The sequence below is a fragment of the Cydia splendana genome, chromosome Z (genome assembly GCF_910591565.1).
Source record: "Cydia splendana chromosome Z, ilCydSple1.2, whole genome shotgun sequence".
NCBI classification, from domain to species: Eukaryota; Metazoa; Arthropoda; class Insecta; order Lepidoptera; family Tortricidae; genus Cydia; species Cydia splendana.
The window spans coordinates 19,604,255-19,656,769 of record NC_085987.1 but is presented as its reverse complement, the minus strand read 5'-3'; the positions used below and the strand labels follow the sequence as shown (position 1 = coordinate 19,656,769).

Below are 52,515 nucleotides of genomic sequence, written 5' to 3'. Positions count from 1 at the left end.
AAAAGGGACCTTTAATACCAAATATCTCACATCCGGTCAAGAATTCGATCAAGCAAAATCGGATTCAGCGGGGTCTAATTAGGTTAAAAAACCCGGTTGTCAAAAAGTAATATGATTTGCCAGTCGAAATCGAATTTTACAAAAATAAGACCAGTCTAACTAGTGAAAACGTCAATGTAATCAGGGCTGTGTCACTTAGAACTACCAATATGAAGTATGAGGGCGTATGTCTTGTCAAGGTATCGAGAGATGTTGCCGGTAACGACCACAATTTTACCCCTCAGCCACTTGTTTTATTTCCTGGGGCAACATTTCACGGTGCTCAGCGTTTAGTTATACGCAGAAAAAAAGCGGTGCGGTAGTCTGTTACGGCTATCATAATAAAAAATCGTATACAATTTTATGTAATGAATGTTTTAGTATTTATGGTCTGTGAAAAAGCGGTAAATTTAAAAAATATAAGCGCGATGGGTTACCGTCCCATAGACAATTTGAATTTCGCGTCTTCTTCTACTGACACAGTTGTTTGACCGGCTATACTTTTGTTATTTTTGCTACATAAAATCATATTGTACTGGCATAATGTCACTGCAATGAAATAAAAAAAAAATACTTAAACTGTCTTTCAATTGTCTTTTTGACTTTTCACTTCTCGTGTAACCGGATTATCGTTTACATGATTTTTGGTTTTACGGCCAACTCGGCGGCGAAGCGAAATGGCCGCATCGGAAAAACTTTGTTGTGTTCGGGGATGCAGCAACTCTCGTAAGTAAAATATCGAGCGGGAAATTTTAAAATAATAGTGCTAACAGGCCTGTACCGGCCCGTGACCATGATGTGTTTTTCTGTATTTATTTATAAACTATCGATGTATAATAATCGCTCACGCTGATTAGTACATACGAAATGGATTCTAAAGCGTATTTTTTAATATATAATTTATAGGAGGGTAAAGGGTCCCCATAATGTATATTGATTGGGAAAGAAAATACGTTCATCGCATTCGCTTTTCACGTCATATCCATTTTGGGTGCCAATTCCTGGTCCACACCTCCTCGTGGTCCCTCCGGTAACTGGAATAAGTAGTAAATGAACTGTTGTTGGTGAACTACTTATTCCAGGCAAACGTGACAGGAAGTAAAACTCGCCAACACGCATTGGCCAGCGTGGCATTTTAAGGCTATTACCTCTTCATAAAATGATAAGTACGCATAGGACGCGGCCCTCAGTCCCCAGCAGCCCCACTATCCCAGGCTCCGGCAGCAGTCCTGGTAAGGGTGGGGCAGAGGGTGCTAAGAATCTGTGGAAGAGATCCGGCTGCCACTCGAACTCTAACACGACGACCCTGACCCTGGTGTGTTACAACACTTAGAACGCCAAGACGATGCGAACGGACGACCGATTACTTCAAGTGCAGTTGGCGCTGGACAATCAATCAAGTGGGACGTAATAGGATTGTCGGAAGTGAGAAGAAAGGGTGAAGACCTGATTAGGCTCAGTTCTGGCGACCTATTCTACTACCGAGGTCCCGAGGACCGTTGTTACGGGGGTGTTGGATTTCTTCTAGACAAAAATATTACTTCAGCAGTCAAAAATATAATTATGTAGAATATTGTAAAATATAAGTAGTAGGCAATATAAACTGACTACCTAATAACTATATGTTTTTTATTTATAATCAGGCAGACCACTAAGCTTATACTGTTTAACTTACGTATTTTAGTCACTCGCGCGACTTGTAGGTACAGACAAACACCACCACTAGACCAATACAAACGGCAAATATAAATTACGCTTTTCCTACTGACATACTGGTTTGCCAAACTACAATTATAATGTACCAACCTGGAATATGCTTATCGACTGCAATGTATTATTAGTTACTGCAAAAAAGAATTTGTATTTTCAGATCGATTGTCAAAGGCGCCATTAGTACCTAGGTGATCATAGGTCCTAGATCCGGGTCATCCGGGGGCTTACGATAACTTGCTTACTCATCAGAAGATATGACGAGTAATTGTATTTTAAATTGTTAAAAGTTTTTTATTGTACTTATTGTTGTGTTGTTATAACTTTCTTAGTGGGTTTGTTCAAAATTGCTGTTCAATCTTATAAAATATGATAAATAAAGTAATTTAACCATTTTTAAAGTTGTTTTACTTAATGATTATCAGGGTGTTTGTAGTTTTTTAGGGTAATCAAACTATTTATTATATTAATTTAACTATACAAAGAATAGTTTAATTACCCTAATCAACCATGAACAGAATTAAAATTTCCTTAAAAAATTACCCTTGTGCCAGTTAGTTTGACACTTTCCGCTAGATGGCGTAGTGCCTCAACGCTGAGTGTATACTCTATCTCAGTGTATATAAGTTACTCTATGAATGTAATTGACAAGTCTAATAGCCGTAACACACTACCGCACTACACCAAGGTCATTGTGGACGCACCCATAAGTAAGAGGGAGAAAGAGATATCGCTTTCTCCCTCTTACTTATGGGTGCGTCCCACAATGACCTTGGTGCGGTGCGGTAGTGTGTTACGGCTATAAGACATAAGAGATATATAAACACTATAGTCCCAATGAGTGACAATTTACAAGTTGTCAGTACTTTCCAAAGAATATAATACTCACTAGGAGAAGAACGATAACTGCATACAAAAAAATCTCCCTTTCAAAAGTTCGTTTATACTACTAGCGCTCTGGTGGGATTGCATTGTAACTAGAATTGATAACCTGTTTAGCCTAGCGGGTATTGGAAGTAATCCAGTTCAGGAAGCTAATGGCCCTGGGTTCGAATCACGGCGAGGGAATTTCTTTTTGTATTTTTTCTTTGTTGTTGGGGTCAGGTTTTTAAAATAGCATATCACAAATAAATAAATAAATACTAGGGATGTACCGACTAGTCGGGAAAGCCGACTATTCGGCCTCATTTGTAGTCGGCGATTAGTCGGCGACTAGTCGGCAAAAATGGCCGATTAGTCGGCACTTTATAAGTGACAGAAAAATAGGGCAAGAAGATATAAACAGCAAATATTTATTTTATGTTTTTCACCTATTTTACCCAAATTCCTATTTAGCGTGCTTACGATAACTTATGTTCAAATTATTGACCATGTGGTCACTTTCTTGTCCGGTTGTCGTATGAAATATATTATAGCCATAAGATTTTTTTATTTAATATTGTCTTCGGTTACCGCAATAGTTACTCATGAAATAAAACTTTTGAAACGGATTAAATCGCGTACCTACTTTCTTAATATACAAAATATGTAGACTTAGACCAAGAGAAAACTGCAACGATTTTGTTAGCATACGCAGTGCAAGTGTTATTTATATGTTATAATTTTATAGAAGTTTGATTTGATATCGTATACAGAGATACGATTTCTCCAACCTGGAACGATACTTATCTTCTGACAAACAGCACGCTGGAAGCTCAAGAGCTCTTTCTCAAAAAATGCCCTAGCTTGCCAACTCCGATTCCGATTATCAATAGAATGGTGCAAAACTTACGAGATTACGGTCAGTTTCAAACACCACTACATGCTCAAGCCCGTGGTGGCTCCACGCGCACTTACTTACTACACAACCCGCAGGAAATCACGAGAACAGCGGCTAGGTGTTTCAACGTCAGTCAATTATCTGTCTGGAAGCTATTGAATACTACAGGACTTCATCCGTATCACTTTCAGCCGGTGTAGGACTTAGTCTTACCAGACTACCCCAGACTAGTTGAGTTTTGTCGGTTGTTACAAGAAAATCAGGAAACTAATATTCTGAGGATAGATGAAGCAATTTTTTCTTATTTATTGCTTATTTATTGTTCATAATGAATATGAAGGGAATTCCCGAAACCCACACCAAGAAGAGATGCGTATCAAATACTGTGACTGCACCACATTTCATAGAGGGGAGACTAAACGGCAATAATAATTGTACCAGAACTGCTAAGACGCTTCCCAGAACATCATAAAAAGGCTCGTTGTGGGATTTGCAAATACTATTTTTTTAAATAAAATTACCTACTAAGTATATATATTTTTTAATTTTTTAAGAAAATAGGGTATAAATAAAACCTAGGTATATAAACTTCAGTGAACCTACACAGGTACATGTACCATGCTAACATGTCCAGTTTAGCCAGATCCACCAGCGGCTGCTTCTTTTTTTTAGTTTACATCGGACGCCGCGGGACGCGGTAGGCCATTTAGAAATGGATGGGTCTAGAACCTCCACGGACACTTGGTCATGAAGGTTGTCGAGTCAGGCCTCACAAACATTTATCTACTACCTTACCCACAACGAATAATTTTGGCTAGGTATTTCGAAGGTGAAATAAAACATCATGAGAAAACCTGACTGGACTGCTAAAAAAATCGGCACAAAACGGCTTTGTATGAGCCGTGTGTAATGGTGGTGTGGTGTGGTCTGAAAGAGTTTAAGCCCCCTCAACACTCGTGCGTGAATGAAAAAAAAAATGACTGCCTAATTAGTACTACGATCTTCTCTATTACAAACACTTCGGTGTTGCCCTATCTAAGAGAATCATCGATTTATTATCGAGTCTTGTTTTATTTTATCTACCTAACCATATAAATAGAGTTATTGTTATTGCAGGTGTTATTTTAAACGTCAAACTTCTATAAAATTATGACGTAAGCTTGCACTGCGTATGCTAGCAAAATCGTTGCAGACTTTTCTTGGTCTAACTCTACATTTTTGTACCTCACTGTTATAATGACCGATACAAGTGCGAAATTCGCTACGATTGGCGAATTTTAAAACACGACCGAAGGGAGTGTTTTAAATCGACACGACTTGCGAATTACACGTGTATCGTTTTACAGGTACATATGACCCTTTAAATTTTCGACGTAGTTTCGTAATGTGCTTATTATAGCACCTGGTGTCGTAATGTAGCACCATAGTTATTTGTACAACAAGTGATCAAAGTTTGATATTTCTTCGAGTGCTTATTTTGAGTCCCGTGCAAGCGAAAGATTCTATGATAGATTCACGAGCATAGCGAGTGAATCTAATTTAGAATCTTGAGCGTAGTAAGGGATTCAAAAGCGCACGAGATGTAAATAACTTTGATCTCGTGTAGTACACAAAATTTTTCACCCTAAGCAGTGAGAACATACCTAGAGGGACAGAGATAATAGAACCCAAGTATATCGAACTTGTATTAGACCCCGCATGTTGAAATGACATTTGACTATAAAGGTCACTTGAATGTCATTTTGTCTCACTCAGTGAGCAAAATCGAATTTTGCTCACTGAGTGAGACACCCTCAGTGAGCAAAATACGATTTTGCTCACTGAGTGAGACAAAATGACTCAGTGAGCAAAATCGCATTTTGCTCACTGTTTTTAAGAAGCAAAGTACCCTTGTTCGAGCTGCTGAGGTGAAAAATGAATTTTATACTTGTTTATCAGTTATAGAGGCCGTGTGTCAGCGCGTAAGTTAAGTATAAAACGAGTACAGGCTGCTGAATCGCGTCTACTCGCTTCCCGCAAGGTCAAGTGCGAGCGTCCAAGTCATTGCTCCTCCTGTGCGCGCATACCTACTTGCGCAGCGCACCCAGTGCTATTACAATCGGTGATCGGTGTTCTTTACTCGCGGTAAGTTTATTGCATTATTTGTATCACTACGTAAATTTGCAATATATTGTCATTTGTGATAAGCTGATAATCTCATATATGACTACTATATCACTTTTCTGTGACTTACATATGGATAGGTAGAGGGCAAACAAGAACATTTTATTGCGTAAAAAACTATGCAGATAACTTTAATACAGTATACAGCTATATGTCCATATCGGGCTGTCATTGACAGTTTGTGTATATACATAGGTATGAATGTATATAGGTATATGCATATTAAACTATTTGTAATATTATCTGTGCAGTGCGGGTATTAATTAAAACCATTCAGTTATGTATCACTCATTAACTAGTAGGTACATAATACATGAATATTCTACGCCTCAGAAGTTCCATTATGCCGATGGTAACTAATTGAGGTAAGTAATGTAATAGATACCTGTACCAAATCACTAAAATTATATGAGTAAGTAACAATGTTTAATATTATAATGACTATTTTTTATTTGCGTACTTGATGTTATTACTTGTAAGGCTATGCGAGGTAATTAATTTTCTCGTCATTTATGATATACTTTATTTACCAATCAGTATGTATTATGAAATTCGAAAATAACTGAAGTAACAACTAAAGTAATTGCATTATCTTCTTTGAAAAAAAAAGAAATCATTTTTTTATACGTGTTGTAGCATATATGTATTTTAAATGAAATATGTAAGTACTTAAAATAATTAAGAACTATTAGGGCCACTTACACCACTCACTAACCATGGTTACCAGTACAATTTGACATTGGGTTAACAGTTCAGTGCAAGTGGCGCTTAAGGTTATAATATAATTGGGCCTAAGCCTAAACAACAAAAAATCGTTAATTATCAAAAAAACCGGCCAATATAGACTGATTTGGACGGGGGCTGTTAGCAAGAATCATGTAAATCAATCATCAAACTTGCCTTCTTAGTAAAAAGACATACAAAGCGCAGCGTACTTACTTAAGGGGCCCACTGATTAACAGTCCGCCGGGCGGTATATTTTGCGATAAGTATCTCAAAAACGGGTTAACTGATCATGTTCGCTATAGTTTTCATTGAATGTCTTTATTAAGCTCTACTTCCACGATTTTTTGACCTATGGTCACAGATTATATAATAGTTGCCATAGTTCAATAGTTAGAGGGCCCCGGGGACACATTTTTGTTTCTTTCGTAGCGATTGTTTCCGAAAATATTTACTTTACCAAAAAATGGTTGAAGACTCGTGTTCGTTTTCAGCAACACCCCTCACCATAGCGTTGAAGCGAAAAACATCCCCACTTCACGTGCCCCACAAAACCCTAAAAAGAATGTTTTACTAGTTTTTATTTTACCACGCTAAATTACAACTTTGTAGGACTTACGATCACGGAGCTAAGACTCGGACAGTCAGATAGACATGGCGAAACTATAAGGGTTCCTAATTGACTACGGAACCCTAAAAACGTGAACCATTTTTGAAAGTTTTATTTAGTTCCATGAATTTGCAAATTCATAGCAATACCTACTAGAGTTAGACCAAGAAAAGTCTGCAATGATTTTTATAGCACACGCAGTGCAAGTGTTATTTAAACACGCCTAACTGCTATAAAATTATAACGTATAAATAACACTTGCATTGCGTATGCTATCAAAATCGTTGCAGACCTCTTGGTCTAATATTACCTAGGTACCTACCTATTATGTATCTAATACTGTCACCTATGAGCTATATATGTATGGTATCTTACTCTGTTGGCGATTAATATATTTTTCATCACACCTGCTCGAAAAAGATCTTATTACATGCAGATGTAAAGGACAAAGGCCTATTGAGGCCTAGCAGTTATGGATTGTGAAAATAAGCTATAACTCCCTAGCTTTTTTTCAATTATGTCACGAACTCCTACAAACCAAGTACTTAGGTTAAATTTACTTTTAAAATACTGACGTTATTTATTTTATCTACCCAAATATCATAAACCCTTCATGATGCGTCCAAGAAGCGCACATTATGACCACCATAAAAATAGACTGTTTTGTTAGAACAAATTTCTTATCTGTAAAAATGTTATTATTACTAAATAATAACATCGATTTCGATAATATTATTTCATTCAAATTTCGAACATCTTTGAAAAACAAAGAAATTTTATTGGACCTCTATTCTAATATCAGTCGAGATGACGTTTAGTTCGAAATGAATTGTCAATTTGCAAACAAATTTGACAAATGTCGCACGTAAGTAAGATATCGAACGATATGATAGTTGGGGCCGACTCTAGTTTGTCTCTGAATTAAAAAAAAACTATGACAACTGCCAGAAAACTTTTCTTTACCGCCATTACCGGTTAAAACTTTTGTTGCATAAAATTGCTCGATTTGTTGAATTTTAATTAAACCATAAAATGAGCGATCAAGATGATATAGATAATTTCGGCGACGCCTCCTGATATCCGTGACAAAATCAACTAACGTCATAAATGAATCATTTTATAAATTACTCATAAATGACTTATTACCAGCTAATTCAAGGAAACAGCACGAGAAAAGTTACGAAGAATTTATGAAGTGGAGAATGGAGAAAAATACGTCCTCCCTGTCTGAGTCTGTACTTTTGGCGTATATTGAAGAGTTGTCCGCTAAATTTAAAGCTACAAGCATGTGGACATTTTATTCAATGCTCAAAAGTACTCTTAACATCAAACACAACGTGGACATCGCAAAATACTCGAAACTAACTACTTTTCTAAAACGAAGGAAGGAACTACAGTAAAGAAATCCAGGACGTTTTCACCAGACGAAGTCGACAAGTTCTTGAAAGAAGCACCGGATAAATTATACCTTATGACAAAGGTAACATGTTTTTCATATTCTATAGCTATTTTCATGTCACTCAGAAATCGATTAATATTCGGAATAATGGGAGCTTGCCGGAGACAAGAGTTATGCGATGTTATGTTCAATGATGTGCAAGACTTTGATTCCACCATAATTGTCACTATTCGGAACACTAAAACCAAAACCAACCGGACTTTTACCATTACAGGCAATTATTGCCAGATGGTTAAAAAATATATACAACTCCGCCCAAATCAATGCACCGAGCCAGGTTTTTTTTATTAAATATGTGGGAGGTAAATGTACATCACAAAAAGTTGGAATTAACAAATTGGGATATCTGGGCAAAGCAATAGCCGAATATTTAAGTCTACCAAACCCAGAATTGTACACCGGGCACTGCTTCCGCAGAACTTCTGCTACTTACTATACCTATTAGTTGATGCAGGGGGAGATATAACGGCACTAAAACACCATGGTGGCTGGCGTTCTACTACTGTAGCAGAAGTTAACATCGACGAATCAATCCAAAACAAGGTCTCAAACAAAATTCTGAATAGTATTCAAAAGAAAGAAGTGGGCTATATTCACTTGCCAGCGACATCAACAACTATCGACCAAGATAATACTTCTGTCCGAGCTGGGCAAGTGAATTATCATAATTGCAACATCCAAACTGTGAATTATTATTATTATTCTAAATATATTTCTTCATTTTCGCATTTGTTTTCTGTTTTATTTTACTAATAATTACTGTTAGTGGCCCTGAACAACGCCCCGATGCCGGTCAAAATTTGCGGCTCCTGAATGCATCATGGAGGCTTATGATATGTGGGTAGATAAAGTAGTGTATGTAACTGTACATAATTAGGCATTATGTGAATAAACTACTATAATATTTTTGTTTATATTTAATTTGATTAATTTAATAGCCGTTTCAAATATTTTTACACAATTTTCAGTCGTGGCTGAATGCCGAGTCCGTGCCTTTGTTGCCTAACCTGTCAAAAAACGACAATACGGCTGTCGAATGTTTCAAATGTCACCGTATATTTAAGACTTATTTTGCTTAAAATTTAGAGTCGCACCAAGAAAAGTCTGCAGCGGATTTGATAGCCCACGCAGTGTAAGTGTTATTTATACGTCATAATTTCATAGAAGTTTGACGTTAAAATGACACTTGCACTGGGTGGGCTATCAAAATCGCTGCAGACTTTTCACGGTCTGACTCTAGTTTTTTATTCGCAAGTGTGATGAAAAACATTGTGTGTAACTCCGGGGGTTATAATATTGCAAATTCGACTAACAGCCTCGTTTCCAATGTTTCACTTACCCCCTTCATTGCACAATGTACCTATTATAATAATCATGGGAGAAACTACAACTTTTCTTGCAGTATTTTTTTATTGTTTCGTAAAATACTAAACTTGCTATTTGAACATAGGCAAATTTTAACCTTTACAGAATTAAATAGATAAAACCTATGTTTGAGGGTATGTATTTATTGAGATTACACAGCATTACAGCGTTATCAATTATTAATTTTTTTTTGTCATAACTGTTATAAGATAAATAAACATTTTAGACATGTCAAATGAAAATTGTTCAGGGTCGTTATTAAAGTCATAAAGAAAATATGAGCGGTATTCCAATACCTACATACCTATGTTTTGTTGATTTTATCGTTATATTTACAGGGCAATCATCCGTTAACGTGATCTCGCAGCGCGATCACTTCACAAAAAACCTGATCATTTGAATATAGGTAGTCGAGCTGCCTAGAAAATTATATTTGAATTCGTGCACTGTTATCAATAGCTTTATAGTGGTTTTTACTATTCTCTCAAACATAGCCACCTACCTACAACTAGTTTTTTTCTTAAAACCATGTTTTATAAAAGATTATTCGTACCTCATTCATACCAGATTCGCAAGTTAATCCGGACGCGGGGATTTTCACTAACCACCCGTGAGCAACAATTATTTTTGAAGGATACTTTTACTAAACGGCTCCATCATCATGTTCTAAATATTACGTAGGGTCAGTTGTTCTACATTGAAACAATCGGACTCAGTGTAACTTTGCGATATCTCGGAAACTAGGTGTTACCAGCTAGTGCCGTCTGTCAAGCAAGGGCAGGCTCAGGGACCCCCAGCACCTCCCCAAAACACGAGCGCGCCTCGGAGAACGAGCACGCTGCTACGAGCATTATTGTGAATTCGTGCAACAAAAGTAAATTTTTTCATTTAAGTTTCGCAATTTTTTACCAAGATATAGACTCGAGTTTGGCGTTTTTTAAGTTTTTGTTATGTTCTATGTGTATTAAAGTTTATTTGGAGCTAAATATTTTTAAATTTCTTTCACTCTTTGGTGCAGTTTTTATTAATTGATTAAAAAAACACCCCCTAGTTGCACAATGAAACATTTTTATGTAGTATACAATGAAACATGATGTTCACTGAACACCAGTACCAGCACACAATGAAACAAACTCATTATTTTTTTAAATAATTAAAACCTATGTGCTAAATTTGTGAAACTAAAATACCATGAAAATTGGTAATAATTTGTCTATCATATGACAAAATATAAGATACTTAACTTTAGGAATGGCTGAGATAGGATGGCTTATATGTTGAATGTTTCATTGATGGCAAGGTTAAGGACACATGTCTTACATTGAAACAGTCGTGTATAAACACTATGTTGCAAGAAAGTGTATGAAATCAAGCATGGAGATGCTCAAAACCCTCCCGCGTCTACCTAGTTGGCAATCATGCTCCGTGGACATAAAAGGCGCCTTTTTCGCAGCATGCCGTACCTGCCGACCAGATTTTCGATTCACAATGAAACTCAGGTGTGTGTACAATGAAACAAGCCTTTCGCTTTTAGATATTTCAGCAATCTTATAATGATTCCATATGTCGGAAACCTTTTAAATAACTAATTTCAGCCTACCACTATTTTCTCCTTTCCTTTCTCATTAATTGAGTGAAAGCATATATGTATTAATGTCACTTATTTATTACACCGTTTCAATGTTTATTAACGATGTTTCATAGTAGACTATAATTATTACATTTGTTTCACTGTAAAAATCAGAGTGTTTCATTGAAAACATGCACAAGTACACAATGAAACAAAACTCATTTTTCAAAAAAAGGCTTATAACACAGGAACTGTTACAGATAAGTAGAAACCAAGAATGCCATATGATAGCCAACGAAATTGTTTATCTTCATACGAAATGTCACACTCATAACTTTAAAAACATCAGAGATAGAAAGGCTTGAACTTTTAGTGTTTCATTGATCAACAAGTTACCCTATGTATTCTAAATCAAAAGTAATTTAGTTAGGTAAGAAGCCTTTCATTCATATTTTCATTTGTGGAAGCACATTCTAATTTTTTCGAGACCCGTTTTTTGTTGACAGACCTATCCGACGGAACCCAATGCCACATGGCCCTCGTGGTTGTGTAACGTTCACTGAGCTAATCCGCGGACGAGTAGACGGACATGGCTCACATGGCGAAACTATAAGAGTTCCTCATAGTTGAGTACCTATTGAACTCTAGAAACATAAATACATATATGACAACAACTATGTTTGATATTGCAGTAAGTGTTATGGTAATACCGTATATAACCAATGGTTATGGTAACACAACCACCGAGGTCTCACTACGTTGTAACAATGTAACGGTTTCAGCAATTTGACGTGAACCCACTCAGGTCGATTCTCACGTTTTAATAAATACCTTGGTATGGCGGATGTAAATTTAGACAACGTTAACTGTTTCACAGTTCACACTATTACTTATGACTAACGGAACGAATTAAAATCGGTACATGGAAAACTTAAACGACAAAAACGTATGCAATGCAAGTTTCTATTTAATTTTTATTTCAAAACAATACGAGTGAACTCAATCAACTTATATTTCAAATTAAATCTGTCGCATCATAAAGAGATGGGGATAGGATAGTCAGTTTAGTTGGGTAGGTAACTAATTTTTCTTATAGCGTATGGGGATGCGGAAAAACTAACCGATTGATATGCATTGGTTCCGATTTTACTCCTTATAGAGTCTCCACTGAACGGCGGCACTTTATTATGGTTGTACAAATTATAGGGATCCCTTTTGGTTTATATTATTCTTAATTTTCTTCTGCACACAATATCGTAGCGAATTTTATTTTACATGTATTGACATGACATGTCACATTTTCTTTTTTATCGCCTTGCCGTGTATATTTGAAAACCCGACAAGGAGGTCAGAATACATAGGAGAATAAAGGTTAGATTTATACGTGGCGCAAACAACGTAGGTACTGTTTTGTACAAGCTTTTATTTAACTTGCCCTGTTAGTTATTATGTTAGTGTGGATTAAGTCTTGGACGCTAAATTTAACCCACTTCCCGATTTCCGATTAAGCTGAATTTTTGCATTACATAATAATATAGATATTACTGATAATGGAGACAGGAGGTGGCCATGGGAACTCTGTGATAAAACAACACAAACTGTGTTTGGGGTTGTTAGAATTTTCTCGATGAGTATTAGATGTCGGTGAAAAGAAAAGCCAACGCTAACGCGAAGGTGGAAGTCATCAGCGATAAAAGCTTGTACCTACCAAAAATGACTTTTTTTCCAAAAACATATTATCTCTAAGTATGTTCGGCTTTGCTAGTCATATTAGCTCACGCTAGACGGCCTCCCAGCCTAGTCGGTAGTGACCCTGTCTACGAAGCATTATTTGTATGTGTTTTCCATATCTAAGGACCTTGGGGGGCCAAAACCAACATCACAGAGTCCCTTTAAGACAAGTTTGATGTCACGCTTGCTGGAGTCTGGAACCCATTCACGGGTACAGCAATAGATACCCGTGAACGGATCTCAGCAGGCATTGGGTATGGTAACAAAAATGTAAACAGTTCAGGGCTATGGATGAAGTTTGGCCTGCGCTAAGGTTGGGTTATTACAAAGATGTCCGGACACCTGCCATATATAACACTGCTAAAGATCGGTTTTCCTAGGATAGCGGTGCCGTCATAGCCGCCGTCTCCATACTAAATAATACGGCTAAATATGGATGTCGTAGTATTTGTATGGAGACGGCCGCTATATGACGGCACTGCTACCCTAGGAAACCAGAGCATAATACACGATCGAGGCAGTCGGTGACTCGCCGCTCACTAGATGGGCCCTTGAAACTGCCGTCGTAAAGACGACCAGGAGCAACACCGGTGTGAGCGGATCAGGGGTGTCGAGATGTGTGCGACGCTGTTAACAGCCACTGTGCCAATTCGTGTCTTATTCTATACAATACAATTCATTAATACTATTAATTGACATGCAAATATAAATATATAATCGTTCTTCATCTCCAAGTAACTTGTTCTTCTCGCATTGTATTTATTGGGTGAATCCAGTGCTTTCTTTTTTTGAAGATGCCTCAAGGCCTAACAAAGCAACACTAACTTTTGAACCATGAGTCATAGTCAGCTTGCAACTGTCGTGAATCTATAGACTACCGATTACAATATTCCACTTACAGTTGCACAATGTACTATTAAAATGCTTCTAAATTAAAAATCTATTTTATTTACGAGTATTTGGAGACTGAAATTATAGTATAGCTATAGCAAATAAAATATTGAAATACAAGATAATACGGTGATCTTATTACATCATTAGCTAGGGAAGATGATGTTTTCTTAACATCATTACGCAAGTACCTATCACCGACGTCAGATGCGGGAGGCAGCGCGCGCGCATACCTGGAGCAAGGTCGCTCGGAGCAATGACCCTGCGGTGGACTCCACTTCTACTTGTAATTGCATATAAAAAAGAGCACTTAATTAATAACGAGTACGGTAGATACCTACTTACTTAGACTTTGCATGAAATTAAAATAACAACTACGTATGAATATAGAATATAGAGAAAGCTGTTTCCAAAAAATTGTATATTGTGTATTGTGGGTTTTATTCGCTCCTAACTTTTATGATAATAGTAAAAAAAAAGTCAAACGAAGGGGCTAGTTACGGTTAATGTAATTATTATGCACATCATATTGAGTAAAAATATTTTCAATAAACCGACGTTTTACGATGAGTGATTTATTAGATACCTACCTATAGGTATGCCTGCACAGTTTTATTTTGCATGTCAGTGTGTGTACCTTTATACCAAATATAATATCTCTGTTTCTTCTTCTTTCTGTCTGTTATTTTAAACGTCAAACTTATATTTATCTTTATATCTACACCAATTAAGTTACTAGGCCAAGTGGGGTATCGTTTTCGTATAAATCAGAAACGCCGAATAGGGTAAACCCTCCAGTGAATGAACACCCCCCAGTGAATGAACAAAATCACGTTTTTTGTCTAAAATAAGAAATACAGCAATTTCCACCACTTTTCGTATTCTTTTTCTTATTAACAACTCTATTCTCTATGCAATGGCAGCCCGTGATAAATTTATTTTTGACCAGTTTGAATGTGACTGGCATTTGAAGTTTACAGGTTTCTGGTTTTGGAGTTTTTTAAGGAAAAATTAGATCCCAGGTAAGAACAGTGTACGTTTGGAGCAACATATGAAGTGCTTATTTAATGTTTATCTGTACAAAGTTAAGTTATTTGGTTATATTAAGAGTTAAACCTTCTATAAATGTACACTTTGTCGGCGTATTATGCGATTAAGTCTTTATTTTTTATAGTTCCATTACTGGCTTATCAAATGTTCTGAAACCAGTAAATGAACGGTGTGTTCATTTACTGGTGTAGTCTAGATTTTCATTTTTTTCTAAATTGATATGTAAACGAAATGGTATTGAGCTTGTTTTTTGTGATTCTGCATAGAAAACGATTCTGATTCATTCAGCCAGTATTGGAACAAACCAAATTTCTATAGTCCATTTACTAGATTTTTCATGCCTATGTATTAACAATACAAAATTTGGCGTGTTCATTTATTAGATTTCTACTAATTCTATGTATGAACAATATAACCACGAATAACGCAATGACAATAAGTTTATTATTTTAAGCATTATTTGCTAAGCCTGACCTATTTTCATCAAAATATGCACGTTATTTCTTGTTTTAAAAATTGATTCTCTTTTTCTTATTAATATGTAACAGGTTGCTGTGTTATTGGTGAATAACTATCATTTGTTTTAATTGAAACCAATATGAAGGGATAAAAAGATATGAACGCTTTCGCTATACCTACTAAAATAGAGCTAGAAACGGTTTTTATGTTAAAAATGTTTTTTAATGCTGATTAAAAAGATGTAAATAATGTTCATTCACTGGGTTTTGCTGTGTTCATTCACTAGTTTTTATGTTCATTCATTAGGTTTTTAGGTGCTTTATGATAAATTCTGCTATAACTCAAAAACTATGAAAGTAATAAAAAATCGCAGAAATTACTTTCTTGTTTATTAAATGAGGATTGATTAAATTGCAATTAATTATTCCAATTATTAATGAATGCTGAGAAATGATTTTTCAAACTTGGATAAAAATATTAAAAAATAAATTGAATTCACCCTTAACCGCTGAACCGATTTAGTTGAAAATTAGAATAGAGATAGTTTGAATCCCAGGGAAGGGCATAGAATAGTTTTTATCTCAGAAATCATCCCTTAAAGGATTGAAAATGGGGGTGGAAGGTTGTATGGGGAATGTAACCGCTGAACCGAATTAGATGAAATTTGGTATGGTCTACATCTTTTATTTAGTTGAAAATAATACCTACCTAATGTGAATCATAAGAACAAGAACCTAAAGTCGTACTAAGTCGCCTATTTTTTTATGTATTTGTTTATGTAACTTAAACACCCTGTAGCTACACCAAAGTATTGACCGTAGAGTAAAAGTAAATATGACAAATTTTGTAAAAAAAATAAAGTAATTAGTAATCTCTATTTAACTGCACCGATGTCATAGTGTATATTTTTATATTTTACTCCATTGATCCAACGAATTAGAACCAACCAATAAGCGTCTACCTTGTCATCGTAATGCGAAGCACAAACAGGTGTATTTGTTTTTATATAGATCGTAGTGCTTAATATATTATTTACTCATATCATATAGGTACTTATTATTTACTTGACTTACTTTTTTTATTGTCAGTTGGAAGATGCTTCGGAGACAACTTGTTTTGGCGTGCCTGTTCTGCTGGGCCGCGCACACAACGGCCAGCAGCGACGACCGGTTCATCAAGAAATACGCAATGATGAAGGTAAAACCGTAGGTACTTAAGTACTTAGTCTGCACACTTTGGTGTGGCTAGCCGGTAGTTAAAACACCATAAAAAAATCAAAAAAATCATACCTACTTCGACATAATTCGTAGACAAAAATTACCTTATTTGGTAAAAAAGCGAAAGATCTGTACTGGAGGTCAATAAGAACTGTGGATGGCTAGCACACATGGGTATGTAAATAGTTAAATCATTTTCAAAAATAAACATTATATTCGTCGTATAGGTATATTCGTTTCACATTGCACTGAAACAGCTGACTGGTGAGGGCGTCGAGACATACAAAAAAACCTATAGAAATACATATCTGCTAATAGGCACATTTCAGTATACTACAATAATAGATAATTAACCAGAGATGAAAGGTACCCATTATTGCAGAGATATTATTGTAGGTATTATTAAAGAATTGCGAGTGAAAAATCAGTCAAAAAAATCCCAAAAAATCTGATATTTTCCATAAATAACGATCTTATTACCTGCATGGATATTATATGTATAGATAGGTAAATTTAGAACCGATGTTTAATCATAAAAATTAAAATATATAATAATATAGAGAGTTCAATAGAAATGGCAATAGTTATTTGTACAACAAGAGATCAAAGTTTGATATTTCTTCGAGTGCTTATTTTGCGTCCCGTGCAAGCGAAAGATTCTAAAATACTTTTATAATTTAGAATCTTGAGAGTAGTAAGGGACCCAAAAGCGCAGGAGATGTAAATAACTTTGATCTCGTGTAGTACATACAACTTTTCACCACAGCAGTGGTGTTTCATTTCTCCGAATTTTCGATTTTCATCTGAATTAGCTCGAATTCTTGTTCTAACTGATAAAAAAATATTATACGTTAAAAGAAATTAAAATCGGTCAACATTTAGAGGTTGCACAACATCAACAAAGATTTTTCAAATAACCAACGACTCGACATCGGAGGAAAATGGTTTAAGCGGCTACCATCAAAGCGGAGAGTAGTGTGATACTGAACCTTCTACATATAAATAAATTTTAAAATTAGTGACAAACTTGGATTTTGGTTACTCGATAAATGTTCTAATTAAGATTTTTCAGTTTTTCCACCTGTTTCCAAAGGAAAAGTGCTTTTATCGTGTTTTAGACGCAAAATTCAGTTTTCTCATTCGATTTTAGTATCAGTTCATTATATTTTGTAATTTTAGAACACAGTTCATTTTCACGCAATGTATGGGGTTCTCACTCTACCTTTACAACTTGTGCAACCTCTAAACGTAATTTGATTCTTTTGAAAATTGAAATAGATAGTTTTTAGTGTGGGGAGGCTCCATTGGTGAGCAAAGTCAGGAAAAATATTACAACTTTTTTTTCTCCATACAAAAGTGAATCACCCTAGGGAACATGTTAGACAACCTGAAAAATGTAATCCTTCTTCGTCCCTTTACCTATTCACTAATGTTTTCTTAAGATATACTAACTCTCTCCCTCTCTCCTTGTGTCGTATTCCTCATTGCTGAGAGTCGTGGCCACGACCCTCAGCCAAGATATACTAACAATTAAGTTTTAATTGCCGCAATCAAACACAAAAACAAAACTTAATAAATTTCAGTAAAATAATATGGAAATAACCAACATCAACTGACACTTCAATCGACAACTTTTTTTGTAACAAAAAAAAACTTTGTAAGATACGGTCCGAATTGCGGATACGTAGGTACTATTTAATTTGTCAAAAAGTAGAGACTCTTAAAAGCAACTTAAAAGTATAGATGGTCAAGCAAATCTTGTCAGTAGAAAAAGGCGCGAAATTCAAATTTTCTATGAGACGATATCCCTTCGCGCCTACATTTTTCAAATTTGCTGCCTTTTTCTACTGACAAGATCTGCTTGACCAAGTATAGAATAATTTATTTTGCGTGATAATGTGTGTATTTTTTTGAGTTCATTATTTTAATTGTACCTACAATAAAATACGTAAAATACCTATAGTGTTTTTATCAAATCTTAAACTTTATTTTTATTAATTAATTATTACTCGTACTTATTTTGGAACGATGCGTTCTGACACTTCTGACGTTTTTCGGGGGTCTATTATAAACCGTCAATATACCGTTAAATGTCGTTTGAACTTTTTTTTGTATTTCGTACTTGTATTAGACCCCGCATGTTGAAATGACATTTGAATATAAAGGCCAATTGAATGTCATTTTGTCTCCCTCAGTGAGAAAAATGCGATTTTGCTCACAGTTTTTTAGTAGCAAATTACCCTTGTTCGAGCTGCTGAGGTGGAAATAATGTTGGTTTTTTGTTGTAATTCTTTACAATCCAATTTACCTTCATTACTTCGTAATCTCGCAACGCAACCTCAGGAATTTCTTGAGTATTCTAATCTATTCTTATTGGGGTTCTTTTTAACTAAAATTAAATAATGATGAAATCGTTTTTCTTTTCAGATTTATGAAAGTTGTTTTGGTCCTGAAGTAGTAAAACAAATTCGACAAGAAATGAAGGACGCATATGCAAAATGTTCTGCACCGCCATCTTTCGACGCGCAACCGAACTTGCATCTCCCGCCGTCGGTGCTCTTGGGGAAACTGCCGCCCGGCTTTGCCATGGACCCGAGCTCGCAAACCATCACTAAGCCCACAGATGGCGCTATACACAACCAAGAAAATGATTTGCCAAATCAAGACTCGCATTCTCTTAAAGGGTCGCCTCTAGGAGGGGTCCTTGCATTTAGACCACATGGGGTAAGTACAAAAATATTATATTATATTATGAAAAATTTATGTTCATTCAGCAGCATACAGCGCTAACAATGCCTCCTGTGAGGATTGAACTCACGACCCCTGGTTTACGAGACCAGTGCTCTACCACTGAGCTAAAGAGGCGATAGCTTCACAGGTCAAAAGGCGAAAATAGCTTGGATAATATAGTTAGTTACAATGTGCAATTTTGAATATTCATATAATATGGGCTTTATACTTGTTACGGTTACATAAGTTACATTTACAAGCCCGAAGGGTGCCAATATCTGCCATGATACTCACTCACTGTTGTTACACACATATTACACATACCTATACACAATCAGCGTTAATAGTAGCGGATGAAACAATGCGCCAAATATTCTACATACCTATGTAAACCTTCTTTTTTTTTAAGCTCTAGGGTATTTGACTACTAAATTCACAAATAAATTCCATCAAATCTACCAAGAAATGTCACTGTCACAATGACATCTGTCAACGTCAGTATGACGGACCAGATGTCACCAACCTTTTTGTAATAATAAAAAATACAATTATCCGACTATAGGTAATCATGCAATAAAATTTTTGATTTTGATTTTTTGAAGGTGTAGCACGTAATAAAATCAGTTTTTGTATGGAATACGGAAGTTACGTCAAAATATAGACTCCATTTTCTATACCTTTAATGAAACGCTGCCAACTACATAAATGAAGGGCTTTCAAAAGAAACAACACAAACTTAACGAAAAAATTAACAGGGAACAAATGATTTTTTGTTGACAATGCAAATCACCACGACGAGATAGGAAAATATTCGAGCGCTCAAGATAGACGTCAGATGCCGAATGAAGTGACAACTTGACTTGACAAGTGAGTGTCATGGCCGCTCTAAATCCATCATGGTACCCATAAGGGCATATTAAACTATCCTGTACTTGTCGTTTTCGAATTTACGTTGTAACTACATCTTACACTCACATCTTAAGACGATAATGTTATTGTATTAAAACCGAATACCAAATGTTGTTTAGACCTGAAGTGGGACCATTTCAATACGAACATATCTACTTCAAAATAGTTATAATAAAATATAAATTAATGGAACTGCTTTTTTTATAAGTCTAGATGATTATTTAAACTAAGCATTTAAATGTTGTATTAAAATTAGTAGTAAATTATTTATTGACGTGCATTCTCTCGCCAATACTATATTTACTATAAATGGAACGTTTCTTTTAACTCGCAACACAGTGGTAGATTTGATGGAATTTATCTGTGAATTAGGGTTTAGTCAAATCAGTTTCTGTTTCGAACTGTCAAAACGATTTTGCTACTATGGAATTTATGTGAAACACTAACTTGTGACGTCACGTCACGATCAAATTTATGGCTTTTTAAATAGAAATACATACTCTTATTTTGTGAGTTCATTACCGTATTTTATACACAATTGACCGTACATATTTTGAACTTACAATTACAATTGAACATTTTTCACAGAATGTGTATTGGCAGTATAACAACAACTGATAAAGTAAAATGAAAAATAAAGCAAATATATAAAACCATTTTACAAACTACATAGTTGTGTGTTTCGTAATTGTTAGGTAATAGAACAAGGGAGCGAAACGAAGTTCTTACATTCAACTTGGAACACAACTGTTAACACACTCGCATTTCGAAGTTTTTAGTTTTTAATTCATTATTCTGCAAAGTTAACATATTTTATTTTTACGAATTTAGGTAAGATTATAGTGAATATAAATATATTGTTTAAAATATGTAGTTACATATAAATAAATTAAATTAAATGTTTATATTAAAACAAACAATTTTTAATGAAATCTATGAAGGATTTATGCGACTGTGGACTTAAAGGAAAAATGACGGTTTATAAAAATGTCCTCTCGAATAATTTCCTCCCTGTATAATTTTGACTAGATATATGTTTGTATGAGACTGCAGGCAGATGCTGGATGCGGGGTGGATTTCAAAATCCTGCGAAAACGTATGTTTATTCGGTCTTTATAAAAAAAACTAGTAGGTTGTGCGAGTTGCAACTTTTTTATATGTTTTTAAGAACTATTATCTTCATGTTCCTTCAATTACCATCTCCAATAACTTAATAGTTTTTGTTTATATAAAATGTTTTATGTGTCTAAAATCATCACCGTCTACCGGAAAAATCTGAACCTTTTTGTTTGCAGTGAAAATTATAGCATACCTATCGTACGATTGCGATTTTTCTTTTACTTATATCTTTTCCATGTTGTTGTTTAACACATGAAAAAATATGCAATAATTCCTTCACCGAGAAAGTACATTTAAAAATATTTAAAATTTTGTCACGCATATTCGTCAACACCGTCATGATAATGTCAATGTGAGCTTATCTCCGTGTATGAACAACGAAATACCGCTAAAGGTCCTTGCCCTATTTTTCACTTTAATATAGAATGCCAAAAATGATTTCACTATAAAGTCACATCATTGAATCGTGAGAAATATTACGAACAATTTTGTAAAACGTAGTTTGTCACAACAGAGCATCATCACCGTTATGCTTTGGTTTAAAAAAGTTACAAATGATATAAGTATTAGAAATAATTATTGAAATGAATGGCAAACTACATGAAGTTTATTGTGTAGCATAGACATTAACTACTATTATTCGTATTCTAGAAATAAAAACAAGAAACTGTCAAATCGTCAACACCATACCCATCATCACCGGGAAAAAATGACGACCGGTGATGATTTCATGTGTATGGTGATGACGGTTCTCAGAAACTTTTCTAGTTATTTTGCTATTATTCATTATGAAATTAAGCTGTATGTTTGAAAAACGTTCTCTATGTCTTCTAACACTATATAAAGTCTACCTTATAAATGTAGCATAAATGTAGAAGAAGATATAACTATTTCTTTCACACTAGAGGATGGTTAGTTTTTAAATAACATTTTGACTGAAGAAGGCAAAATTTAGGTCACTTAGAACTTAGAACATAGAAATGTTTTTTTTTTATAATATAATAATGTAAATCGTGCAACTTAGAGTCTGTAATTGCATGTTAGTCGTGTTAAAACAAAGTATTTAAACAAGCAAGTTTTAAGCGACCATAGGCTACGGTACTGGCTCACTATCGTGACGGCCTTATGTTTTTAACAATATTATATTAATTGGTGTATATAATTACAGCAATTAATAATTATACCATTGGGTAGTCACCGGACCCAATGCCTAACATTTTGTAACTTATGACATGCATTACAAGTAGGGGTCTTGCAACTTATAAAACACTGATTATATATTAATGTTTAGCTATTAAACAACATATATATGGATTTAAATCATTATAGCTATTTTTAAAGTTAATTTATAAAACAACAAAAATACAAACTTATGCAATGAATCAAATTATCAAAAAAAAGTAATATACCTATCATAAAAATTAAGCTCATTGGTAAGCCAGCAATTTTATAATATGATATAAATACCAGTTATGCAGTAGATAAAAGAAGATGCGGGTTTAAACTGATAATAAGAGTACAATATTGTTAATATTATTTAACATTAAAAAAAGCCAAAAAAAATAAATGAATACATAAATTGCCTATTTCGGAATATAAATTATTTAAAATTATACAATAAAAATACTTGTTATATATTTATTTATATGAATAAAATGTACTTTTTATAATTGTCTAAAAATAATTTATGTGGCTAGTCTTATGTTCAAAAACATGTTACTTGTAATGTTTATTAAAGTTCTATAAAGCCTTACAATTAAAAAACGTTTTTGTTTTTTTAATACGTTTTTAATACATATATATATTAGTTCCCAAATCGTCATTACCGTACATGCAGTGTCATTACCGTCTATAAAAGAGTCATTACGATACCATGGTTGTCATCACCATCTTGCATTTTTATTTTCCGAAAGCGATAACTTCAAATATAAGCCACAAATGATTGTATAAATACCATAAATATCCTCAATATACAGCCCCCTATTACTTTACCCAGCTAGAATCGTGTTAAATTAAACATTAAAATAAATTAATTTTTTGTATGGTGAAAGTTTTTGTGATGAAATCCACCCTGCGGCAAGCTGAGGACAGGGCGCTATGGCGCTCTTTAGGGGAGGGCTATGTCCAGCAGTGGACTACTATAGCCTGATGATGATGATGATGATGATGATGATATGTTTGTCGGAAGTATGAAAATGTCTCTTTTTTATTGGCTCAATATATATTTGGTGGAAAATATAATTGACAAAGTATAAAAATGTCCCTTAGTTATTGCCGTAATATACAATTGATGAAAAATATAATTGACAAAGTATAAAAATGTCCCTTAGTTATTGCCGTAATATACAATTGATGAAAAATATAATTGACAAAGTATAAAAATGACCACTTTTAAGATGCCGCGGCGATATACCTTTGCTTGTTTTGTCCATAGTAGATATCCTATAAGAAACCCCCCCTTAAATCCAGCCTATTGAGACGGACGAGCAACTTTGGGACCCTATACTGAGGATAGTGAGGATGGCCCGACATGATCTGAGCCGGTTTTTGAATATTTGTCGAACTGGTTTAACAAATATTGAACAGAATATTCAAATATAACAGAAAAAGGAAATGTTGCGAACGCAACCTTTATTTGTATAATACAGTAACTAAACGCAGCCGTCGGGCTCGGCTAGTATTTGGAAGCTTTTTCTAAAGCACCAATAGGAGCGCTCCACATATTATGTATCGCGGCCAATTAGAGGCACCCAAATCTTAACCACTATTTTCGGACATTCAAATTATGCAAATCACTCTTTCATCAGCCTCCATACGATTACCACACCACTTTTACATTTAACCGTTTAGTCAAGGAACCCTTGTAAAACCAGTACCTATTGAAATTATAATAGTTTACTTCAAATCGAAGCTTTTTATTTGAGTCGTCGAGATCCTGACCTGCACGGCGGCTACAGAAATGATGCATCCAGATTGAATCAAAATCTTATATACTTAGTCCGTTTAATCGAACTCTTTATATTAGTAACTGGCCACTTGACAATACTAATTTCCGATAAATAGAATCGTCTGATTTGTCATGTGCTGTCATGTTCTAATGTACCATTATTTCGTGCGGAAATGGACAAAGATTTCGTAATTTCAATAAATCAAAAAAATCGCCGTACTCTCCTTCAAGATGGGTACCGATATAATGTCAGCAAAAAAAACCGTAGCAGTGGAACTACGCTATGGCGTTGCGTCCACAGAATCTCGTGTACAGCGTCTGTTACCACCGATGCAGCAGAAAAGGCCATCATTCGTTGGAGCGAACACACTTGTGAGAGAAATAAGAAAAAAATGAAGTGTTTCGGGCTCTACGCAAGTGCAAACAAGAAATTTGCAACAATTTTGCACCCATCCACAGCACGTTCGAAAAACACATGGAACCTCTAAAAGTGAAAAATGAGACATTCATAGACGAAATGCCCCTTTTTGGCCAAGTAAAAGACGGTCTCTACGAGGCAAGAAAAAGGCACCTGGGATCCAAAAAATTAAAATACATAAACTTAGCTGATGTTGAAGTTCCTAAAGGCTTAGGTCGAAATTTTTTGGTGACTGATGATGGAGGCCGTGAAAAAATTTTAATTTTTTCTTCAGCAGTTGTCCGAGACTATTTAAGCACATTTAATGACGAGGAATTTTACTTGGGAGATGGCACATTTAAGCTAAACCCCGGACCCTTTGCCCAGCTTTATACAATTCACCTGGACTTAGGATCAAGCATGGACACGAATAATGTCGTTCCAATAGCATACGGTTTGTTGCCCAACAAAAATACAAAGACTTACGCGAGATTTTTCGAACTATTAAAACAAAAATTAAATATAAAACAATTTAAATGTGACTACGAAATAGCACCAATGAAAGCAGTGAAGAAAGTTTTTTCCGGGAGTAGAGATTTTTGGTTGTATTTTCATTTTAAAAAAGCAAATAAACAAATGGCTAAGGATATCGGACTTTACAACACAAAGGATGGAAGGAGCACAACGCGGCTGATAACCAACTTGCCTTTACTGCCGGCCGAACTGATGCTCGAGGGATGGAGGTCAATTATAGAAATAGCCCCACGTAATGATGACATGACTGAATTCAAGAAATATTTTTTAAAATATTGGTTATATCGATACCCAACCGAAATCTTAAGTTGTTCACAAAATAAACACCGAACAACAAATTTACTCGAAGGGTGGCACAGACGACTCAAGTCTAAATTTCAACAACGGCTAACTTTGTTAGAATTCATCTATAGACACAAAAAAAAGCAATACATTTTGATTACATAATACGGAATAGTCTATTTTTTTCATCAAGAAAAAATAGACGCAACACGGACATTCTGTTCGACAAAACGTATGAACAGTATTTGGTCCAAGTGATCATTGAAGATATTATTCCGCTGGAGCTACTAAAAAAAGTCGTCTACTTCAGATTAAAGTATAATAAGTAGAAAAAGATGTCAATAAATTTATTTTATAATATGGTATATGTTCTTTTATTATGATATTGTTGGCAAATGAGCGGACAGGCCACCTAAGGGCGCTAACACACTGGCGATTTGCGAGCGAGTTGAAAGCGAGGCCACTGAGGCCAGCGCGCAACGAGTTCGCTGCGAGAACACAAAGATTTCGCTGCGTACTGACATACTGGAATGGGAGTGAACTCGTTGCGTGCTCGCGGCGATATCGTTGCGTTGTCGCGGCGAACTCGTTGCGCGCTGGCCTCGCTTTCAACTTGCTCGCAAATTGCCAGTGTGGCAGCGCCCTTAGGGGAAACATTCATTAGAAGTTTATAGGTATAAAATAAATACTATTTTGTTGTATTTTTATTTGAAATGTAAGTGGAGAGATTATTTTTAAATTTTCCCTAATTTGATTGTAGGTAATTTAAAGGCATTTGCCTTTAATTATAAAAGATTGAATTAAAAACATATTTTACATACAAATCTATTTTATTCATATCAAATACCGCCAAAATTGTCTTACTTCACCAAGGGTTTCCTCTTCCAAAATGTAACCAATCGTAATTAAATTTCGATAACTAATTAATAAAGAAATATTCAGCGGCAGACCGCTTTGACTTTTGCGCTTATTGTTATAAGATTTAAATCGATAGAATACTCTTTATTGGCACACCTCAGTAAAATTATACAAAAGAAGAACAATTGATTAAATGTCGAGGAAGACAACAGGCCGTCTTATCGCTAAAGAGCGATCTCTTCCAGACAACCTTTGGGTAGCGGAAACAGATAAATTAATCGAAAAAGTATGTGTTGCCAAAACGTTATGAAGCCTACATTTACACACACAATAACATTTAATAAACATGTATGCATGTATGGTTATGTGTATACACATATAAAAAATCCAAGTAGACATACATAAACATACATATAAATATATGTAAAATAAACCGGAATATATGTAGCATGTAGCTAAATATGGCAGCAGCATGTCAGCCACAGAGTAACAATAACTACGTAAATATGTACTATACAAACACTAAGGAAGAGATAAATATGTAATGTTCTTTAACTGATATTTAGAAAACAGCAAGAGATTGAGCGCGTTTAATTCCTACAGGTAAAAAGTTCCAGAGTCGGAGAGCTTAATAGGAAAATATAGTTTTAAAAACCGGGCAAGTGCGAGTCGGACTCGCGCACGAAGGGTTCCGTACCATAATGAAAAAAAAACGGAAAAAAATGCAAAAAAGAAACGGTCACCCACCAAGTACTGACCACGCCCGACGTTGCTTAACTTTGGTCAAAAATCACGTTTGTTGTATGGGAGCCCCGTTTAAATCTTTATTTTATTCTGTTTTTAGTATTTGTTGTTATAGCGGCAACAGAAATACATCATCTGTGAAAATTTCAACTGTCTAGCTATCACGGTTCGTGAGATACAGCCTGGTGACAGACAGACGGACGGACGGACGGACAGCGAAGTCTTAGTAATAGGGTCCCGTTTTACCTTTTGGGTACGGAACCCTAAAAAGTATATGTGATAGGCCTCCTCTGTGTTTCATATTTGTCTATTGCAAAACATATGCAGTGACCTATGTATAGTGCATTTCCATAGTAAGCATTCGTATGTCGCGTACAGCGTCACGCTCACGCCGGACGCGACCTACGGCGTTTGTTGCAGACCAGCGCCTTAGGTACTTAATACTGATAATTTAAATTCGGGTTAAAAATATCGTTTCTACAGGGTCTAATACCACGGATGCATCAGTCGAGATCGCTTGTATGGATAAATTTCCGCTATCGTTTCGTCTCAAAGTAGACATTTTTATACGCTGCCGTTCTGTATTTTAGTCCAAAGTCAAACCATAATTTATAGACATTTTTATACCATGATAGTAGACATTATTATACTTCGACTTAATTAGTTTAAAACATTTATACTCATTGGCTTTATAATACGTAGACATAATTATTTATTGAAAGTTGACTTTTTTCGACATCGTCATTATTCCTTTAAGTCCACAGTTGCATAAATCCTATGAAGTAACTAAGTTACTTATATAGGTATAAAGATGGTATTTTAACTTAAAAAAAAATATTCAATATAGGTACATATATGTATTATTCAACGCATCAATAAAAGCTTAAGAAATAAAAATTCAAGAAAAAGTAATTTGTAATTTCCAGTCGCAGTTTCCTCAGCAGCAGCCGGCGGTGCCCCCGTACATGATGCCCGGCAGTCCTCAGTTCAGACCGTTTAGCCCTGCGACACCTTTCTACCAATTCCCTTACGGCGCGCCCGGTCTGTTCTACCCCCCGGGAATGCCCTCGTATAATCCCTACGCATACCAACAACAATATCCGCAAGGCTTTTATCAGCAACCGGGTTACTTTGGATCTAATAGAATGTCGGTAAGTATTACAAAGAATATAGGTATTTCATACGTAACTGCGGTACTCACATACAAGCTTTTTTTTTTTCAAAAAGTAGTGCTAAGTGTAGTAGAGTATCATTATCAAATTTATTTTTTAATACAGATGCTCAACAAGTGCTACTTTACGTAGCTGTTTAGCGTTCGCAAAGTTGGATTTTGCGAACTAGTGCTTTTTACCTTTCAAGTTTTTTTTTAATTTAATTCTGACCGTAATCGATACGTCCATACCAAAGAGTTTGGATGTTCAAAAATTTTATATATTTTTATTTTGCCAGTAGACATTTATTACGGAAAAAAAATATTGTTACAAGATATAAAGTAAATATTTATTAGTTATTAATATTATTATATAACTAAAACGTTATACAATAGCTACGATGTTCGACTAATTTTTTTATTTAATTATTTGGCTGAATGGAACTATCATTGCCACGTTGGCTGTCGTCAACAGAAAAAAATAAAACTTTAAAAGTAAAACGGGCGCTCGCCATTTTCACTTAAATTTTAGTTGTATCAAAATAATTAAATTGCAACTGTAAGAGTGTTTTTGTATGAAATGAGTTAATGTGATTATTTTGTATGTATTGTATCCAGCGAGAGTTGGATATACGCGACAGACTGGATTTAATCTCGCGCACCGGCGGAGCAGGCGCGGGGTCGAGCGGCGGTCGCGTGCGCAACATCACCTGCGTCATGCAGGAGCTGGGCTACATCGACCACAACCTCGAGCCCAACTACGAGCAGATCACGCAGCGCATCGCCAACCTGCCCGTCTCTAGCGAGCTTAAGGGCGACATTCAAGACGGCCTGCAGTTCTGCCAGAAGTTCTCGGTAAACAATTAAGTATCCTAATATATTTATTAATTATATTTTCTAAATGACTGATATAGGTACTATAATATGCATTTAATTGAACATGCGATAATGTAGATAACCGTTAATTCTGTTACAGCAATGCGTCCCAGACACTAAGCGAGACGTGGCGCCACTGTCCCAGGAGCTGATCAAGCCCATGTTCTTCTTCCGCTGCTACAAGGTACTGTCAAGTCCACATCAGTGGGGTTAAGATGGTCGATTCTTTATCATGTGTCACCATGCCTGTCACGTTCTAACAAATGTGGTAGTGCGAAAGTGACGCATGGCATGACAAGTGATAAAAATGCGACCATGATACCGCTGTGGAACGATATCACAGCACAGTTAAACTGTAGGTAGACGTTATTAGATTTATTTCGTCTTTGACTCTATTCATCGCCATTAGTTACAGATTTGTCACTTTTTGGATGTTCCTAATTATTGCATGTACATTTTAAATATCGAGAAAACTAAAGGGACCCACAGTGGCAGGAATATTTGTTCGAGCTGCTGAGGTGATAAAAAATCCATATCCTCGTACATATCATCCATTTTTCTATTTTGAGATGCAAAAGGAAGTTACTTTTGTATTCCTAAATAATACTAATGCACTATGTGCATAGTCAGTTAATGTTTTAAATTACGATTGTTTACAGCACAAGAAGTTGGAGGCGTGCATCATGAAGGATATTCGGGAACGTTTCACCAGCGAGGACGAGTTAGACACCGACACTGATTTTAGGTCAGTAGCTTCTGACATTAGGAAAGCGTTTAACAGCAAATTCCTGACACTAATGCAAAGAGTTACTGGTTGTGATATAGGATACAGGTATCATGTCACAAAATTTGCGAGTTTGACAGCCACACTAGATGATGCGATAGGCACGGAGAGATGTGATTGAACTGTCAAAGTTATCAAACGTTAACTTTTGACCACCAGAATTACCGCATAAAGCATGAACGGAGCCGTACAGCTATGAACAGGTACCTAAGTAGTGCATAATTATTTTCCATCGTATTTTCTCGTAAACGTTTCATACGTCGTTGTCGTGTCTTGCTATATCAGTCAGTGTCGGTACTATAAGTACTGAGGTTGACTGAAGTAGCATGACAAATACGAATGTCTCCGAGAAAATACGATGGAAAAGATGGGTCAAGAAAATATGACATGTTGTGACGGGGGGGGGGGGAGTCAAACTTTGTGACGTCACTTTAACTTATTCAAATTATGTAAGTCGCTGTAGGTTCAGTTAAATAACAAGTTTTTGGAACGATAATCATTTTTGTTTCTTTTTCTTTCCTAATCAGTTTTAGGTTCTAAAATTACTAATATTTCTTTTTTCCAAAAATATTTTGATAGGTAAATAACCTACTTAATTCGATTTGCCGATTACGTTGAAAATTTTGATAAAATGTGACGTCCCACCTAGGAGGAGGTGTTTGCCAAATGTAACCAAGTGTGACAATGAGGGGGGGGGGGGGTCAAAAAACCTAGTACTTTGGGTGGTGTAATTAATGGATGACCCCTGGCTTTGAATTGTGGCTTCGTAAAAATAATAAACAAAATGGGTGATGATATCAGTAATTTTTCAATATTTACGGCCATATCCTTATTGCACAATATAGGTACTACTACATTGTATAACCGTTTGGCATTAAATCGTTGTTGTGACAGGTCGCTGTCGCGCTCTGCACGCGCGGCGCGGGCTCGCGACGAGCCGCTGCCCGACCCACGCTTCGACGCCCTCGACGAGATGGCAGTCTACCTCTACGACTATCTCAGCGGAGGCAACGGATTCGACTTTGATCTCTACATGTAATACTGACATACTGCTGCTGATTCTCCAGTCTCGTGATAACACTCTTTTAACCCTTGATTCGACATAAGGTAGTGAGTTCAAACCTCATTCATTACCTCTTATTGTTGTAATGTTTTTGGTTAGAAAAACAAGCAATATTAAGGTCAAATTAGTAGAAAGAAATAAGAAGAGAAAATAAATTTGTACGGTGTCGAATTAAGGGTAAAAAAGTAAACGTGACGTGTGATATCGGTATTGCTAACAATAAATGGGATGAATGAGATAGGACGAACGTGCATAAGGCATTTTGTATCCCTGGTTCGTAAACATATTCACGTGTCTCTTCTGCACTATATCTAAACGTATATATGTATCATTTTTTTACTATTACCTATTACATACGCTAAGCAACTATCATCGTTATGGTTTTCATCTAATTATCGGGGAGATATTTTTATATATAAAATTATTTTAGAAGTCTTGACGCCTGTCCATAGGTACTAAAAATTCCCTAAAATTATGATTGTAGGTCAAAAATTGTGCTGTACCTAACTTAAAAACTTTAACTTAGAAAGATTCAAGTTATACGTGTACATTTATTTTGTATTTGGTTTTAAGATAAGTTATAATTACGAGTATAATAATAAGTAAATTAATAAAAATGTTTGATGCTGGTTGTACTAGTTTACAGCGTTCCTTCAAGCTAGCTCTGTACCGACTTCCACCGTACAAAGTGTGGAAGTATCAGTTGATAATAACGAAATATGTTCATAGAAATTTCACGTTTATTGTGACATTTCCACACACTTAATCACTAATAATTTTGTGCTGAGTTAGCTTGATTTATAGCAAACGAGGTGGAAAATCTAATAAAAATCGATACCACGATTAATCCACTATCAATAACTCTTTGGATTATAGTAAACGTGCAGCAAACTATTAAGTACCTAGTTCTCGTACACAGAGCTTCAGCTAATTTAGCTTTGTGGATGACAGTTTAGTCGTAGGTATTTAGTTTATTCGTTCTTATAGGCCTTTTGAGATTATCGAGACATTTAACTGCATTTATAGCCCTAATTTATTAATTAAGCAATAAAATAAGATGTGCCTTTAGATTAATTAAAATATTTTACGTTGTAGCCAATAAAGTGCTATTTAATGTATTACTGTGTTTTATTTGAAATTAAAGTTGTAAATAATACTGTTATTTTTCGTACTCGATGGATAGGGTCAAGCTGACGCAACCAGGAACAAAAAATGTTTTTTTAATACAGTTGCTCAAAAAGTGCTACTTTACGTAGCTGTTTAGCGTTCGCAAAGTTGTTTTTTGCGAACTAGTGCTTTTTACTTTTCCAGCTTTTTTAAATTTAATTCCGACCGTAACCGATAGGTCCACACCAAAGAGTTTGGATGTTCAATAACTTTATATAATTTTTATTTTGCCATTAAACATTTAAGTATTACGTACAAAAAGTATTGTCAATATTTATTAGTTATTATATAAATAAAACGTTATATAATACGATGTTTCGCTAAAAAACTTTTTTATTATTTGGCTGAATGGAACTATCATTGCCACGTTGTCTGCCGTTAACAGAAAAAAATAAAAAGTAAAACCGGCGCCCGCCATTTTCGCTTCAAATTTAGTTGTACCAAAATAATTAACTTAAATTGCCACTGTAAGAGTGTTTTTTATGAAATGAGTTAATGTGATTAATTTTTGCAATGTAAATCAACTCTGAACGTAGTTTATAGTGCTGTATAATATAGAATATCATTCAAGTTCAAGGGAAAATTCGTAACTGTAAGTGTAATACTCATGTAACCAATATTTGTTTTATTTAGATTTTACCGCAAATGTATTAAAAAACGTCGTTCAATGTACGTGTGGAAGTGTTATTATTTATGTACTTGTCCCGTGTCTTTTATTCGCCTACGGGACTCGTAAATAATAACACACTTTCCAAACTTGCATTGAAATGTACTATTGTAAGACGGAAGAAATGGTAATACCTAAAGATGTTGAAGCTCCTGTTTTACACTTACCAGAAGATGCTGAAGTGCCAGTTATACATTTAACTGAAGCATTTGATTTCCTGACGATGATGCAGAATTTCTGCAAATTGAAAGCAACCTATTCGAATCGTTCGACAAACAGCCTACTGTATATTTCGTGGGATATTTAGCCACAGTGGTTTTAAAAAAATACGGTGGCAATTGAGAACTAACTATACGCGAAGCTTAAAAGCTAAAGTGATTCAGCAATGTACAGTTATATATATTAAACTTCGGGAATGGTGCCCAGAGAAAACAAATCTTACGTATCCAACATTAAAGTAATTGCAACGTTTTTGGAAATTGAACCCCTAAGGGGGTTAAAACGGGAATGGAAATTCGTCTTGGGGTGCAAATTTTATTTTAAGCTAGGAACTTGAAACTTTGCAAAAAGGTATTAAATTAAATTACAAGAAAACTAATTTCAGCGTTTTTGAAAATTCATCCCCTAACGTGGTGAAAAAGGAGTTGAAAGTTTGTATGAATATCAAACATTTTTTCAAGCTTTCAATCTACCTATAGGAACTGCAAACTTGGTAAAAGGGCATTAACATTATATTAAAAGTTTGTATTATGATGTTTGCATCGATGAAAATTATAGGTACTCAAGATGTAAAATGTTCAAGAGTCCACGCGGACGAAGTCGCGGGCAACAGCTAGTGATAAAATATTGGTGTTTGCTTCGCCAGCGAGCCTAAAAGTTATGAACAAAAAAAAGGGTAGACAATTTTTCGGCGACGGCACCTTTAAAAGGGTACCGAAACCCTTTAAGCAGTTATTTTCTCTGCACATGGATGTCGGTAGTACCGATGAGACCACAAACATTGTGCCGAGGGTGTACGCTCTTCTCCCGGACAAAACAAAAAAAAAGCCCATGAAAGACTTTTCGATATCTTGAAATCAAAGCTGTACATTGATATTAAGTTTTATAAAAGTGATTACGATGTTGCACAGTACACAGCGTTCAAAACTTTGTATCCAGAAACGGAATTGACAGGATGTTATTTTCACTTCTCTAAGGCTATATGGAAAAAAGCTGAAGAAATAAATTTCACTTCGGCCGAACAACGCGAAGTTGTTAGTCTAACATTCAACCTGCCATTACTCCCAACACATAACCTCGGAGATGCATGGATTACCATATTACAGGCGTGTACAGATTCTACACTAATGAGGAAATTTCATAAATATGTACGTCCATAAACAATGGGTGAATTTACCAATTATAAGCTGTGCCGAAGCAATGCACCGCACTACGAACAGTACTGCATGAAGCATGGCATTGTCGGCTAAACACACGCGTGCCTCCAAAGCCTACGTTCATATTGTTTTTAGATAATTTTTAAGAAAAAAAATACCGACTTCCATGACGGACACTGGTGAAAGAATAGTTATTTGTTTTACAAGGGGGCAAAGTTGCTGTTTAACCGCTCGTGCTAATATTGATACCCGAGCAAGCGAAAGATTCCAAAATTGAACCACAAGCGTAGCGAGTGGTTCGAAAAACGGAATCTTGAGCGTTACGAGGGTTTCAAAGCACGAGGGTTAAACAACAAATTTGCCCCCTTGTAAAACAATTAATACTTTCTACGAGTTAACTAAAATATGTATAGGTAGGTAGTAGTCAATAATACCATAATTTCTACTTCTACTATTTGACTTCTTTTACTCAAGTTAACTGAAATCAAACACTTAATATGAAAAACTACTGTGTACATTTTTTAAGGTGCATTGGTGCATTCGGAAAAAAACAACAAAAATATAGTGTTACCTAAATTAACCCAATGTAATGCAATACTTAGTTCTGCTAGTGAATAATGAAACACTCAATCTAATAAAAACAATTTATTTTTAAATGGTTAGATAGCTTGTTGGATACTTAAATGTTAAAGTAACGGGTAAGTGTAGCATGGGGACAAGTGTGGCTGGCCTTAACATAGGGATCTATTTTGCACATTGATTAGTCTTATTTGCGAGTTCATACATTTACCATTTAACACAAGTATTTGCCATTCAAGCCAGTACCTAATGTGAGATCTCGCATAAACACTAATCAATGTATAAACAGGCCCAATGTCGGCCACACTTACCTGTACGGGCTGTATGCCACACACTTACCCGTGCCTGACCTTATACACGAGGCTGAACTGAACAAAGGTACCTACTATTTATGATAATGGATGTGAAGGTTTTGGATATGGTTTTTGGTTATAATTATAGGGGAATATTGTTTGAGAATTTGGGATAGATTAATTTCACTAGATGCTGTAGAGGTGGGTGGTTGAGACACTTGAGATAAAATATTGATATTTTCATTGTATGTATATTGCAGTAAAGGTTGGACTTGGTGAAGGCTGGGCTTCGCTGGTTTGGGCTTGTTGTTCCTCTTTTGCAGCTAAGCCTGAGCTCCTGCTCGGGATGCAGGTGGCATTTGATGATTTCGATGTACACGGACAGTTACTTTGTTTTATGGAATTTAATATGGTTTTGGATACATTCTTTTTGTTTTGGATGGAATTATCTATGTAGCCCACGGCTACTGTTGTAGATCTCCATCCTCCATACCTTTTTAAGGTGGTGATGTCACCTACTGCATAAAAAAAATACAATTTAATCTCATAAAATAAAACTGTGTGACAAAAATCGGATAAAAGTTACATTGGAATCCAAATGTAATACTATTACTATTTACCTACCTGCAACATTAAGCAAAGTAGCAGAGGTTCTCTGGAAACAGTGCCTAGTGTACAGCTCCAGATTTGGTAACTTCATGTAACTAGCCACTGTTTTCCCCATGTTTCCGAATCCATTGATTCAATGTTTTGGCTAGTGCATTTGCCATTATAATACTTTGATGAAAAAATGATCATTTATGCAACCAACTGGCCTCAGATCATGTATCTTTGACATTTTCAAACAGCAGACTGTGCAGTTCTCGCCTGCGGCAGGCACCCATTATACCGAAGATGGCTGCTGCCTGAAACCAACAAACGATTGCATGTTAGAATGTTGTTTAAGTAAATAGTACTTATAATAATAATTTAGCCTATATACGTCCCACTGCTGGGCACAGGCCTCTCAAGCACGAGAGGGTTTAGGCTATAGTCTCCACGCCCTAGGCCTTCCTACGCTATAGTCCAAATAGTACTTATTAAAAGAAAATTATATATTACCTTGGTCAAAAGATACACTGCGTCAGATGCTTGATTGAGAAATTGCTGAATTTCCAATGGTGAAAAAGTTTTGGATTTTTTAGCTTTGTATCCATCCGACTTTATTTTTAATAAAGCGTGTAGCTTGCTATATTTTGATATATGTTCAAAGTTAACTTCAGCATGGAATAGTCAGTCCACAATGTTGATCGGGCTAATTTTGTGCTCATATCCTGAAAATATGCCAGTAACACATTTTCAGAAAACGGCCAATACCTTTTTTCATGCGCCATTTCATAAAATTGGCATAAGTTTTGTTGTAGTTTGTTCTTCGACTTCTCTGGCAGCAAGTTAAGTAAGTACCTACAGCTTCCTCTGCAATATCCAATATTTCTTGAGGAGTAGTGGGCTGCATATTTTCATCGCTGTCACTCATTTTTATTCAATATTTTTCACAGTTTCACTCACAAAACCAAACTTTAAAACTTTTACAAGTTTTCAAATTACAATGCAGACAAAAACGACAAGAACTCTTGGGCGTCCGTTGTGAAAAAATGTTTGTGTTGGCCAACCAATCACAAAGCAGAGACGACGCAGCAGCGTGTTTAAGTAGACCTGTGGTGGGCAAACTTTCTTCATGGGGGGCCAGAAAGTTTAGGAAATTTAAGTGGAGGGCCAGAATTGTAGCCAAATTTTTTTTGGTTTGTGATAATCGTGAGCCAATATAGCCCATATACTAATTATTTCATAGGACCGGCGGCGGGCCGGATAAAATCCATTCGCGGGCCGCAGATGGCCCGCGGGCCGTACTTTGCCCACCACTCTCTTTTGAAAAAGCTCTCGTGCGAATGGGGGCTTATTCACACGATGGCGGTGGCGCTTTTTATCAAGAGCTGTTGGATTTTCGACTTTAGGCGTTGGTTGTTAAATCGAATTTAGCGAGTGGCCGGATTCAAGCGCTTTTTTAAAGGCCCCCGTACACAATGGGCCAGCGCCAGCCATTCCAAGGGACGCAGCCATGCGGTAGAATGAGATAGCAATATCACTTGCTCCCTCTAACGCATAAATGCGTCTCCCAGACTGGCTTACGCTGGCCCATTGTGTACAGGGGCCTTAATGTGCGTTGAAAAAGCGCTCGTTAGTAGGAGGCCTAAGGTTATAGAGTTGTATAATGAAGTTGTAATACACAGATTATAGTCGACCAGTAGAAAAAAAAAATCATTACATTATACATGAAAACATTACGTAAACAATAAAATAAGGTTAGTTAGTTAGTTAGTTAGTTTAGTCTCATTTCAATCATAGACAGAGAGAATCATACTATCTTTGTCTTACACTAGTACTAGCACCCAAAAGAAAAGGATGAGTAGGACCAGGAAAACTTTCCTGGTTCTTACTGAATGAATTTGTTTAATTGGCTGAATGGCATTACCATTGCCACGGCGGCTGTGGTAAATCGAAAAAAATAAATAAAAAAATAATTTCGGTGCGAATAATTTTTTCATTCGAACTAAATTGTTCCCATTAAATTCTTCGACTTGTAATGTTTATGGCTTTTCATTTAATATGAGCTACCAAGATTAGTTCTTTCAATGCATTTAGCTATGCTTGGCCTAATACATTTACAATTTGATGTAATTTCAAGGTAAAATTCATAACGGTAGGGCATTTGTCTTATTCTATTTTTTCTTGTAGTTGTATTAAAAACATCATTTTATTTCGACTTTCAGGCTTTCTTGCAAATGTAAATTTAAAGAATAATAAAAACAAGAAGGTAGCACCTCCGTATCTACGTGGACTAAGTCGCGGAGGCTAGGTAGGTACCTAGGTTAAATCTCTCCTACCTCCAATGTATATAACTACCGGAGCAGGTAAATACATATTATACATTAAGGGACAGACTTCAATAATTAATTGAGAGTTGTGTGTATGTATTTTCAGAATTGATGGGATGACTGTGTGAGAGTTAATTTCATGAATGACTGGTTTAGATGTGTAAAATTTTAATTAGTCGAACGAGCGAGTGAAGCGAAGCGAAGTTCTTACATTCGACTTGGATCACGCGGCTGGCTAGCGGCACGTCCCGGCATTTCGATGTTTTTAAGCTGAACTAAGAAGATAGTTTGATACTCAAGAACTTAAGTAAATTTGTTCTAATTTAAATGAAATTGGGTAAACGTGTAGTTGAGGGCATTATATTTTAGTTATTAAATTATGAGCAGACTCGATCAAGGGATTATTGAGGTAGAAGAGCTTAGAAGGCCAAAAAGCTGTTTGTGAGAGGTCTTGCTATTCTGGTCATTTTATTTGCAAAAAACATAGTCGAATTTAGTATAAAATGAAAGTGCTCAGTTTGCACTTTTATAATATCGATTTTAAATTTACTATTTTTAAATAATTAGCAAGATAAAAATAAACATAATATAGGTATTTGACATTTGACAGGAAATATTTCGGCTTAGCACAGATACAGTTTATTTTAATCTCTATGATTTCTATGATGACTTAAGTCCAGGGGAGGGACAGTCGTATATAAAGCACTTTGTTTCAAAAAAATAGCGACATCTATATTTCTTAACGCTAAACTATTTTTTTTAATATGGCTTCACTTTAGTTCGTCAGAACGTCTTAAAAGTCTTGTATCCAGAGCATGGATCAAACAGAAAAATTTCTGTTGAACAGATTATTTATGGCCATCGTTGCCATGGAGGCGATTGTCAAAAAAAAAACAATTTTTTGAAATAAAACTCAAAATATTATAACACCCCATTTATTGTCTGTACTACGACATAATTCAGATAAATTTAAATACTTTCAGTTTTACAATGTCAAAAGAAACAAAGTTTTCATACGCCAACTGTGACGGTTTTGAGAACTTTATTACAAAAAAATAAAAAAAATATTTGGCGGGTAGATTCACAACCTGCAGCGTGTAATTGTGTTTCGTGGTCAATTGTGTGTTATTCCAGCCGTGTATGATAGGTAATTTATTTACATCAACAGTCAAGTTAAAAGTACCTAATCTGTTTTCGTGTATTAGTAAATATCCTGAAGGCCTTTCTTCAAAGTCAAAGTTTTTTACGTTCGCAACATACTTAGACGCTATTTATGCCCCTCCCCCCTGATATTGACGTTGATATTTCTGGTTAAGAATTACAGATGGCATTTCAAATGGATGCAAAAAAGTTCCACATGAGGGCTCTCTTTGTCCTATATATTATACATAGGTACTACTCTTTGCTTAAATCTATCAGTCAAGGGCTCCACAGACCTTGCAATAAATCCAGGCGATTTTTGATCCATTCAATCCATTGCCGCCTATAGTGCGACATAATAAAATATTAGGTCATTACCTATGAAATTGGCGTTTTGTTCGGAGAATTTCAACGAAACACGAATTTCCATACAATTAATTTTGCGGATATTTTTTTGATGGCTAATTCAAACCAAACAAAATTTTTCCAGTAATTTTTGACACCTTTAAGGTATGTTTTCAATATCTCCATTTCTTGAAAATTGGTACCATTAGAAAAATATAAGTAATTTTAATACTCGAACCGACAGCACATGAAAAGACCTATTTTCAAGGCTTAATTCTGAACACTTAACAATAAAAAATAACAATTAATTGTATGTAAAATCGTTGTTTATTGAGTGCACTGTAGTTTTATTGTAATTGTGTATGTACTTTTGTAAAAAAAAAAAACTAGGATCAGACTTATATCTATGAACAAAAACGCCAATTTCATAGGTAAGGACCCAATAGTAGAAATTAAATAAAATGGAACTCAAAAATGTCCGTACTAAATTGTTGCCATGTGTAAGCATTTTACATGCATTTTACGTCAAAAATGTGACAGCGTAGAAAGTGGTGCCCTCATTTATTTTCTACTATAGTTGGTCAAGCAGATCTTGTCAGTAGAAAAAGGCGGCACATTTGAAAACCATAGGCGCGAAGGAATATCGTCCCATGGAAAAAATTGAATTTTGCGCCTTTTTCTACTGACAACATTTGCTTGACCAACTATATTTTTATGTCGCACTATACGAGTACCTAAGTAGGTGCAACAAAGTAAATCGCTCTATAATAATTTTTGGTTAACTGCGAGTTCTCAGTTCGGGACGAACATGTTTTTTGAATTAACCCTTTGACCGCCAAAAAATGGGCGTGGACTGATGCGAGCTACAGCCCAATATCAACTTTCGTGCATTCCGCGCCGCGCACGATAGGTGTGGCGTTCAAAAGGTTAACTTGAAAATCTCAAATTTAATAAAGTAAATATATTTTAAGCCCAGAGGAATTCCAATAACAGTAGTCTGGCAAACCAATTTGTCAGTAGCAAGGCGCCAAGTACCTTATACGAAAAATGAAGGCGCGAAAGTTCTTAGATGGGATTTGGTTTTTGGGGTTCTGTTCACCAATTTTATGTGCGAGACAATTTAAAGGGGCCCTGGTCCTGACCGTGTCTCCACATTAAAACAACTCACTGCAACTTGTATTAATAGTACATTACTACAGAGGCCGGGACGAAAGGGGTTGCCGGCCGAAGACATATAGACGGATAGGTCTGAGCGCGGGCAACCCCATTTCTCGCCGAGGTATGTATAGTGCTTTTCTCAAACATGCAATAAAATAAATAAAATAAAAAATCCATGAAACCCAAGTTTTATATATAGAAAAAACTAATAGTAAAGTACACCCAAAATATAACCAACACGTAAGTACCTATATCATTATCACGCGTATGTTTTACACAAGTCGTGTATTTTTACTACCCGTATATTTTCATGTATCTCTGATTTTTTCGCCTTGTATCCGTCTGACTGTCGTTTTCGTCACATAAGTTTACATAGTCTTTCATGTTGATATCATGTTTCACATACATCGTTGCTTTATGCACGGAGTAAATAAGTATAATTTCCACAGTGTTGACGAATTTGTAGTTACATCCATTTAAAATATGCCACAAAACTGTTTCTAATAAACTGTAAGCCATTTTTCTTAGTTTCTCAAATAATAAAATTGCCATAAGCAACCATATACATACTTCGTCTTTGACTTGGCGGCAGAGGCAGCAAGTTATTAAAATCAATTCTGCTTACGCTGCCAATTCCAACGCCTACGATTACAATTAATATTAATTTCATTATTTCGTCGGAACTCATATTAAAGTCAAAAAATCAACAACGCACCATAAATCCAATAAAACAGAATTAATATTTTTCAACTTTACCTCCATAACAATTTAAAAAATATAACTACGCGTGTTTGAGTAGACCTTTTTACCACTAACGTTTAGATGAAATATTTTAAATGTTTTTATTTGTGTAGTTAAATTTATAATTTAAAATTATAAAATTATAGAATGTATTATTTATTAAGTTCATGTTAATTTTATACAAATAAAACTGCAAATTATAGCAAACATTGTTTTTTGTTTTTTTTTTATAGGCGTAGTGGCAGAGTGTCATTACGAACCATAAAGCAAATACTGCCTCTAATATTTTTTAATGGATGAATGCCACGATGCTGTGTCACAAATATCTGTGAAATGAAAATTAAAAAAGAGGACTTTGCCGGCCTAGGCCTACAAGATGTGTATGAAATTCCATTAACGACCTTTTGTCCTAGCCGCACCTGAAACGTCATACTTCGCAGCCTATTATAAGGAACATAACATCAATATTTCATTGCATGTTTGAGAAAAATAAATTTATTTCAGCTCCACCAAAACTTACATTTTTATACCATGGCAACTCAATCTCTTCTACTGTTTCTATTCAATTGTTTCATATCATAGACAAGAGTAAAGTAAAAAACCTATAGAGTTTTATTATAAACATAACTTGTGTTCGGTTATGAACATGTTGGGGGCCTAGCCAAAAAACAACACTTAACAACAATAGGTTTCGATAATGTTGCATAGAAAAGAATGTGGCATTAAATTCGTCCAATGCTAAACTTACGAGTTATAAAAATATATCGCTGGGCATTTTTAGTTTTACGGAACTAAGAAATCCATACGATTTATTTAAAATATATAATTGGCGAGGATCATTTATGTCTGAACTTTGGAAAAGATTTTCTGCACAGGACGTACACTGAAATTTATCTAAACACTTTTTTCCTAAATAACCTGCAAAATATGTTACAGAACAATCTTCTAGGGTGATATTAATTATTAATGTCATTTCGGTTGACACTATCTTTTTTTTCTTTTTCTGAAGACGATGCTGACGTTGATGGGCAAACGGTATCAAGTAAATGTATCGAGTCCTCACGCGAAATACTTGTTGCTTGTGTCCCTAGGCCTGGGGTGTTCCGGTCAAAATACACGTCGGTATTTTGTTCGACGTAAACTTCACTATCTTCAGCACAGTTAGTGTTTGAATTAATTTTAACCAGTGAATTTACAAGATTACTCCGAAAAATACATCTTAAAAGGGTTGCTGTGGGATTTCTATTCCAGCCTCCTTTTGATCGATATACTGCGAATAAGTTTTCAATGGCATCTTGGTTCATTTTGTTAGTAATTACAAATTTAATCAAAGGTTCTTGGAGTACTTCGTCGCTGAGCATTAAAATAGCAGTGCTAGACTGCACCATTGCGTCAAAACATGGAGGTCTTGTGTAAATTTTACTAACAGTCCCATTTTTTTCTTTTTTATAAGATATTTTTTTTAATTTTAAGAAAATGTTTTTTTTCCTCAGTAATGGCCTGCCGAGCCAAAGTCATTTCCTTTGTAAGAGCACATCTGTAAATATTTGGTTCGAATCTTCTTCGGCTGTTGAGACCATCGAACATATTATTAACCGTCTCTATAAACTGGGAAGTGTTTAACGCGGTTTCGCTTTGCAGTTCACCTGTTTCTTTAGCTGTCTTGATTGCTGCCGCCACCGTATGACTAAAAATTTGTGTCGCAAGCGAAACATTCATCTTTTGAAAGGCATTTGGGTATAAATGTTTATCTGTAATTTTTAACAAACACCTACTTTTGTTAGACTTTTTGTCTATTTAGAAAGTCTGTACAACATCTTTGAAAGACATCGTTGTTCCATCATCGTCAACATAAAAATCGTTATTTAAAAAATTATTTCGTGTATTTTTTACAGCGTGTGGTATGTCAAAAATACCGTAAATTATGCTTCCATCAACAAAAAAAAATGGATCGTCACTGGTAATACCTAAACCTCTAAATAATTTCTGGTTTGTTGTCATTTGGTCACAGATCATGGCTTTTGGATTGAGACCGCTGTTAGATAATTTCGTAATGACACATTTGACCATCCATTGCAAATCGTTTGTTTTTACATTGCTGCTACTCAAAAAATACGCTACAGGTAATTTCCACTTAGAAAATAAGCCGCGTGCTAAAAAAACCAAAGCATATTTCGCGGCTTTGGGTGCCCTACGGTTACCACCCAGGTCTTCAAACCCCTCTATGAAATCTTTTTTTTTTTTTGATATTTCCAAATTCTGCATAATCGACATTTCGTCAAAACATATAGTGCACATTTTGTCTTTTGTACTGGAATGAGCAAATTTTTTTTTTATCTGTTCAAAAAATTCTGCTTGCAGGCCTGGGAAGCAATTTGACTTATGTAACCACTTTCTTATACTAAATCGGCTCGGTAAGATAACACCTTGGTGCCTCAAAAACATGTACGCCGCTGGAGACTTGTAGTACAATGCCAAGCAAAAGTCTTTTTCTTCTTTAGACCACTTCTTAGTTGATTTTTTTTTTCGGAACTGCATTAAAGTAATTATTTTAGAGATATTGCTACCAAAATTATGTTTTTCTAGATCAACTGAGTTGAATTTTGACCTCAATTTCGATTTGACCCAGCGTAGTTGTTGCTTTAACGCTTTATTTTTTTTCTGAAGTCTTGGTTCACATTCACATTGCTTTCGTTTACGCGATTGCCTCTCCTGAGGTGGTTCTTGGAAGCATTTTCTGGACATCCTTCGGGCAGGAGGAGGCGTCGTATCGAATCGAGAATATCGAGATGGAGTTGAGCTATTGCTGCTCATTTCCACCGAGTCCAGGGATCGTTGTCGTTTTCTATTGGAATATGTTTTTGTGGGCATGTTCACTTTTAGTATGTCTGGCGATTTAGGTGTAGGATCATTAAGGCTTGAGATCGATTGCCACGGCACTGGGACCGCCGGTCCAAGAAGCCGGGTCATTTGACTTCCCTTTGATACTTGGGATGGATGGAAATGAGCAGCACATATAAATCTGTGGCTAAATTCATTTTTGGTGAGAGAGCCCAGGATCGAATTTCCTAAAAAAACAAAAACATGAATAGCTAAGAAGACAAATTTCAAAACTCAAGATCTTTAAACATTTTTATCATCCAGAACGGGATATGGACGAGCTGTAATTTTCCCGATGAGGCTTATTTATGTGATTAAGGTTCATTATAGTAATTTAAAAAGGGAGTGGTATTTAAAACTGAAGTAGGTAGATCACACATCACCAAAACCAAAATCTGTAGGACAGTGTTGTACGACACAATTCCAGAGATCTTAGTCTTGGTGATTAGTGATCTCTCTCTCTATCTCTGTGGTCGTTCCCTCATGACTGAGGATCGTTGTCATCGGTGGATGAGGATGGAAAAGTGATGAACTTTCGTTTTAAATACCACTGTCTTTTAAAATTGCAAAACTGCACCTATAAGACATAAATAAGCTTCAAGGGGCTGGTGGGGTGAGATAACGGAACCACATTAATTCGATTAAGCTAAGGTTCATTTTGAAACTATAGATGGTCAAGCAAATCTTGTCAGTAGAAAATGGCGCGAAATTCAAATTTTCGATATCCCTTCGCGTCTACATTTTTCAAATTTGTAGCCTTTTTCTACTGACAAGATCTGCTTGACCAACTATAATTACTTAGTCTTAGCCGTTTCATTAGGTACCCCACATGGTATGTTTAAAAGAAACTAAAAAAAAAGTTTGTACTGCAGACTTTATGACGCCACAGCAACTACCCCCACCACTTTCGCGCTTGTCATCTCATATATTTGTGTTCAGGGCATTACACTGAAAGCTGCATTGCATGCATTGTGCATTGCGACAGAACAGTAAAATAAAAACTATAAAAAAAAATTGAGTAGGTACCTCCCATACAAAATATTTTTTATGCTTTGTCCTCATAGTGTGGGGTATCGTTGGATAGGTATTTCTTAAATAGTTAATACTTTCGGAAATAATCGCTCCGAAAGAAAAAAAAAATGTGTCCCCCTCCCCTCTAACTTTTGAACCCTGGGTCCAAAAAATATGAAAAAATCGTGAAACAAAAGTTCGATAAATACTATAGCGAACATGATCGGTCCGGTCGTTTTTGAGTTATTGCAAAAATCTTCTTTCCTTAATACAAAGCGCTGCAATGGTACTTCCTTATATGATACTTACTAATAGCCCCCGTTCGGGCTATTTTGACAGAATGGTAACTACGAAACCCTACACTGAGCAATCTGAGCATGGCCCGTCATACTCTTGGAAATTAAACGAACTTACCTGTAAGTGAAGTTCTATTTCAATTATATTAGCTGCACAAACTTCGAAATGATAAATAACTTATAGTAGGCGTAATCATACAGCCTCTGGCCATGTTAAGTATTCAGAGTAAAAAGTTAAAATTTCTCAACGAGAATTCAAAATTTTGTATCAGATTTCTGAACGCATAGTCGCGCCCCCGCGCGCGCGCCGCTTCTATCGCCCTCATTTAGTTTAGAGTAACAAGCCATACTTTCACTGCCAGTGACCCGCTAGCTAGGCAGGTTGTCTAGTCTTAGGCGCTTTTCGCTACAAAGCGGAAAACGCATATTATCAGCTTCGCTCGTTGCTCGCGCTGGCAGTGAATATGCCAACTGATATGACAGCTTGGCCCGCAACTCAACAAAGCCAATATTATCTTTAACTTTGACAGGGATTTTTCACTATTAAAATCCCTGGTTGTCTCAGGACAACGCGGGTACTGGGCGGGAAGGGATTATCATTTCGAAGTTTGTGCAGCTAATATAATTGAAATAGAACTTCACTTACAGGTAAGTTCGTTTAATTTCCAATTATTATTACGCTGCACAAACTTCTTCAATGATAAATAACTTGCAGATGTTTAGAGATAAGTATTCAAAGTTTGTTTTGGCTTTGTATTACAATAATGAAATCAATGATTAACAATGATTAATGATTTCATTTTTAAAGTAGGTACCTTTTTAGTTATCATCAACTATTTTCAATATATATGTATATTTAGTAAACAACATTATTTAGAGATAATTATTTCATCAAACTGCCTGTCATATGATGATTGAAACAAAATTAATTTGTTTCTTATTAATAGGTATTTCATTAGTACCACCAAGTACCACTTAAAACTCAATTATTATAGGACTATCAAAGAAATCAAATGTTAGCATGAGATGCAATTTTTAACGAATTCAACAACTATAAGCAACTCTTGACAGTGTGTTGCTGCTTACAACCTTTAGTAACACTTATTTTCTCATTAACTAGATAGTAAGGATATATCTTTATATAATTATTAGAATTAGATGAAACTATGATTATGAAATTGAGCAAAATTATTAGAAGTGTCATATTTTATTCCATCAATATTAACTCCTAAACGATTTTTCTGCTTGTCAGCCTAAGCAGGAGTTGGTGTCCCAACGCATAATGGGTTAAATGAGTGGTGAGATTAAAAAATATCAACACCACTATTTTTTAAGAGCAGGACTTAGTCCATCTACAAATCGTTAGGGAAGAGATTTTTTCTCTGAAATAGACATAGAGTTTTATTGCTTGAGATGTATTAGGTATAGAAATTAGGAGTTAACATGCAATTTTGCATGAGGTTTTTTGAAGGCAATAAAATATAACCACTAAGAATTTAACAATCTACCATCACGAATATTATCATTTATTTATATATAGCTAACCAATGTTTGGCTTAAGCAACCTTACTCAATTTCAATTTAGTTTTATCCTGAAAAATTAATTTTGAAGGTAGCAAAGGTTACTGTAATTTATAAAGCCATAAAGGTCTTTATCAAAAATCAGAATAAAGTTTCATATTTTATCAATTACAGGGTTTGCACGTTGTGTACAATCACAATGGCTAATAAAAGAAATAAAGTAATTTTTTACTTTTTCTGTCTGTACCTAATGAAAGATTTTCATTAGTTGGTGACATTGTTGATAAGTAATTTAAGACTGATTAAGGTATCAGCTCACACTTTAATGTTGAGGTGGGTGTAATCTAAAAAACGTTCTTCCTAAAATGTTCAATTGTATCGTTTGAGGAGAGCCTATTCTCCAATAAAAACCCAAGAACAGATTTACAGAAAATTACACTTCTATACCTAGCATAAGTAATGCTATTAAAACGGCAAGCACTTCTGGAACAGATACCATAAAATAATTAATGTAATTATTTTCACAAAACGTACACCAGTATTTCGTGTGTTTAGGCATCATGCTGCTTGACGGTGTTGGGCGCAAGGGATTGCACCATACTGTTGGCCTCACCAATCAGAAGTTCCTCCTGTCTCCTGGTCCTCTTCCCTGCTCGTTCAGAGATGGCTGAACCCCAGTGCACTCCCCGGATAACACTGGGGTAACCAGGATAAGACGCTGTTGAAACTTGAAACTGGTTAATAGAAAGTTTATTTAATTGAGAGCTGGGGCTCTAATCTTTACAATTATATGTAACATATACTCATAAATATTTTGTAAAACTGAGTAGTTTCAGTGAACGTGCCTTCTGGTTTTCCTATAACTTTAATACCTTAGATTTCATTTCAAATGAAAGGAAAGCATAGATAAAATATTTTTTATATTCATGAAAATGTGAAAGCATCTACTTATGTAGAAAAAACATCTGGGTTACTTCACCAGGCTATATGTATAGCGTTCACATATTTCATCTGAACGGCTACCAATAACTCGGTAGGTATATGAAGTTCCAAAATGTTGCAAGACATTTCAAATTTAATTTGTATTAAAACTCTAAAATCCCAAGTTATCACTTAATCAGCTTATAACATTTATAGCACAAATATATCATTTAAGTAGAATATTGTAATGTCTTTTTTCGCACCACTGCAAAATGTTCCTAGACATCAAAAATACAGGATTTAATTTTAACTATTCGGTATATAAATAATTCCGATAGCTGTGTTGTCTTCTCTCAGAAGTATCCCATAATCTGGTAAACCGGAAAGAAAGTCTTTAAACATAAAAGACATAAGCTGAACAAATTTAATGTAATATATATTCTTTTTGACTCCTTCCATAATCCAACAGCTAACTCATTTCTAATCGGCCGCCCCAGCGTGTCAATAAACTGTTACTGTAAGTAAGTAAATATCTGCAGAAAGTATATTTATAAATCTTTATTTTAATGAGCCACCAAAAAATGTCACACTAGGTTTCCTTAAAATATATTGAATTTAGTATAAGTATGTATTTTTGTCTTTTCAGCTCTTTAACCCTTAAAGCTTTTGTGTAAACATACACATAGCCATATTCATTAGCCAAACTTATACTATAACTATACAAACAACCAATTTGTATTAGCAATGTACCACTTTATAAAGGGCTTTATCTTTTGATTAACGTAAAGAAATAAATCTATATAGTAGCCAGCTTTCTGAGGTACTAAGGAGCTAGTTCCATTTGATTATAACTCCACACAGGTAATGGTACCAAGACTATAATTAAGTGTATCCCGTATAAGTACCTGCATAGTATAACATTTGTTATAAGGAGTATCAACAATAGATATATCTATCATCTAAACAGTGTGTGTGTATGTGATCTTAAACACTTCATGAAAGGTCTGGCACATATATCTCTAGCTAGTAGAGAGATATCTAGTTTAATAGTCTAGGACTAAAAACTGAAATCTCATCTTTCCACATGAAACAGATATGTTTTTTACATTCAAGAAATCAAGTAATAACATCTTGGTGCTAGTGCTCATTTAACAATTTTGTGTTCTTAGTTTCTGGCAATTCTAATATCTTGTTAACTTAAAACCGCTCAGTTTCACTACCTAAATGTGCTTATGTTAATATATGGATCTTGCCTTGCTGTACATATAAAGTGAACATTATTTTATAAGGTCATCATAGGCATATATTTGTACACACAGTACAGTGAAACCTGGTTAATTGGCACCTGGATAAATGGAAAACCTCAATAATTGCAACCAAAAGTCCGGTCCCGGTCCCTTGAGACCAAAAGGCCTCTATAATTGAAATTTTGGAACCTCTATAATTGGAATTTAGATTTTAGGGCTTTTCGTAATTTTGCCTCTGTAATTGACCACGTCGCAACTAAGACCTCTATAATTGACACTGTGCTAAAAAAATCCGTTATTTTTGCTCTCCTTTTTACCTCTATTATTGAAACGAGTCTTACTTATTACCTCTGTAATTGAAATAATGTAGTTGTAGACAGCAGAAACAATATTTTAATAGCAATGATCATTTTATTTATATCTTCATCCAGAATTCCATTTATTTATTGGGTATCTATCACAGCCTGTAGTAGGTGAAATATTTTTTATTAAATCAAAAACAAAGTATGCTTTTTACATTCCAATAAAACTTTCTTCTACAATTCAAAGGAATTTTTTAAACCCAAATGATTAATAAGAAAATAAAGTAGTAATTAATGTAGTATAAAAGTGCAAGTATAGAAGCTATATATAGACCAGAAACCCAGAACGTAAGCGTGTAAATCTACTTTCAATGGTTATTTGCACCTCCATAAAAGAAATTTGTCAGAACGCAACCTCTATTAATGAAAACCTCTATAATTGACACAACGATTTTTTGAACCTCGTTAATTGACTAGACCTGCTTAAATGAAAAACCTGGTTAATTGACAAAAAATGGCCGGTCCCTTGAGATTGCAATTATCCAGGTTCCACTGTATATACCACAGTCACATATTTTTCTAGTATTCGACTATCAATTTCACAGAAGTGATCATATTTCGGAATACTTGTAGGTGTTGGCACAGATAAAAAAGGAACTTTGTATGAGATAGCCCGGACAAAATCCTTGTATGTGAAAAAAGTAAACCACAGCTTTTAAGAATTTGTTCTAAATGAACACAGGCTGTTGTGGTGGCGCTGTGTGCGCCCACATTGTGAATGCAGAGAGGAAAGTCTTGCTTCGCTTCCTCTTCCTTGCTTTTGACCAGGGGTTTTTGTAAATTATTATGTTTAATAAATACTTTTTTGTATGAATCAAATACAACAGCAAATCATACGTTAGAAAATATGATTGGTAGTTGAGCCTTTGAAGTTTAAAGTGCCAGGCTCACGGGCTGGGCTGCCGGAGATTAAAGTTTTTCTGCTAGATTTTCCTAAAACATCACTTGTCAACAGCATGTTTAAAAGATTTAATAAACCTCTTATGCCATTTATTATTACTGAGTATTTAATTTCAAAAAATGAACAGAATCACTTAAAAGTGACAATACCTTCTTATAGCTGGTACAGTACACAATTTTTGAGAGCTAAATCATCACAGTTAGAGAACAGGAAACTTTATTTTGTATCATTTCAATACTTAGCCTCGTTCCCCACTGGCAAGAATCTCGCCAGCTGCAGCTTAAGTCTCTGGGTTCATCTTCGGAGGACCAATTATTTGTTAACGCGCAGAGTAGTCTTTTGTAATCTTGTCTGGGTCATACTTCTTTTATAATGTTCTTAATTATTTATCTGTAATCAAACACCAACACTATCCTATAAGGATTTTTCCTATAATATCCAAAATTCTGGTGCCTCCCTCCGACAATGTCAAGGTTTGCTCGCTTAATTCTTCGCTTGCTGACATTAGAATAAGTACCTACTTAATTTCATCTACTTGAAGATTAGTATATATCAAGAGATGGCCTAATCCGGCATACCACATGATTAACTCATTTGGTTAAGAGCGGTGTCTAGTCGAACACGCCACAAAACCCAGTAGGTAAGTTTATCTAGCAAGACTTGTAGGTGGCTTATAATGCACCCTATTATCAGGTAGGACATGAGCAATTACTCAGTGCTGTTGGCAAGGAATATGTGACAATATCCCCTGGCTGCTGGCAGTGAACGCACCTAGTGTAGTACGCCAAGGTTGGCAAGTGCGAATATCAAACAGAGATGTCTAGATTAACACTCCAATATGATTAGCACAGCCATTTTATGCAGTTAGAAACAGAGAATAGCGCTCCAGAATGCATATGCACATCATAACCAAGTACAGTCAGCAACCAGTTGGCTAGTTATAACACTCCAACGCACAGCACTAACACCAGATAGAAATAACATAAACAAATCATATTTGTTACCTGATTATAATTAATGTTCCTTTTCGGAATATTATGTGTATTAAATAATTAACCGAATGCTGGCACTATTGGAGAGCGAGGCTTACACCTGGATACCGAGCGATATCTACTTCTCGACGCCGCTGGTGGAGATAGGGATCTAGATGATGCAGAATTACAGACCTAGAATAGGTTCAAGATCATGATCCATCGATCGGTATGTAACGCGTCTGGGCCTTTATCAACGAAAGGACGCCGCATTTGGATTTGAACACGTATGCTCTTGAATCTTCTTATTTTTTCTTCTATTCCGCAATATATATAGATAAGGTATGCTATTTTATTTTCTTCTTTACATATTTCGTCCTTTATTTTAATAAAAACACTTTTTTATTTTAATAGGACGTAATGGCCGCGGCTGATGAAAAACGTCAATGAGGGCGATAGAAGCGGCGCGCGCGCGGGGGCGTGACTATGCGTTCAGAAATCTGATACAAAATTTTGAATTCTCGTTGAGAAATTTTAACTTTTTACTCTGAATACTTAACATGGCCAGAGGCTGTATGATTACGCCTACTACAAGTTATTTATCATTGAAGAAGTTTGTGCAGCGTAATAATAATTGGCCGATTATTTGTTATATACTCTGCAAGCATACCACCAATTCAATGCATTCCTACAAACACACATACACACATAGGTAGACATTAAACAGACAGACGGGATGGGTCGTTGTCAATATTGTAGTATGCTTCCTGTTTTATTAGGTACTTACCTATATCACAGAATAAATAATGTAGTACTACCGTACAGAAAATACACTCCTTCACAAAGTCACATTTAGGTATAAAATTATACCTATACTCGCCGCAA

General features: G+C 35.4%; 1 protein-coding gene and 1 non-coding gene across 2 annotated transcripts; one reads left to right on the top strand and one right to left on the bottom strand.

The window, feature by feature from the left end:
• The first annotated feature begins 5,431 nt into the window (after positions 1-5,431).
• Positions 5,432-32,257, top strand: LOC134804833 (uncharacterized). Its single transcript, XM_063778105.1, has 8 exons — positions 5,432-5,632; positions 16,618-16,726; positions 19,174-19,470; positions 28,193-28,417; positions 29,035-29,271; positions 29,393-29,476; positions 29,952-30,037; positions 30,971-32,257. The coding sequence occupies exons 2-8, from the start codon at positions 16,625-16,627 to the stop codon at positions 31,113-31,115; spliced, it is 1,176 nt and encodes a 391-aa protein (XP_063634175.1). The 5' UTR covers positions 5,432-5,632; positions 16,618-16,624; the 3' UTR covers positions 31,116-32,257.
• Positions 19,540-19,611, bottom strand: Trnat-cgu (transfer RNA threonine (anticodon CGU)). The gene has a single exon. It is a non-coding gene; the product is annotated as a tRNA-Thr (tRNA).
• Positions 32,258-52,515: the final 20,258 nt, after the last annotated feature.

Bases quoted from the DNA above. Each gene is read 5' to 3' on its own strand.
- LOC134804833 (XM_063778105.1), top strand. From the start codon at position 16,625: ATGCTTCGGAGACAACTTGTTTTGGCGTGCCTGTTCTGCTGGGCCGCG. The intron at 28,418-29,034 runs GTAAGTATTACA...TATTGTATCCAG, and splicing joins TTGGATCTAATAGAATGTCG to CGAGAGTTGGATATACGCGA. The intron at 29,272-29,392 runs GTAAACAATTAA...ATTCTGTTACAG, and splicing joins AGTTCTGCCAGAAGTTCTCG to CAATGCGTCCCAGACACTAA.